This window comes from Varroa jacobsoni, unplaced genomic scaffold (genome assembly GCF_002532875.2).
Source record: "Varroa jacobsoni isolate VJ856 unplaced genomic scaffold, vjacob_1.0 scaffold_631, whole genome shotgun sequence".
Classification (NCBI taxonomy): domain Eukaryota; kingdom Metazoa; phylum Arthropoda; class Arachnida; order Mesostigmata; family Varroidae; genus Varroa; species Varroa jacobsoni.
In genome coordinates this window covers 340353-412172 of record NW_019213533.1, presented here as the reverse complement: position 1 = coordinate 412172, position 71820 = coordinate 340353, and the positions used below count along the sequence as shown (strand labels likewise).

Genomic DNA, 71820 nt, shown 5'->3' with positions numbered 1-71820 from the left:
ATATCTCTATTGGTACCTGAGACACTCGAATGTTACTCTCAAGACGTTATCTAAAATAGTGCAAATGGAGTAAGCTACATAATTAAAATACTGAGTAAATCCCATATAGAAGCATCCGTGTTATATATAACTATAAAGATTGTGGACTACATTTAAAAACTGGGCATTAGACATCTGCCATTCAAAAAAGAAAATATGTCTGTCGATTACGTAGGTGGGCGAGCTATACGTAACCCTGATTCCTAGAAGAAGGTTACAACGGCATCGATAGGTCAGATAGAAGATAGGTGTACATATATCCCGGTTAAAAAACAACAAATAGAAGGCGGGCGACTGGACGAGGAATATATCAGAGGCCAATGTTTTTATGCGTAATATGCAGACGAAGGCAAGAAAAAAGTCAGCTCTGGGAATTGTATAAAGGGGTGATAGTTCAGATTCCGGTATACGACACGTTGAACAACGTAAGGGTCAGTGGCCTGCAATTAGCCATAGAAGAATTTCATTGATGCATCTCCGTGCGTGATGCGCTAGGTAAAGGCGTCGCTGTTTTTTGTCACTCCTGTTAATCTTGAAAGCCTCGTTATACAGCTTTAGCTTTTCTTCCAATATAGGTATATCTCTTAACCGTTCAACTCCAGCTTTGCTTTGCATTTCATACGTACTCGGAATCCACTTTAGGCTCAGATCTGTTTTGCTGTCATCTTCAGTTACATCTTCAATAGATATATTTTCTAGAACTACCTCTTTTGCGCATCGGCCTGCTTCACATCTCAAGCGAAATGCTTTCCCTAGCCCGCTCTCTTTGATTTTCGTTCGCCTCTTCTTTTGCCGATCCAACCACTCGGTTCACTCAACTTACGTCATCTTTTTTCCAGCCATTGTTGTTCCCGTACGTCTCACTGACGCTCTCAGGTTCTCTTTATAGGAGGTAAGGTGTTTGTCAAGAAGAAAAAGAAGATATAGAAAAACAGCCATAGGAAGTGGTTGATCTCAACCCACACGGCTACTCCCAGTAACTTTTTCCCAGAACTCATTCCATTTTTTGAAGCTCCTTTCACCGTTCTTTCTTCAACCGGCTTACGAAGCAGATGAGTAAATTCTAACGGATGAGTTAGGTTATTTTGCCACTGCTACAAATATATGTGCAATCGAGCGTAATCGATATCTGTTGATTACTAACATCAGCATTCTTGAGTGTTATCAAAGAGGGGACCAGTGCGATATTTCCGAAGACAAGAAGCACAAGGAAATGGGTTCGATGAGTATTTATAGGAAATCATGCTACGACAGTACAAATAGCAACGACATTTACATCAAGAGAGAAAAAACATTAATGAAAGAACCAGAAGGCGGCAACGAAATGTACGAATGAAAACGCAAGAGGTTACCGTTTTAGTTCTACCTCTAACCGTCTCGCCATCACTTACTTCGTCCATCAGACTTTTTTCTACTTCCAATCCCTCTTATTTTATTGCTAGCTCTCACTGCTTGTCATCGTTGCTGTGAAGCCGCATTTGGTTCTGGTTTGCTGATATCCGTTATATTGTTGCACTCTTGGCCAGGCCAATGGTAAGCCCAGCTGGCGAAGTTCGAGCGTTGAAGAGGGCCGTGCTCACCACCCGATGAGCGACACGGATATTCCGGTCGGAGTGGGAGGTTAGAGATGAGCTACGGGAAAATTTGCTAGAGGGCTACGGGTCGAGCTGGAGATCAAAAGAAGCTTGAAAATTGGTCCATCCTTCTATCGAAAGCCAACGGTAGCCAAAAAGGCGAGAAGGCTGTTGTTTTTTTGCATAATGGACGCCTTTTTTTTTGATAAGCTAGCTAGGTACCGACAGAGTAGTCTGGAAACGGAGTGAGTGTTTGCAGTGTCCTTTAACACAGCTGAGTAATATAATTCGATATTATCAGTGCCCCTATTTCTATCTCAGGGACTGCCTCTCCTTAGCTGGCTCGTTTACGGGCGATCCTAAGAAGAGGGACGCCATTGCAAACAATCAGCTCGAATATAAGCTGATAAAACGTATGAATTTTTATCGTTCACATAAAAAAAACACTGGTAGAATAACATAAGATACGTTCTCAGCAGACAAATGGGTCTAACTTAGCTTCCAGTTGAATATCGTAATCTAAACAACAAGTTTCGTAGGATACTAGACGACATTAATTAATTAGTCTAAACTACCAGTCTTTAAGAAATACCGTCCACGTTTAAAACCACAGTTTTTTTTGAAACAGTTTGCTCGAGAACGAACAAAGTTCTGTGCTTCCATACATTTTAATATTATATTTGCCCCAATCGCATACTGTTTGGTAAGTGACATATGTCGTATACATTGTCCACATACTATATGGCGAAACCCAGGTGAACTTGAAATATTTGCTTCGTGGTTGAGGACTTCCAACGACGCCACAACAGAGTGCTGTTAGACATCAGTCTCAACATCAGCCAATAAATGCCATATTGGATTGAAAAAGAATAGGGAAAGGGCAACCAGTGAACAAGTAGAACCAGTGAAGAGGCAATCAATTTTCACGAAAAAGCCTTTATTTACGTCGACATTTGAAATGACTTCCACTTTCTTCACAGCTGGACCTCGTTGACTCAAACATTTCTATTAGCCTGCCATGTATCAAGGCAGTGGGATCAGGGCGCAGGATATATGGCGGCGGAAATATTCACTTCAAGCTCGATTGAAGTCTATTTTTCCTTAATTATTTCTTACAATGGAACACTATCCATAAACATGCCCAATCTAATTAATGGTAGAAGGCCTGTTTGCCTTAAATTAATCATCTCAACAACATTTACAATCATTTCAATTGAAATTAATTGAAAACGTTTTTATACGTGAAAAAGGGGATTAATAAATAAACGAATAATTAACTACTTTTAGTAAGCGAATGTCGCTCATTCTAAACTAACCCGGGGGCATTTGCTTGAAAAAGCATGTTTAATCATGATAATTGTTCAAAAGTACCTAACTTCACAGTTAAAAGTTCGAGTAGTTCTTCAATTTCTCATTATACGTGACTATACATGGCTATTAATTAATAGATATGCGCTTAATTAAATCTAGCTCTCCGATTAGTATTGTTCTTGTTCCATACTAGTATATGCTGATGTTTAAAAAACATATATATAATTGTTGATTTTTATAATACGACGTATTTTGAGTGATTAACTTATAATATGACTATAATGAAAACAGAAAAAGTAAGACCGGTCCTGAAGTCCAGTTGCACCAACGATTTTAGAGGTGGGACGTTTATCCGAATTCGAAGTTTCAAGGACTGACTCAATCAGATACGTTTTCGCATAGCGTCACGTATTAATAGAGGGCCATGAGTGATCTGTAGGTTAGCCCAGCATTACTGTTTGTGCTATGCCTTTGAAAGGGAGCTTTTGATTGTGTCTACTGTAATTGTAAGTTTGTCATAAAAAAATTGTGGAAACGTCCCGCGCAAACCAACCCGTTATTAATAGCTCGTTTCGTCTTTATCGCATTATACAGGGATGGCCACATGGACGTGAGAAACTTCAGCATGAAGATAATAAAAACAACCAAATCTTTCTTTGTTAAAAGTTGTTTCACCTAAGCACAATATCAATAAAGTGGCTTTGCTTAGCATTTCTTAAAGTAGTTGCTGGGTTCACCCAGTTTTTGATAATTTTTTCGCATACATTCTGCCTTATCTCTGAGATAGCAACACGGATATTTCTCTGAAGTCTGTTCCCTATACGTGATAATATACGTAACCGTTTAGATACCCCTATCATAAGGACTGATGTGGAGATATCTCACATGATCTGAAAGGTTACATAATATAACGCTATCTGAAGATCAGCCACTCATCGTGGTGATGTTTTAGTACTGCGATAATTACAGGGGTGTGATATCGTGCTGAAACCGCATGCCTCGCATTTTTGTTTTTATGATTTGACGCACAAGGAAGCCTGGTAGCAATCAAAAAGTATTGAGTTTTGTCAAAGAAGGGCCAATGACGACTCCGGCCCACATACCCAACTAACGAGCATTTTTTTTAGAATGTAAGTCCTTTTCTTAGGAAGTCTAAACTAAAAACAATCCATGAACGGTGGACAAATTGCAAGAAAATGTCCATGTCGCCGTTTCAAAAATAGGGTCGAATGTAGGTAAAAAACTGGGTGAAGCAAATAACTGCCATGACAAAAACCAAGAGCCCATCTAACTGATGCTGTATTTAGGTAAAATCTTAGCTGCATAAAGTTCATAATAAAGAAAGATTTATATACATACACCCGGTTGTCTTTTTGTTGGCATCATTTTGAAGCTGTTGCTGTCTGGACGGCAACAGCTTCAAAATGCTTCAAATCGTTGTATTATATGTCAAAGAACATTCCCGCTGAAATCATATTGTTCCATCTGTGACACATCCCTCGACTCTCAACAGGCTGATACCACAAGCAAGGATTAAATGTAAAGCACTATATCTAAATCCGATTTACTCCGCTATTTTTTTTTTACTGCTATTTTACAACTTGAAGCCATAAAAGGGGATCGCAGCAGTGGTCATCTGTTGGCGCGCAAAGGCCATATATCCACATTTCTCTCTTGAAGTAGTTGAAGCGTTGGCGTTAACCACATACATTTCTGCTAGTGAGCCTGTGAAGGTGTCAGAACTGGAAACTAGTATGTATGAGTGAGGGTTAGTAGTTGAAAGAGAAAAGAGGCCACACATTGAACAACGTTATGAGAGTTAAGGTGGGATAATGGAATGATGAGCTGGCCTTCTCCGGTATCGCGTCCCGCGGATTACGCGCATCCCTCGGGGTTGTGAGACGGCAAAGCCGGTTTACCGTCGTACATAGTGTACCCATTTTCAATTGAAGACACGGCGAGCGACGAGATAGGGCAGGGGAACGGCGGAGTTGCTGCTGCTTTTCTTGGAGAAGTCTATCATACAGATTGCCTTAAGGCACTCACTTCACGCCTAGCCCTTATTGCCTTTCCTCTACGGCTAGCTAGCTAGCTGTCATGAGGGGTTGCCGTCGTCGCTTCGCTTGCTTGTTCGCCTACCCACGCTCAACCCCTCGGGGCATTTCCGTACCTTACCAATCATAATCGCGCATAGAAAACTATCACCAAAGCGGTTTTCCCCAATTTCGGATTATTCTTATTTATGGTTGCGATTTGCTCAAAGGGATAAAGAGGATATTTTGTGATGTTGTATCATAGTTCTTAGCGTTCCACGAAAGCGTGAGCTACTTCTCGGTTCATGAGAGTATCACTGCATATACACATTTAGCTGATTGAATAACACCATCAGACTACAGGCAATGTACGATCGTACGGATTTCCTTTTCTATGTTTTCCGCAAATGTGTTGCTCCTGTCCGTACTGTTGACTGAACAGGGGAAATGTGCATACGGTATCGCAAAAAGCCCCTCTTAGATTTCTACCAAATTTGCAATGCAACTATAGTCGACAAGAAAAACATAAACCTGCTACAGCTGAATGAATATTATCGAGCATCTTTTGGAAACACGCGTAATTCTGGCATCGCTCGGCCTACGGAAATTATAATTCGAAATTGTCTAGACCTCGATGAGGTTGGTGAATAGCATCATAGTTTTCGATTCTGCTCGGACCGTAATTTACTGAAATAAAAGAGGAACGTAGAACGAGCTCGTATACGTGTTCGACGCGACTGGCGAATCTAATTTTTAAGGTGAATTCAGGTCAAACTAAATTCTTAGTCGCTTTTCCCTTTAAAGCAAGAGCCTGATGAAATTGACGAAGTGAAAAAAGGGGCAAAGTGTTCAGTCGCTAGGGGGCATTCTGCTAACTGTAATTCAATTGGCTGAATGATGCGGGACTATACGTCGCCCGCTCTTATATTCACACGGTAACTTTTTGGAACTATAGATCCTAATCTAGTCCATCAGCTAGCGAAGACAAAACGACAAAATAAGCAGAAATCAAAAACTCAGAGCTCTTCTCATCACCTGTCTGCTAGATCAGGATACGGCTAACATTTTTATTGTAGTTAATATCGTTTCAAATCAACAAGTGAAGGTGTCATTATACTAGTTACCGATATCAGCATACATAATTACCTTTATTTAGAACGTTACACAGACAGTGATTTAGCCACATTCTAGAGCTGTGTATATATGTTTGTCTAACTAAACGGGCGTGTCGGTAGGTTGCCACTAAGATACTAAGTGACTCATGAAAAACTGTCTACATATAATATATTTCATCTGCTTCGTACGCCGGAAGTCAATTGTTCCTCATTCGCGCCTTTTCCCCCAATTCAAATCACGAAAGACAGACGAACAAGGTTAGTGCCAATATAAAGCAGATGAACAGCGTTCTGCCTATGATGCGTATGAATAAATTGTAGTGAAAATACATTACTCAGCGTTCTGTATACAATTAAGCTAAAAGCGCATATAAAAACGTTACCTGCTTGTCACCATTTGAGCAGCGTGATCTTAATCTAAATTGCCTCTATTTTAGAAAGTATCTATTCGCGGAAGACAGACGTCTAATTATCGCTTCCACCAATATTCATATATAGATAAATAACTATATAGATAAACAATGGTGACAAAAGCGATGAGGTCCTGCGGCTCCCTCGAACATTCATTGCCGAATTGCGGTAGCTGGCATACACTCCAGTTTTCCTCATACAGGTTTTAGCAAACGCTCATTTAACAAACAAATTGTGTCGCTTTCAATGAGTTGATTTTGTTACGTGGAAATGAAAACAACAAACAATACGTTTTCTTTCAGTGTCATTTCAACGCCATATATTGCGCCGATAGAGGTCATGATTTGAATGTCGACAATTTTAATAGATGTAAATTGTCGCAAATATCGCGAGACGAGAGCGCCTCATATTTGTTTGAAATCCGCACGGTGTCTTACGCAGTCCTACGAAAGAGCACCTAACGCTGACCTACTGAACACGTTGTTATCTAATACATCAGGTAACGTTTGTTTATTCAATGTGCCGTAAATTCATACTCACATAGTGACGTATATTTCAAGAGGAAAAATAAAAACAAAGTGTGCTGAAAACTTCGGGCACCGTCGAAGTTTAAAATGACGAAATTCTCGTATGGATTAAGCACCGCCAATGACTGCAACACAGAGGGAATGCATTGAGCTCCCCATAGATCAGCCTAGTGTTCCTGATGGCGGTAGACGCTTATGCTGAACCTAAACTACAACACTTGCAATTAGGAAGAAATCCAGGCCATATTATGTCACATGGCGAGTATGTGAAGACCAAGGGTAAGCCATTTAACATTTGAGATAGCATAGTAATATACGAGACATACTCAGTCATAAGCATCTTGGGTCAATACATGGCCACTTCAGAATAACTACTGGGTGCGGAGTGTTACCTTTACAAGTACTTTTCGTTATGGCTTTTCCTGAGGCTTGTAGAAGGCCACTGAACCTGTTGAGTACTATATATATATATAGTAGTAGTACGCAGAATCAGCGAGGAATCTCTGGATATCCGTCAGTGCGGGCAAAGATCGTTCGTTAGCGGTAAATGACGAGTTTAATTAAAGCCAAAAACGCATTTCAGGTACCTTTTTGGCGGGCATTTCAATCTCTAAGTGGACGACAGACGTCAAGTTATCGAGTGACGTTTTTCTTGAAATTGGACTGTCCTTGCAAAGAATCAGAGCAGCGATCGTTTACTCACGTACTGACATGTCAAAATAGATATTAAGAAATCGGCTTACTGATGGAATTAGCTTCAGTCTTAACGCGAGTATTCGTATTTTAGAATGCAATAAATTCACATCTGCGGAAGCACGAGTAGCATAGACATTTTACAACATTGTTAAGCCTTCTGTGAGGCTCATCATTTATAATTTTGGCAGTTCCGTACAGGTGTCAACCGCACGGATGACTTCATCCTCTAAGAACTAAGAGGCTGTTCTTTGCCTGCCAGTCACTGAATACGATCGCTTGCCATTCTATTCCTTTATTGACCACAATCTGTAAGGAAATAAGGGAAATTTAACACGCTTGCGACGGGCAGTAGTAGGCGAACTTAGCTTACTACACATAGTGCTATTGCAACCATAAGGACAACGACAAAGCTGGGCTGACACGGATCGAGGCATTCGGTAAAAAATCTACTTAGAAGAATAGAAAGGACGCACCGAGAAAACTCGAACAGAAAATAGACGAACAGTAGGGGTATAAGGACAAGGACTAGAGCTCACTCGACTCGAAAGAAAATGGGTAAGTTTACTTAATGGAGCAATCTTAGGACGAAAGGAAAATAGGAACAATCTTTTTGGCAGTAGAGAAGTCGTAAGCGGTGGCAAGGCTAAGTGTAAGCATGGGAAATTGAGGAAAGGGAATAAAATCATCATTACGATTTCTCTTTCGTGGGCCTTTATTTTCATCTTCGACCGATTGTCTGGGCTACCACCACTTGAAAGCAGTTGATGGTGAAGACCAAACAGCATGAAACGAGTGAAGTTCAGCTTTGAAATGGGGAAAACGTCTATCGAGTAAGGCGAACGCTTCTAGCAGTGTTGCCTATAGATTTATCAGGAGCGGCGTAAGCAAAGCAAAAAGGAGCAAGAAAACGAAACTGATCTTCACCCAAAGCTGTGACGATCCCAGACAGAGCCCGATCGCCCTGGCGGCTACTATTTTTTTTTATTTCAACTATTATTCCTGTCCCAGCACCGACGCCCGGACCCAGACGAAATCCACTTGGGAACGCGTTGGGTGGCAAGCAAGCCGTATCATCCCGCTTGTCACACTCCGTCAGCGTATTGAAATACAGATATTGTCGACGGTTGTCAGGGCGTCAATGGAGACAAGTGGCTCGAAAGAGAGAAGCAGCAGGAAAGCATCAGGGTAAACTCTCGAGACATTCATACCTATACAGGTCGTTATTCTCTATATTGAAATGGCGGGTAAACTTGCTGCTGTGTGGATATAGATGAGAAGTAAAGAGGAAAGTCTCAACCTCCGATCTTCAGCGAATATATGTGAGCAATAATGTGTATGCTGAATAATCAATTTTGCCCCGCGTAGTAACAGTTCATAAGCTTAGTGTTCTGATATGCAATAAATGGTAGAAGGGAATGAGGATCTAAGAAGTGAGAAGTAATGATGCTTAGTATAGGTCATTAGCTTCGACCGTGGCTAAAATGAAAGGGGAACTGAGCTCCAGTTCAAAATTTTGCATCATCTAATTTAAACTTTCGAGCAGGCTGTATACTACACCCTAGACCAAATACATCTTACTAATTATAGCCATGACCATATATACTACACAGATTATTTATTTTAAATTAATAAAATATATTTAAAATTAAGCAAGTTGCTATTAGACAAATAGTAGAAATTGAAATATTGCTACTAAAGGTAAACTTTTCATCGGGACCTATAATCGAGGGAATACTTAAAGCTTTAAACCTTGCAGCTTGAAGTAGCCTTAGAAATCAATAGGAGGTCATGATTTTGAGATGGGAGAGACCAATGAACATACTAAATGGATACGGACTACGTTTCTTCTACTTCTGGGAGATTATAAAGAAATATTACATTTAATATAAATGTCATATTTACAAACTACCACATTCAGCACCTATGAATGAGTGAAATGAGACTTACAGCTAATGAAGAAGGAAGGGGGGAGAAGTATTTCCGACGATTCTCGTCAAAACACATGTTAACCTTCGTAGAAGCTCGTATGCCGTCTCTTTAGCAGCATAGTTACATTTTAGGCTGCGTACACCTTCAAATCCCATTTCACTTAATAGTTGTTCCGACTCCTATTGATCGATTATCAACAAAAATAATAACAGAAACTATTGAAGTTCTAAACCGTTACTTAGGGCGAAATCTTCATCGGTTAAACATGTAGGTTTAAACGATTTCTCCGAAGTGTGACAGGTTTTCAACAACTAGGCGACTCTTTTTTAAGGCGTAGCAAGATGTTCTTAGGGTAGTACTTGTACAATGATAAATGATTAACAGTTTGTGATGCTGATTCTGGAGACCGACATGTGAAACTGGAAAATCATGAACGGAAGTCGTTATTGTCACTTTTGCGCCTTTTACATATTTACTAGCGCGCGTTTCTATGCAAAGAGTTCGGTTTCACAACAGAGATAATCAATTCGAATTTTTAGGTGTCAACTACAATCAAACGACTATCAGATAGACGACTTACTATCCAGTAAAGTTAAAATGGAAGTTCATTCCTAAGCATATCAAAAAATATGTATATTATAGAGCGAATCACAACTTCCGAGAAAATCAATAAAAAGACTACTCTTGCATATCTTTTTTTTCAGTTTAGGCATTCTACTTCAACGATCTGAAAGATATCTGGTAGGCTTACGCCCTGGGGGATTTTCTGCAACTGAACATTGAAAGCCGTGTAAATATCATGGGGCGTCCCTCGTAGACTCTTACGATCGCTGTGCAACACCTCCAAAAAGTTTTAAGTACATCTACGCGCTCAAAACAGGAAACTGGAGGCCATAATGGGGCTTTTATCACGACGATAATCCAGTCATCGTAGATGCAAACATTTATTATGTTTTAGAACTAATCGATTGAAATTCTGCAAAACTTCCGCGTTCGGTCCACCAATCTCCTGTGTTTTTTTCAGTTGGAAACAAATAAGGAAAGCCTCTCGGAGCTTGAGCGGATAACAAAAAAAATAGATGTTAGTCGATATTAATAAAGACATGAGCTACGCTAGATAAAAAATAGAGGTCATTAACACACTTAATATAGTTTATAAAAAGGTTTCTTTACAATATTGATATGTATGATTCTATACTTGATTATATAGCAAACTCATGGACATCTAAATAGCTGATCAGATATAATCTGGGCCGTTTGCTATGCTTCCATGTTATATGCCAGCGTCTCCTATGAGGTCGAAACCAATGGCAATGGGATAAGGCATGCATGCATGCTTGAAAATTTTATCACTGCAGCATTTGTAGGAGTGCTTGTTTTTAAACGGCTGCCGACTGGGTGGTCAGCAATGTGATGGCTTCTGCCCGCTGCATTCAATGTATTTTGGCTCGAAATATTTTTCAGCACACCGTGTCCTTTTCCAGACCACTTGTCGCCACCGGCCAGCACGACAATGTAGCCTGCCTAACAACAAGAACATCATACTTTTGTCAAGTAATCGTGGTGTGTCTTGCAAATCGAGCTGCCCTATGTATTATGCATGGATGGGATTCTTCCACTCCGTCTGTCTGTCTCTTTCTTATTCGTTCAAGTCCTGAAAGGTTTTCATACGGTCGACGTTTGTCCCGAGAGGTCTTGATAAGATGTACACTGCCAGTCTTCTTGTACCCCTATCAGGCCAGATGAAAAGGTCACACGCGTGGCTCGAATTCATCCTCACAGCTGCTCGTTCCCTTGTTTCCTAGATACTTCGACGACAAACTAACAACGCGAAATGCAGTTAAGGTAGCTATATGCCATGCGGAGTCTGGATAGCGTTTTAAGCCGTATTCGTCTCCTGTATGTACTTGTACAAGGTATTGACAAGGTACTTTCTTGTAAGTACGTCATGTTACATTAACATACAGATATACCATATACATAAAAGCTTTACGAGTTAACCAGTTGCAAACCTAACTGAAGAAGAAGATACTTGTTTGGAAATAGAAAATGTCATTCACGCCCTCATAGGACGGCGGCTGGTAGTTGAACGAGCCTTATCACAACAACATCAATAATGAAGTGGGATTTACATTTTTATTTGGTGCTTGTCAATAGCCAGTCAATAGTCAGAATCGGTAGACATAATGTCAATAATTCAGTAAGTAAATCTTAGACCTCCACCGTATCCATTGTCTTGTTACTTTCTGCGGAAGTACTTTTTTATAAAAGTGATTTCTTTAAAATTTGGTTGCTAAACAACCGTGAATTGTGATTTATTTATTTTCAGTTCAATTCACCCAGAGGTAGAATTGTACTCATTAATTGGGTATACCAAAACGTTTATCCAAAGCTTAAACACAAAGCAGTTGAAGGACTTCGCGTCTGCGTGGACGGCTATCAGGCGTCGCCCTGCTTACAACACTTGACTGATGAAAATATTGTAATACTGAACTTAGAGACCATCAAACATAGGGGATATACCGTAGGAGGCAGGGCTTTTACGGGGTGCAATGCACAGGCTTCAAGCATTTATATTCTGGATGAACATATTACGACCGAGATGAACTGCGTGTAATTCCCATGTATCTCCAGCTATATTTGCTGATCAAACACATGTGGCCACGAAAACACTCCCTGAAAATTTGACCCTTCTACGTAGCTGCAGACATAGCTAACTACGATATCAACATCGCAAAGGTTAAATGGGAAGATTATATTTAGTAAATGAAATACTCAGGCGTAGGCTTTAAAGAAGGCCTATTTGTACCTTTTCCACTTGATATGAGCCTCGTCCAATTCCAGGTTTTAGAGAATGATGACGGGATAAGGCCTGGTAGAACGAAATCATTTCCTATTAACTGTTAGGTTTATTTAGCTATTATTTATATGTCAGAAAGAGCCTTCTGGCCCTCATCTGAATTTGTGAATAGCCAGTACGACACAATATGCGTAAATCTAAAATGCTCGTTGATTATACATGCTTCGGGAATCTTCTCACAATAGCAGCCTAGTTGATGAACAAGCTTCCAAACCCTCTGCTTCACTTAGCTGCTAGATTGACGAGCTGGAAGTGAAATATCTCTAGAAACGACCAAAAATTACATATGAAATCGTAAGCCTAGAAAATCTTTAGTCATGTAAGGCAATGAATAAGGGTAGAGGTTAAACTCGCTGTTGTCATAAGGCCAGATGAAATCCTGGCCAAACAACCCCAAACATCTGAACGACTGAAATGCAGCGCCTAGAATCTACATCAGGCGATCAGAACGGTTAAGCCCGCAAAAATCTGCGAAAACTATTATGAATAAACTTCCGTTTATAAACGCCACAACCGTCAACTCTACGTAACACTGGTTGTAATAGAGATAGCAAAAAAACGTAATAATATCGAGGTCCTTCCTATGGCTTAAACAGCTCCGAGCCCAGGAGATCTAAAAAGAAAGCAGGGGGTCAACATTAGTATCAACTTTTGTGGCTGATTACAAACTTCTTAAATCGGTTATGTGCGATCCAATCCATGAGAACGGTAGCGCCCAGTTGGTTTTAGCTCCTTTTGGAAGTTCAACACAACCGGACATTTTACATCAACGCAAGTCAATATTATCTACGTTGAGTTTGGACTTGAATTTATCGCAGTCCGAGACGTACACGACACCTAACTTACCACAACAGTATGAAGTTACCAGAACTAGTTGATCGGACAGAAACTTTTTTGCAAGGCAGAAGGTTTCACGTTAAGGTATGTGATTGGGACTAGGACATGACGAAAGGCTGTGTCCGTTCTACAGCAAAAAACTATTCTTAATTCTTTTTTACACAGATTCTACCTGCGACATATTTCTTGTCGATGTACATTTTAAGATATGTGCAGGTAACATGAAAATCTACATGCGAGACAAACAAGAAGGTACTTTTAGATTTCAAAATGCTTTAACAATTTTTACGTCTGAGTCAAAAGTTTAGACCTTACTATATTTTAAGTGAAATCTCTTGACTAGTGTGCGTATCTGGAAAATACAGTTATTCTAAACTTTAAACACTAAGAACATATTTGTGAAACCGTAAAGCAAATATGGCCCTGTAAGATTTTTAAATCAAATAGCCGAAATTATATTTGAGGCTTTTTAACTGTTGTATTTTGCCAGCTGTTACACTTCCCGGCCCCTATTAGAAATCCACAGTCGAAACGAACCCTCCACAAAACTTACTTACCGCAAAAAGTTCTCCATATGGCATATACACCTATTCACTACCAGCAAAACGTTGTGCCGATACCTAAAATTTAGTTAATGCATATTAAAAGTGTTTTAAAAAATATATGCTAATTGTTTTAATTGAATGTTTGGTTGTCTTGACAGCAGAAGAAAATATTATACCAAAAAAAAATATCACTCAAAAAGGGGCTTATTCTTTTGGGAAATGACTTTAAAACTCTATAGAAAAGCATCATATATACATACAGAGAAAGATAGTAAACTCTCAGTTGTATCCTTCGTTATATCACTGCAGTTCTCACTCACTCACTCACTAGATCCGTTGAGATGTAACTAGCTAATAGAAAGATTTCTAAGTATGTTTTTGTTTTTACAAAGTAGGACCATACAATAGATATATTTCTGATTTTAGGTTTTTTATGTTCTGTTTGCTATGTTGTCTGTGGCAGGTGCCTTACGAACCAGCTTGAGATTTTCGATCCATCTTTCGGCGGGAACGTCTCTTGGTTCAGTGGTCCGTTACCGCGTTAAATCTATCAACTAAGAAGAAACTGAGTACAAGGCTGAAAACCTCTATGTGTGAGACTGCTTCTCTCGAAATCTCTTGCCATAATTTTGTTTTCTCGCTATAAATTCCGCTTTCCTTTTCCCTATTGCGAGTGCTAGTCACTGCCGCGCACTTCTTCCTCCTGCGTTTTTGTTTTCCGCGTCTCCAATGGCCATTTTGCTATGTATCGTGAAATATGCAGCACATTTGATCGGCGCCATCGCCGTTGACCTGACCGGCTTATGACAAATATATATTTGCAAAAACGGGCGGAACACTTCAACAAAACATCTCAGAAGTATTCACGCAGGCGCACACCCTTACTCAGTTGAAGGATGGCTTCTGCAATGATGATCATGGAAAAGATGAAGACATCGTTGTTGATGATGATGTTGATGGCGATCATGACCGGATTCATTAAGCGAGATGTACGAAGACGTAAACGAAAGTTAGTTGTAGCACAGCCTTCGGTTTTTATAGTCGTTCGCCTTTTCCTGCCCAACCGGTCAACCATCCTAAGCACTAAAGCTACATACAAACATGAAAGCCACTTATCTAAATGTTTTAGAAAATTACAAACTACTAACAGATGTAACTATCCGAAAAAAAAAAAATTCCCTTGTCGAAAAACTATGGGCCAAAATTTAAAGAAAATATTTGTTTATATTTTAAAATAGCGTTATCACAGTGTCACATCATGACGTCACTGTAGAGTTTGCGTGGCTGCCAAGCAAGCAAATTCCCACAAGTAACTTTTGCATATCTTCACCGACCCTGAATCAGCACTCTTAACGGAATTCTACAGAAACCGAAACGGACGATAGTCTATCGAGGATGTATTCAAACTTCCTATTTAAATTACTCCTAAAATGTTTGTTACCTGACATTGTCGTGATGGAAGATGATGATTTCTTCATTCACCGGTCATTTTTTCTCAATGGCTTGTTGTAACCTTGTTAATTGTTGACCGTAGAGATCTGAATTGGTAGGTCTACTAGGCGGCAACAATCTGCAGAGCGTATAATTTCTTTCCAGTCGCAACGATTCCACATGTTGCATCGCCCTCTTTTTTGGCCTCATTCTACGTCTTGGCACAGATTTTTACTAGTAAAGTACAAGTAGTAAAATACAATTTTTTATATTTTTATTCTATGTGACCTATTTTTCATTTCAAATATAATTTCATCACATTTCTATAGGGTTTCGCAGATCGAAATACGATCTAGTAATTTTTTTTTGCGTCAGTATATGTGGCGCTCGTACATTTCACAGTCAGCTCTTTTTTAGTAGTTTAAAATTTAGTAAATATTTAGCTTTTTGAAGATGTCAAGGCTGCTCAACTTTCGCAATAATAATTTCATCAATGTCCCAGCTTTCGTAATTGGTCGACCGCTACGAGGAGCATCTTTCATACGAAAGCTTCCAGAACGAAAGCGACAGAGCCATCTTTAGCCCGTTCCTTCCAATCATGCAATTTGATTATAAACAACATAATTTATTTTTTATGGGTCTCGTCAGCATGTGTACCTTTATCGTAGCAAAACTGTAGAATATAGTGAATCGTATAGAATATTGTAAATCTGAACGCGGGCATTCTAAAAATTATAGTGCATCAGTGAGTGCCAAGTCTCGGCTTTCAAGAAACACCAAGATCGACGATTCATATGGTTCCAAATACGTGATTTCAAAGCCATTTGGCCAGAAGAAAACAACCCAACATAAAGTGGTCTGAAATCCTAGTAGGTTCAAACGCTCGTACCGGCTATAAGGTTAACACTGCCTATTGGTGTTCCACTTCAGTTATGCGCAATGTCACCTTAATTTCTTGAAACAATTCAATATAATTGACAGACAGGTAGTATATACATAGATTACGGCATGTGATACAAGCTATGGGTCTCCTTCTCGCATTCGATTGTTTTACATTATGTCTCCAGGAGTTATTTACATGAAAGTTCTCCCAAATTCTCATTTCAGGTATTTTCCTCGAGGCGTACAATTCATTAGTGAACGTACGATTACTAGTAACAAGGTATAGATAAACAGTTTAATAGACACGGCCAAATTTTCATTGACAGAGAACGTCGTATTCACTAAGTAAACATGTGTTTATCGTAATATCAAGTTAAGCGTTTAAGTCTGGTTAAGGACCTTGGCTTCACGTACAGAAACGCGTGTACACATTCCCGTTACTGTTTATTACCAAAAAGTTGTCTTATTTACAACTTATCCAACGTCATCTTGATCTTCTATGTAGGTACGTATTTGCACATAAATGACCACTGGCTCAATGGAGCGTCCATTAGTGGATGGGGGAGCTTTACTTTAGGATCCGATCGGGTTCATCAAAGAGCTTATCATGCTCTTTTCTTTCCAAGAAGCCAACTACACTCCAATGCTTCTATAATAGCAACGATTGGGGGTTTTGCACGAAGCCAAGAGATCGGTTAAGACGTCGACCTGTATAGACCCAAACGTCTGTGGCTGACGTTCTCAAATAGCAAATCGACCGACCATCCGAAGCTAAAAAAATTCTCCTAGTGTGCTTTCTCTAGCCTATACGCGGGAATCAACAAAAGGAGACAATAGTGTTGGAGCCAGTGGGTTTCTTGATTCGACCGGCTTTCTAACCGTTCACGGTCAATAGGCGTGGCTAAAAAAAAATAAGTGGAATAAAAATAGTGGCTACCGCGGCCGCCAGCCAGCGCCGCAACCATTATTATTGACGCTCGGAGATTGCAGGATAGAACTGTTAGAAAGTATCAAAAACTTGAAGAAAAAGATGACCTAAACTTACCGTGGGGCTGGGCGTAACATTAGCTACAAAGCTGCACGGAGACGCATAGGGTAATGGCTCTTGACGTCAGCATTCAGCTTCAGATCAGTATCAAATCAGATACTACTACTTGTGCCAACAGCTCAATAAATTCTTTCAAATAGAGAATATACTAAAACTACTTAACTACAAACAGTCTTAAAAGCAGATATCGTTCCTGGACAGTATAGGCTTTCTTCATCTGAGTTGAAGGTGTACTGATCCGCCAGATTAAATCATCTATTAGATTCATCAACTGAAGGCAACCCAGCGTGAATTGCCCGCAAAGCAGCACAATCTTACTGATGTAATGATTTTTCCCGTCAAATAAAAACGTAATAAAATACTGTATATTACCTTTAAGAGAACTTCAAGTTGTTGCTTTGTTTCACTAAAATGAAGGCCTTTATATACACTCGCATGTGATCTTGTGTAGATATTGAATTTAATTCAACCGAATAGTAGCATGATATTTTCTACGTGTCATAAACTAGTGGTGAGCAAAATTTACATTCAATTATTCGACGCTGAGTCATGTGTTAAGTAATCGTATTCTATTTTTGTAATAGTTGCTTCTTTTACCAGGTACTCACTTTCAAATACCGACCAACCAACACGGACGAAAGGATCTAAAGGACAACTTACCCCTGCTTCGCTGCACAGTTTCCTGGCTCCCTACTAGCGTCGCCAAATAGAGGCGCTCTTCGGCGTACCACCACCAGTCGCACTTCCTGCAGAAAGCCGGCCGTCCGTCTCCAGTCTCTCGTGCAGCCCGAAACTACTAAGGAGATGCAGACGCGTTCCTGGTAGTGGCTCGCTGTACTTAGCCTATAAAGCAGGCAGTCAGATTACACTCGTTTGCCATTGAATCCTCAGCGGTGAGTGAAGAGTGCCCTCCAGCCACCACACGCTCTATTCTCGACTGACCTTCTCCTACAACTAGCGCAGTCATCGTCCCACCCCCTCCCCCATACCCCCGCGTCCCATCAAACTCCTTCTACGACTCGCTTCGCTGACCACCACTCTGGGCAAGATAATGCCACATCACAATGCTTGCCACCGGCGGATCAGTCGGCCGCCCGTTGACTGACTATCGCTTGCGAAACGTTTCTTTGCAGTAGGCTTCACCGGTGACAGGGTACACTTGCTACCCTCCACAGTGAAACACTCGTAGCCCCTTTATACATTCCCTGCCCAGCCCTTTTTTGACCACCCGTCTACACCGTTCGTTGTGCTGCAGCCCTAGACAGAGCGCTCACTTGCATATGATCCTCAATCGATGCGACCCGTCTTTAGGGATAACAGAAGCGTCTGCGCCTTGCCCGATATCTCTAGGCATCACGCCTCCTCGCTTACTAGATGCTCTCCCCAACGACTCATCTCCGCGAATACATGGAATCGTTCCAGTCCAACTGTGCTCGTCGCCCAAAAGAAGCCGCATTACTATCACTATCGCCAGTCCGTGGACCAACCGTCTTTTCTCGATAGCACCCTTCGTTCGTCAGCTATAGGGTGCATGGGGGGTTCATATCCCAACATTCTGGCTGCAGTGGCACAGGCTCTCATCCTGAGCGCTGTGCACCCTTTCCCTCTTCCCCTAAGACTGCCGGTTTCCAATACTGCTAGCCCTAAAAGGCATCGTCAGCAATTGCTTTGCTGCGCTGAAAGCGAAGAAAAAAGTGCCCGAAAAGGAATCACCCGGATCACGACGGATAAAGCTCTCTTACAACGTTAGGAATCGATGGTACTCGGTTTTTACAATACTTGGTTAGAAGGATCCCACCATGCTACCCCAATAGCCAGCTGTTGAACTGTGCGCTAAACACTGACGGCGACTACTGAATATGTGCAGGTGAAACACTGCGGTACGGCACACTTCGAGAGTAGCAGTGTTTTACTATACCAGCGCGGCCAAAATAAATCTGAAGAAGACGTTGAAAGCTGATTAAAGACCTACTTCTAACGAAGCCCGTCGTTCGTTCGCCCATAGGATGGACGTAGAGCAAACGCTATGTTTGGGCCAAGGTGATGATTTGTCACTCTTCACCGATAAATAGGGCGGATAAATGAAAGAGCTGATACAACTACTACTAGACTTGAAGCTTTCTTCATCAATATATTGCAAGTACAAGTTGTATTCGGTTATATTTATGCATGCATTTAAAGTTACACTTTTCTTCACAAGAGCGCTACATTTCAGATTGTAGCGTCTGCCTCCAATGCTTACAGTATATCACTCATAGTGTTGGCTGGAATATTTTATATAACCATGGGCAGTGAATGTGAAAGGGATAGAAACTAAGAAAGCTGACAGTATTTAAAGAGGCTAATATTTGCGCAATCAGTCCTGACGCTAAATATGGCATCCCACATCGACCGTTCATGCCTTCTTCATGACGCGGAGCCGTCAGGTTTGCAAAGGCTTAATGTTGAGGGCCGAGAGTGTTCGGGAAGCGGCCTAGGAAGATGTATAACAGGCGTACTAAAGGGTGGAAATAGCTTCTCGGCACCTTCCATTGAGGAAATCTTGACACACGGTGTTCCTGGCAAAGAGTTAGAAGTCTCTATGGGAGTCACAAAATCAGGACTGGAGAGTAAGAGAACCCGGGTTATAGTGAAGTACACGAGGACAGGGACGTCGACAGACGACGTTTGCTCTACTAGACTAGGCCGTCCTCGAAGCAGTAGCAGCACAATCTGCCAAGCAATGACTTGCATCCTTGCTCTTTGCCATACGCTATTGTGAGTCGGTTGCTTTGAACAGATCTTGCCTCTTGAGCTTCTTCCTATGGATAAATACCTCCACCGCAGAACACAGTTTAGGGGGGTTGGAATTCGTACTGTCGGCGCAGCTTCTGCGCCTCTGTATACAAATGTTGTTTCCCCCCGTTTGAGGGTGCAAAAAAAAAGGTCTTTTCAAGCTGTGAACGGACGGGAGACCCGTGATAGTATACACGTAAGCGCCTACATAATTGAGAGCTTTGTTAAGTTTCATGTCGCCTCCGGACGTCTATATTTGTTCATTCATACTCATTCAGCCCTATTAAATGTTATTGTATATGAAGTATAAAATACTGTGTACTTGCCAATCGGTTAAAATATCTTAGTGATTTTGTCGGTCTGGTTAATCGAATATATTGAACTATAGATGTGTAAATAAATAAATAATGTGTAATAATAATAATAATGATTTCCTTTTATGTGAGAAAAGCAATTTGTTTCCAAAATATAAGTCGATGTTTTATATTTGATTTGTGCTCATAAGGAAGCCTTGAGCCTATGAGGGGCGTACTTCCTACACGAAGTTCTACGTAAATAGACTCTGCAATTGTGTGACGTTTGAACGTCGGCAAAGCCAAGTGTAAAAGAACTAATTCCAGTGGTCTAGGTTCGAACTTCCGTGATAGCTTAGTTGGTAACGTGTTCGCCTACTATTTTTAGGTACACGTTGTGGTCTGGGTCCAAACTTGGGCATAGAAAGAGCCAGCCGCCTCATAGATTGCCTAACGGCGATACTGGACGTAAAACTCCAGCCTACTTTAGTCGTATAGAACAGTGAATAACAATCCAAATACAGTATCTCATAGATATTTTTCTACAAATCACTTTCCTGAATTCATCTCTGCGACCATTAGGGCCTTATATAAAGCGCTCCGCCGTTCTGCAGGATTCGCGAGTTGGACTCATTTACGACTGCTATGATAGGCACAACAATATCTGGCCCCTTTGCGGGCCAGATTCTCGCCGATGTACGTGTGCGTATGCGCACTTCGGCCGCCCTAATCTAACCGCGCGGTGTTTGGCATCACGTGCGACAGTCATCGAAGCTTATAATAAGGGAGAGTGTGTAAACATCTAGCTAATACGATTAAACAAGGAAAATAGAGACATCGACAGTAATGAAGATAATCAAACTTGAATATGTGAGCGGGGTCATATCTATTTTTGTTCAGCTACGTGGCCCACATATTTTTTGTAGAGAAAAACTACCTTAGACGCAATGAGTAACGCGTGTGCCAGCTAAGCTTCGAGACACGTGATGGTATTGGCTCGACTGCACATGCCGTTTCTTCCTAGCACCTAACGGCTTAACTAGCTGACGTAAAAGTCGCCAAAAGATATCTTAAACATAGGAAAATCAGATAGGTAGCCCTGAAATCTTTTACAACGCGGCATTATGAATAGTCGCGATACTCACTTCGTAAGCCCCTCGTGCTCTTTTATCAGAGTGACTTGTTTGATATTGATATATCGCCCAACGCTAAGTTCATTATCTACGTGATCTGCAAACGTAAAATGCGGAGCGTTCGTTCGTGTCACCCAGACACACGAATGTTCATTGTCGAAAGAATTTAAATAAAACTCTTGCAGTTTTCGTAAGAAGCCCAGTAATTGCAGATTCAGAGAAGTGGTTGCAACCACCGTGGGCCTGCTTGTATTATATCTGCACTACCGATGGCCATTGGCCGTTGTACAAGTTTAATTCTCCGCACGTGTGTGTCTATTTGGACGTCGGAACGTAATTTCGCATTTTCAAAGGGGCTGCATTCAGAAACACTATGTTAATCTCTACGCTTGAATTCGTCACGAGCGGGAGCAATGGAACAGCCTTTCCGAGATAACAAATGACAGAAAACGCAAATTCATTTGCTTAATAAACGGTCTTGTACCCGTCAAGTTGTGTACAGCAAACAGGCGTTCCATGAATATTTAGAAAAAGTAGACAATCGTTTATGATCGAAATGAAGCTTACGACTTTTTCGCCGCATGAGGTCGTTCGTGCAACAACGTTTCAGTTTGAGTAGTTTATTGTCAGTGACTACTGATAGTTTTGAACTCTCCTGCGGAAGAAATTTCAGTCTCAATTTAATACGGACCGCACACTTATTCATCGCTGGAAGCGGCTCGTTTGGCTTTCAGATTGGCGATGACTTGTACATGCATTGGCAATGTATATCCTACATCATTCTCCTCCCTCGTTGAACCTTTTTGCACATGAGGACAGTCCCGGCAACATAACATGCACATACTAATATTAGATAATGATATTCACGCGGCTATTTAAGCCGCGTACATCAGCCGTACTAGTAGGCGTAACGTACGTCAATGGATAGATAGCGTATCACTGGCTTAAATATGCTACACCCAATGCGTCTATGTTGGCGCGGAGATTTGCCGTAAGATCAGATTCGCTGGTCCTCCATTGATCTTTGACGTTCGGCCGAGTATGAATTTCAAGCAAACACCTAAGTCGACCATCTAAAAGGGAACCATTTTCTTTTGCTGAATTGAAGCCATACGAAAAACGTGTGATGGTGCTGAACTTGCAAGCTTTATCTATATTTCAAAGAAATGCTATGGCTAAAAATTCTCGTTCTGTTTTCCCATACAACTCCTAACAGTAACGCCAATTCGGCATTATTATAGCACCACGATTGATAACACCAGTCGTTCTGCGCCGATACATAAGTCACTCCGTAGATTTCATAGAACGACCTGCTAAAGGCCTTATTTCTAGCTAATTCGACGGTGTTTTTATCGTTGCACCCCTTTTCATAATGTCATTTCGATTTATACTGTGTAGCTAGGGTATTTGGAGCTGTGTATATGTTTACGGTGACAGCGGTGCGCTGTGATGCGGGCATACGGCGCTGCCGTTCCATATGGACGTGACGGATCGTGTCGCGTTTCTGCGGAACATTGTTCACCGACGACCCAATGACTATAACGCCGGCCATAACAATCCGCGGGGTAGAGGTTATGGTACCATGTTTTGCTTTTTCATTTTAGCCCACACTTTGTAGATGGCGGTCGCTGACCATTGAAGCGTGCTACCTGTTACACGTCTGTCTAGCTGGTGCCATCGTTATTGTAGCTGGTAATTTAGCCGTTCTGTGAATTTTTTTGACGATTGATGTTGTTCACTATTGTTGCTAAACCGAAACGATTACACTTACACACTGCTACGTATGAGCGAATGGACAGGTATCGATAAGCGGACGACAACGAGTAGGGGAAAAAGAAACGGGATTTCAACCAGCTACGGACGAACAGACAAGCACAGCACGATACTCGATCCGCCAGTCAGGCCCTCCTTTTCGTCTTCGTCTTGGCAGCTGATGACAGCGGCATCGTCTGATTGACAACGGAAACTGCCGCCGACAACCGGCCATTGCCGTCGTCTGTTCTTTGTCTGCAATACTGCTCTGTCATTGTATAAATAGAATATACCCGTATAGCAAATAGCATATATATATATACACGAGGCTATAGGACCAACTACTATGCCTATGCATTATATGCACAAAACAGAGCTGTTTTGTAAGTCCCTCAAGTGATGAGTGTCTTGGTTAGAAGGCACGACCTGATTTAAATGTTTGGACGTTACCTATCATTTGTGTCCGCTTATTGCATTCAAGAAATCCAGATTTTTTCGAACAGTCGTCCTCTGTAAGCGCATATTGATGACACAATCAACAAACGCCTTTTTCCTGGGCTGAGACCGACCGAGCTGCTAGTCAATGCCCGCGATCAGTAGGTTTGCCTGCTTCAAACGTAGTCTTTATGTGCTGTAGATCAATTTAGCTTCAGAACAACGACAGCTACACATATATTCTGGTATCTTTGCGAAACATCTCTCTCATTACAAAGTCTTGACACAATAAAGCGAGAGTATAAACGAACTGGAGAGACACTTCTAGAGGCTGTATGGCAGAAGATCGAAAGCGCAAGATTCACGATTTTCGTAGCGTTCAACCAGACTCCAGACCTAGAAATTATGTGGTACTCAGGGCTCTACCTCAGTCAAAAAAATATTTAACAGTTCTTTTTATTATTCATTCTTCTGCCTCAAACCCGCCCAGCATATAGAATACATTAGCAATATTTTCCAGAGGCACTATAATCAGGATTAATTCGGGAGTACAAGACCAACAACAACAACTGTACGTGGACAGCGGGTACTCAAACAATTTGTTTATATGTTTTGTACGTCGCCACGCTTCCTCTGTACGCATTCAAGAGCTCCGAAAAGGCTTCTGTTAAGGCAGACTTACAACGGCAGCTCAGGTTATTTAATATTTATGAGCAACAAGGAAACTTCGTATGAGAAGACATGCTAAACCTGCATCAAAAAGAGATAGGTTTTTTCCCTTTGAAGCGTCGCTCGGGCACCGGCGAAAATTTATTTCGGGTAGTCTTTAAAACTCTTGTCGAAGGTTCAACCTGCTGCTCTAACTACTCAAATCATCACAGAAGTTTATTTCTACCAACCATAGCCGTTACCCCAAATCTGGCCAAATTCCTTGAGCGTATCTATTCAGCCTTTAGAAGTTTTACTATCTTCTATTCTTGGTATACATGCTCTTGATTCACCATTAAATATGTGTTTTAATTTAAAGAGATAAATAAACCCCTATATATTATCCTTAGCCGCTTCAGCTTGCTATTTCCTGAGACACTTTTGTTCGATAGTCTTAATATATGCTCTTAGAGACCCTGTGCCTCATATCATTATACCGTTCAGAAGGAGTTAATGGTTATGATAGTAGTATCTTTTTAAGTTGTCGCGTACTGATTCTAAAACACTTACTTTGTCTCCTATTATTTCCTAAAAGTTATGAATCAGCGATAATCAATCGTATCCATAAGGTTCTCGATTGGGATTTGTAGGGGTTCGATGATTCAGTACCAGACGAGCTTCTTCTAAGCATCATACTTATTTTCATGTCACTATGAATAGAAAAATCATACATACTGGCCAAATGTTTTTAAACTGGTATTATTACTACTTAAATAACAGCACTTATGATAATGATGATCTTTAGTCCCTTAAACTCAATGCATCACGTACGTCCCTTTGCCCCTAAGAGTTTATTTGTAACAATTGGGACGTTTTTGTTAGGCTAAAAACAAACCTCCCTTAAAGCTAGTGTCAGCGAAATCAGACAGATAGGCCTACTTGGGAAAGTTTTAGTTGACCGTTGTTCTCTAATACGATAAAAATTGGTTAGGATGCACGGTAGTGCTGTTTTCCAACGTCGTCTTGCCAACTAACGACAAGCAACTAAGTTAGCCAGTTTGTTATCCTTATGCTCATTTGACGACAACTAACAAAGTTACTTAGTTATAAAGCAAACGATACATTCGTTCATGAAGCGCGGTATCTTACTTAGAAAATTATGTTTTGTTCGTTGAATTATTATTGGTCTGCTGCACAAACGCTAGCCTTGATACCTGGTCACATAGTCAGATAAGTCAGTTCCCTGAGCTTAATTGTGAGCGAACCGAATGAGGATTTGGCATTATTTCACTCGTTATCAATTGTGAGTAATGGTCGACGTATAATTCAATGGCAAGTTACCACTTTCCAAGTTAAGTTAACGACAGTCGTTGCTGTGCAGCCGCTATCGTGAATCGATCCAACCTCGCTTGTTGATTATGTTTTTTTTTTGATGCTGGATATCTAAAAGCGATAGTCAGCCTTAGGACCAATTTATTATATTCTAGACGAGGTCTAACGTTCCCTTGTACGTCCTCCTTAATTATATGAAGCCATTCCTCTGCTTATCGTACACTTAACAATGAAAGCCCTTATTAAGATTGTCGACCTAGCGTTTGTATCTGACGAAACGATCGCTTTGCCGATTATATAAAAGAATATATCCATTTACTATACTTCACAGTGTGTCGAAAGCGAATCAGCTTATTACATGGAATTTTCACGTGCCACTCAACTTATATATGCAATTTTAGCACTACATGAATTTGTTAAGACTTAGCTAACTCTTCAACGAAGCTTATCTTACTTCATCGAAGATATTTATTATAATGAAGTCCATCCGTTGAAAAGATCCATTGACAATTTTTCTGTTACTATCTGTATGTATTCGACCGCATATGGACATAGAGCTCGATAAAGGGAATTCGTGGTCAACGTACGGTTCTGGGATCATGAATTTTCTATGCCCAGCTGGCTTAGATGCTATAGTACGTCTCACTATGTTCGACCCGTGATATTAGTAGCAGAATAATCGCCCGTAATTTTTGAATGTATCAATATGAATGAGTTCATGGACGAGCGTTGGACAAATATTCATATTATGACAGTAGCGTAAAATGCGATTTGAAAAGTCAGACGCATACGCCTTGAGAGCCACCCCTCCGCAGATGCAAATGGCTTCAGTCTCGCATTGTAGCTAACTTCCTTTTACGGCTTCTATAAGCGGAAAGACATACTCAGCGAGCCACAACGCTGTCTGTGAATTATCAAGTTAATATATCTGATAATAAGAACAAAAACCATAACACCATTCCATAAGCACGTTTTTGTCAGTGTCTGCCTTTTACTTGTAGCAATATTTATAACACGTATTATATAGTACGACGGCTACAAACTGAAATATTATAGCTACCAAAAAGCTTAGCAGTATTCAACAAGTATCACTTGTGGGGCACTTGAACGAAAGGAATAAGAACAGGTTAAGAGCGGACGGTGAAGCTGAAGGGAACAGAAATCAGAGATCCGACTAACAGAAAAACGATCGAGAAAGCAGGCTTATGGAAGAAATAAACCTGAAATTGTTGCAGCTTTGTGACGACGCGTGCGCCTCATCTTCCCTATCTTTATGTTTCCGGTGCTTCTAAAGGAAAAGTGTGTATCAGCGACTTCGTCCACGCGCAACCGCCTACAACTGGCCTCGGCATTAACTGTTACAAACACAACACATCTACCGAGCGAGAAAATCGTGCACACAGAATGCAATTTTCGTGCACTCTTCTTGTGTTCAATATCTCGGGCCACGCAGTATGCTAACTTACTATATCTACAACAACCATATTTTTTTATTATTTTATTTTCAATCACTATTGCTAATTATGCTTTAATTCGTCTGCTCATACCTATATTTACTCATTTTACGTTTCGTATTATTATCTCGACGATCCTGCTGCTAGGAAATACTATATAAAATACACTGAATAAACGTACCGATACAGTCAGAAAGGTCCACGGCGACCGCACACGATACATATGCGCCTCGTGTGTGGAAACAATTCTCTATCAGTCGTTTACTGTTACCTGTACATGTACAATAGGGTTTATAGTAGTGCGTATTTTTTATTGTAGATGACATTTAACGTATTTAAATGTTCGGCAAGAGTCATATGAATAACGAAGCTACTTTGTACGGGTCCTGTGCCGTTCTAAGTGTTTATTAGTTTGTTGTTACGAATCCTACCAATTCTGTGTAACAAAAAATAACACACTGCAGGACAACAAATACCGGTCGCAGTGTTTTCGTATTTTTGGGACTCGTAAATCAGACAGTGCATCTGTACACTTCCTGATACATATGACATTACGAACAATGCATTTACAATGGCGGCCTCATTGTTTCATTTTTTTTTTTTTGGTAATGTACAGCGTCCGCAATATTACGCCTTTTACTGGAGGCCCCCTCTTCCTACTAATTTCTAGGAAGAGAGACACTTGCATGTACCATAACTCGCGCATAGCCGACACCATAACTGAGCAAGTACTGCGTCCGTCATCGTGCACTTTACCTGCGGGTCCTAGCTCGAACCCAAGCTAGCATTGCTCGTTACCGCCAGATAGACCTGGCGTAACTCACACAAGATTCCGCACCTCAGCTCGGGAGCAGTCGTTCCCGTACGTATCGTATTGATGGCGTTTACTCTACATGAATTCTTCTTGCCCTCTGGCATATTAAGACGACAATAGCATCACTAACAAGTAAGCATGCCGAAAGCAACGAGTTCCGATCTTTTTATGCCTTCACATGTATTTATGTTCATGCGAATTCGCAGGCGACGTATGTTCAGTGCAAGGGTGTAGATCCGTCTTCATTTCAGATTATTTAAGATTTTATCGCCAAAACATCGCATGAAATGCTACCGCTCCCAATTTGCTGCGTGAACACTATATACTCGTAATTGCCTCATGTTCCGTCTGGCCGTCTCTCTGTTTTGTTCGTCTACAAAGTAGACGAGCAGGGTCTCGTTCTTTTGCAACACTTCCTTTTCAACTCAACTTTTTTCGCTTCTGTTTCAACTGAGTTTTGCCTTGCGGAAGATTCGCCCGGCCTTGCTTCGCTGGCCCTGTTTGACTGGCTGGCTGGCTGGCAGCTTTTCCCCACTCACTTTTCGCGTTGCCGGAGCGACAGCAAAGCATCGGCGCTTCGTTATCGTCGCTCGTTCCGTCAGTGGCTCCGCTGCCGCTTCTGATCTACGAGGAGTTCACTTGTTTCTTCTTTCTTTTTTTTTTTTTTTTTTTCGTTGTCTTTTCTTTCTCTGCTCTTTTGCCAACGGCCGATTGCATAGCGATACCTTCGCCAGCAATTGCGGAACCATCAAACACACGCTTGCTATCGTCGCTGCTCAGCTCTCTATGGCCGCACGCTGCTGACGGAGCTCGGCTGAAACGTCGATGTTTTTCTTCGAAGCTCGCTGGTGTCGAAACCGAAATTCAGGCAGCCTCAGCAGAAGCACAAATAATACTGGCACCTGCATAGTTAACTGTCGCTAACTGGGTTGTTGCGACGATGACGGTGGCGGCGGCGGCGGCCGCGATGACGCAGTCACAATGACTACGACGCCGATGACGGTGGGCCGACGAGAAAGATTGACTGGAGCTTTGAATGTTAAACACTTTACCTCTCGAAGCGCGCTTGAGTCACTATCATCATCACCATTACCATTACGATGACAGTGATCCTCATCGTAATCAACGCATTTTTATCTCCGAAGACTTTCTGCCTCTTTTATGCCTTCTTGCCTACTGCCATTTTACTAACGTGGTTGCTTTTCACGGTTCGAATGAAGAAACAACGAAGATAGACTTTTAAGTAACGTTCCCAGGTTTTTTTTAAGCAAACAGAAAATTAAACCATGGAGTCTACAGTATTTTAATTGTTAAATTTGTTTTTATGGCAGCTTAACATGGTGCAAGTGTCACCCTTTAGGTGTTTTTTTTGGATGGTACATTCTACGGGCGTAAAATGACCACCTTTCAATGTAACTGATGCGGACCGCATTCGCACACAAGCACAGTATAAGATACTTGAATTCGTTACAAACATATATACGTGGAAAGCACAAAATCAGCAAAAGTTACAAACTTCCATCTGAACAGCTGTAGAGAAATTTGAAGTAACACCCATTATAATTTAAGTATAGATAGATATGTATCATATTCTCCGCCGCATGTTTTCCGCCGCAATACTGACAAAGTTCTATAATCTACATAGACAGCCCTAGAGGCATTTTTGGTTCAATACATGTCCAAAGTCGAAGCATATATCTCTGCTTATATATATACTTCAGCATTTAGCATTCACGCACAGTATTGTGATGTTAACTATTCGACTGGAAGGGCTTTTGTCAATACTAGTGGCCGTGGCCCCTTTCAGGGTCCCGCCAGTGTCCTATTTTAAAAATAATCGGGATATTCTTCAGATTATTTCAGAGACATCAGCCGTCATCGAATATGTTTTAAGAAAATATCGTTCTGTGCTTCTGGCCGTTCATTACCGTACGATGATGATGATGATGATGACTAATTAAATGTTCTTCTTCAAACACAAAGAGAAACGTGAATTAACCTGATTAGAATCGACGACACCTGTACAGACAGGTGGGTATGTGCATCTGTGTCTGTCTCTCTCTCTATCGATTTATCATTATCTATAAAAGCCGTTAATAAAGACCGTTGCCGTCATAATCGTTCCAGGCGGATTTAGCGCGTTTCGGCTCCGTCTCGTTGAGAAGGGCCTTTAGTAATACTACGAGCATTGCCGAAGTAACAACAATAAACCGCCACACACATATCCAAATTATTTTGTTATTTCATATTTTAGTTCGATTAGTATACTCATTATGGGCGTACCGATACTGCTAGCCAGCTCTGTTAGGAATCTAGTTTTCCGATCCTGCCCCATACGTGCACACGTACATCCGCACACATACATGGATAGGCCAATTGAAGGCAAATAAACTAAAGAACTAACAAGCAGTGTAGTATTGGGTAACATTATGCCTGTTTCTGGAAGCAGTCGAGGGTCGTAGAAAAAGTAACTTGGTTGATGCTACACTTGGTAATTGTGTATAGGTGTTTCTATTACTCAGGAGTATCTATGGCTGTAAGCTGTATAGCACCAAATGAGTTAATTGAAGCACAGATATGTATGTAGTGCCTGGATTACGATCATGCGAAGAAAAAAACATGGTCGAAAAGATGCTATGTGCCGATTATTCTTCTATGTGCAAGTTTTAACTTGCAGTGCACGCTTCTAAGGGTCACTCAAGGCACAATTAAGTTTGGCAAGGCACTGAGCCAATGCATACCAGAAGTTTCAGAGTATCCTATAACTAGTTCTAATCAAATAGACTATAACCGTCTGATTAGTTGCTGGTTCAATGAAAATGTCTGCTTTTGTGAACCTTTAATTGTATACTAGATGTCAAAACATGATGCTCCAATCGCAAGGACAAAGAGTGTTGATAGGGCCGCGTGAATCGTGCAAAAAAAAAATGCGCCAATTGGACTGAAATCGGGACGCCTCGTTGTTGCTTCTGCTGTTTGTCCGGTTCCGCATCGGCACAGGTAACCTTCGTTTTTATAGGCAACATTCATTCCGCTCCAAACGAAAAGACGGATAGTCGACGAGTTACGAAAACTGGGGCGCCATTAACTCGTTGATTTACGTAGGGTAATATGCGGCTGTAACTAGAACTATAGGGAATTGTCTAGTGAACAAGTGTCCAAACAGCTGTCTCTGCTATTAAAAACAGAAGGAGGATTAGAAATGGGATGACTTCCAGACCCGGCTTACCGCACATCTCTCAACGATGGGCTATAGTATAGGATAGCGTTCAAGCAAATTTTGTCAATAAATAAATGCTTAGTAAAAATTATGGAAAAAAAACTGTACCGATGAGAATCAGATTATTCCCTCTGCTAAACCTTTTGCTTTAAGAAAGGCATTGTTATATGTCGAATTGACGAACCTAGGGATCCTCCTAAATATTTGTCGCCAGATCTAGGAGCAGTGGGGTAGTTCGGATCAGCACCTGGTAGAATCGATTTATCATGACAAGGTAATGCAAGCTCTTCTTTAGCATCATGTATATACACGATGTCATTTTCTTTGTTAAAAGATTTAGTTAGCAACAATTCATTTCATCATTCTTCGTAGAACGAGATATAAATGAATACGTTATTACTACTGATCTCTGTAATAATGGCCGTCATTTGCTATACTGAGCTCGAGTAGCTCAGTTAATGTTTCTTTTTTTAGATCAAACGCAATTTGTTAGAATGATATTTAAGATATGATAACTATTGTTATTATCATCGAAGAAGACTTTCTGGTATTGCCAGGGGAAGGGAAAGCCCGACAATGGTCGATTGCCAGCAATAGCACGAACGAGTCTTGCTACTGAACCTGAGATGTCGATGTTGTGGCGCGCGTCTAAAAAAATTGAAACAGATGGAAGTGCTTGCAGATTCTTATAGTGTCAATTATTAAACATCGACGCCTCCGTGAAAACGAAACAGAATAGGAAACAAAGCGGACGTTTTTTCTTTGAAAAAAATACCGTCGCCCCCATAGAAAAGGAGAGGATTAAACGAAAAAAAATACTGTAACCCTTGTAGAACTGATTTAATTATTAATTTATAAGTCGCGCCAGTGCATGATATAGTGGACACTCCATCTACACGTACGGGCTCGTGCGTACATATTAGAATATGATTGGGTTTTTTTTTCAAGACAGGATAAAAAGAACGTAATACTTGTCGCTTTAGCCTTAAATCAAATGGCTTCATTCATGTATAGGGTGCCAACAAGTGCTTCTTAATAACTGAATTAGCATGTTTAATCAAATGTAGACTAGATTTAAAGGCAACACTTTTCTCGCTGCTCTTTTTTATTGTCTTTGCTTCGCGAGGTTCGCCCTCATGACCACGAGTAATCATCGATTTTAAGGACGTGTATCCAGCCTTCGGACGCCGCTGTCGGTAATCTGAACTTGGCTCCACGCTGAGACTTATCTATTAAATCGCTACAATAACCTGATTAAGAGTTCCCAGTTCGAATAAAAACCTAAAAGTGGAGCCTAGGCAAAAATGCTTCCATATCTAATAAAATGCGTACGAGCTTCTAGAATACGGAAAAATTATAACTAGTCTCAACGCAAACAAGCTTCCTGTTTTGTAAAGCTAGAATAAGCTGCAGATAGTTAACAAATTTCTATGTTGATTTTTTATGCTAATTAAAGCGTCTTGATACAAACATTTTAGCTTTCGGGACAATCGCGCGGCAATATTAGGATGGACGGGTCGATCACAACGGGCTCCGCTGCACAACATTTTCTAAATAAATAAGGGGCACCTAAAGATACATACATTAGACCACCTTGTTACTACTTTATTGAGATCATAAATCAATACAATATTAGCAAGTAAATCAGCTTGTAACTTAATAATAGTATTAAAACGTATCCGGTCGTCTGAGTTGGATATAACCGAACACATACTTTTGTCGCTGTGAAATGCTAATGGCCATATATCACCCACGAAGCTAGTTTCCGTGACTAATCAAAGATACATCAGCATACACGCCGTTTAAATAAGAATGATGATGATAAATTAGGGTTGAATGCAGAGCGATAGAAGCGCACACCAGCCATGCTGCCAACCATTATAATAATAAAAATATACGAGACCATTTAACTGACAAATGCAGCAGACGACGAACCTCGTCATTTCATCTTGCTTTCCATTGAAGTGTCCTCAAGGTTCTTACTGAGAGGAGTTTGATTAGACGCTGTCGTCCTTTTCCTCGTCCTCCTCCATCAACATTGTTCTGCTTTTTTTGTGGTTGCTCATTACTAATGTATTGGGTGGGGTAAAAGTGCCCCCGCTTCAAAAAAATTCTCTTCTCCGTTTTGTCTCGCTTGTTGTTGACTTCCGATACACCGTTCGTGAAAGCTTTTCTTGCCCCATCAACGTAGTATAGCAATATTGTCCAGTTGCAATTTCAAACTCCTTAAAGTCGGATGCTCCAGGTGGCAAGAAGTGCATTTCTGACACCTTTTGTACTCTGCATTTGGTCGCAGCCAAACGGCTACCGAAACAGCTCGGATCTGTTTTATGTGTGGTAATGACGTGATCGCAAAGAGCTGCGCAAAGGTAGTTTGCTATGCTTTCGTACCCCAGACTTAGAGGACCCTTCGTAGCCGATCCTGCGCGTTTGACGGTTACCATTCGAAAACACTTTCGAAGGAAAGCGCCCGACAAATAGCCACAGCCGATGGGCTGAGGCGACACGCGCGTCGCTAACTACTTCAAGTTCTATGGGTTTGCACAGAAACTTATAGCTTGTGAATTTGAACATGGCTGAACGCTGCATATCAACATTGAGCGTTACGCGACTATTAGTTTTCTCAGAGAATCGTCACCAATTATAAGAAAGAGTTGATGTCTGTACGTCAACACGTATCAGAGATCAGAATAGCCGGCTGCAAGAAAGCAGCCAATGTTTAGAGTTCAGATAAACCTTTTCCCAAAAAATATATGCTTAAATAGCAAGGGTCTGATTCACCGGAACTTGCTTCCCATGATGCAGACCATTGATTCGCGCGTTCATTTAGCCCAGTTCTATTGAGTCAAGCAGGCTATTCGAGAGAAAAGGCCCGATAGACGAAATCAGGCCAGTCTGCTTCATAACGACACGAGGCCACACGGGGCGAACATCGTCAAAGCTGCCTTTTTGGACTTCGAATGAAAAGTTCTGTTGCACCCTCCGTGTTCTTTGAACCTTGTGCCGACATATTTTTACTTTCTCCGTTCACTGGGCAATCACCATGGTGGCCTTACTTTCGACACGAGACAGGAAAACTTTTGAGACGAAACTCGCTACTAACTGATGAGACAGCAGACATGGTTTAGTGGAAAGGTACGAGAAAGTCCCGAACAATGACGAGGCCAGCGCAAAGTAATGCCTTATTATCCCCACAGTAAAAAGAGGTGAGAGAGAGTAAAAAAAAGCGCGAGCACATTTCCAGTCTAATAAACTAATTGGCTTTCATGCATTGGTTATCGATTTCAAGAAGTCAGCCATTAATTCCAGTGAACAAGAAAAGCTAATGCTATCTTTGGCGATACACGCATGTATTGAGCTTGGTTCTTGTAATTTTTCTAACTTTAGGCCACTGAGCAAGTAATAGCCGTCACTTTGCGCGATAGCGGATGACAAAAAGAAGGCAGGGCTCAAGTCTTCGAAGTCGGGTGCTAACGAATACCGAATCAAACGATGCTTCCAACACTACGCGAAAGCTTACCGCATTGGCTTTTGATATCATCATATAGATTTACTGCGATGGCTTTCCTAAAGACAGCTACCCAGCAGTAGATTCCGTATTCGATTTAGTAATTAAGGTGCAACAAAATTTTTTGGTGAAAAGGGACTTCGGGTGTGGCCGCCAGAACTAAAAGGAGCGCTAGGTCAAGCTGATAACAAAAAGCGGAACGGAGCTCGTATTATAGCTTCGAAAAGCGAACGTAGCTGCAGATGGTCATCTCGTGTCCATGTTCCTATGTGGACTTTTGGCTTCACGTGTTTCATTTTCCAGCGCGAACGGACTCTGTCTGCCAGTGTCATTTGTCACGAGCATGGCACTTGCTCCCACAATGGTCACCTGACTGGAAGCTCCCTACGATTCGCCTGATAAAAAGGGGCAAAAATCGTAAAAGACTGCGGCTGATTTAGGAAATCACAGAAACAGCGAAACAGTAAATTGCACTTTGACATAAGTGGCTTAAAATTTACATTTACAAAATCTAAGAGGTCGTAGTATGAAATATTCCCCCAAAATATCTGGTCCGAATCGCGGTGGAACTATTTTAAATTCGTTGCAAATAGACAGAATAAATTACTTGACACCGGCTAAACAACTGAGCGATAAACTCATGTTATTAATTTGAGAATTCGAATGTACAACTATGTATACATATATATGTACGTATATATATGTATATACATACACATATATGTATGTATATATACATATCTATGTAAATATTGGTACGCGCCGCAGCACAGGTTTATGACACAGACTTTTTCGCCGACGCTCATTCGTCATTGGTCTTATTTTTCGGGTACAAATATATCATCGAAAGTGTACATTAATTACAATGTTCGGTTAGTACTTCGGAGGTGTGAACAATGAAAAGTAAGAACATTTGAGCCTTCTGAAAACAAACTCCGCAGAAAAATGCTATAGCATTATTGCTCAGAGTACCGCCGCAGATGGCAGGCGGGCATATGCTAGCTTCGACGTTGATTCTGGAATGTTAAACTCAATGCAGAAAAGTAGTACATATAACAGTATAGAAACACTATAGGAGCTAGGAATACATTTATCTGAATAGGGGCACGCGAAAATAACCTTTCATTCATTAATTCCTATCAACCCATTTCTAATGTAGGTCTCTTCATGGGTCGTTTTAGAAAGTTGATAAACTCCTGGCATCAGATCACCTAATCAAAAGTAGTATAAAGGCATGCTCATACCTTGTGTGATATTTAATTAGGTCTTGTATAATACGAACAGTAAGAGTGCTCGTTCCTGTCGAAATTCTTATAAAACAATTAGCAATTTTTTCACTAAATCTTTTTCAGCTTGAATCGTACGCAAAAAAATTCCTATTTATTATCTAATTATTACCGAATGTTCGCAATAAAGGTAAAGTTACCTTTAAAATTTTGAAAACGATGAGCAGTTAACTTAGGTACAAGCAGGGTTTGTAAATATCAATAGATCACATTCCTTGCCAATGTATCATATTGTTGCATGACGTCAATGTAACTTTTATGACGATTCTATATTTATAACTAAGACTTTAATGTATCGGAATAGAGTGATGTAAACACGTTACCGCATAGGGCGATGATTCTAGAAAGCCCATAGTCACGCTTTTGTCATTTCGTAATGAGTCAGTAACGGTATGGATCGTCGTTGCGCTAACGTTTCGAGCTACCGCTTACTTAGCATTGAGATCTATCTAGGTATTCGGTTTTGCAACTTCCGGATACTTGTGTTTAATCAATGTCCGCTATGCAGCATGGAATAAGTTGTTATCTTTAAAGCATCGATTATTGCTATCCGTCACTAGTTTCTCGAAATGACGATTACGTATAAAAACGTGAACGAACAGCCATATTTTCCCGTAATAAACCATGCCATAACATATTCCCCTGTTGTTAATTAAACAAACGATTTATTTTGAAGTAACGATTTAGCTTGAAATCTAACGGCTCACAGATTGGCAAACTGCACAAACAAGGATCGCATAATTTACTTTTTTGGTCCATAAAAACGCCGATGAGTTCCTAAAGTTAATTTTGCATACATGCTATAATATGATCATAATTGACTCAACGATAGCGGCCTTTCCTGTAGCGCTCAAGGCCAAACCGGGCCGTAGTATACCTGCAATACAAAGCGATCAATATTGTTACGAACTACCGTGTTAATGATGGGCTACCGTCGCGGCACAGAAAATACTCATCTGAAAATAAAAGCAACAACTATACTAAGAATAATAATAATAACTATTATATCTCTGGTGATCATAGATAATTTTTTTTTGCATTTTAAGCAATTAACAAGAAAACATTATACAATTTTCGTTACATACGCACACTTAGCGCGTCGAGCACTGTGCGCATGGGGCCTGGTAAGTTACTGCAGGCCTATAGTTGTCCACACGCCACCTGCTATTGGCTAAAATACGTACGTCTTTGCAAAGCCACTTATTCTATATCATTTCACTTAAACCCTTAACCGTAACCTGCAAAGTGGTAAACAAGAAACAGCTGCCAATACGTTTTCTTACGTACTTAATATAATAGAAGGTTACATCTAGTCGCTCGGTCGAACTCACAGATAAACTAATGAAATGTTTTTTTTTCCGCCTTCCTCCCGCGGACGCCTAGGACCATGGGCCTTGCATTTTCTCTTTTAGTTATTATATAAATACTTGAATAGCACAAGAACGCTTAATTTTGACAAAATGCTTCAATTAAAGATCAGCGGTTCGTTGGAGCTGTCCAAATTCACTGCACCGCCAATACGAAAACCCGTAAGTGTCTTTAAGGTCTCCATAAGGACTAAACGTTTACTCGTTCGAGTGGGTGTCTACTATACCCCGTCAACGTGTTGGTGCGGGTACCACTATTTAGTTCTACATTTAACGATAAACGTAACGATATGGAGCAGTACAGGCGTAGCTCCTCAAATCTGTGTCTAATTATAGCCTACTCGGATACAAGAATATCGAGTAGCTGTTATAACCTGGATCCATAAGCTTAACTGTGCGATTATCTGTAGCTATAGCTTTTGTACTGAGAATCGGCCAAAGCCTAGTAAAATCTGTCAACGATATGGGTCTAAATTTTGCAAGTGGCACTCCCAAGTATCTTTAGGGACCGGTGATATTCCGATAATATTAAACACAATGCGTACCTCGCCGTCTAAAAACTAAATCAAGTTATTCGGTAAATTTTCCCCTTGACCGCCCGTATCAACGGCAGTTAACCAGTGTGCACAGTCGTTTGGATAGGGAACTGGAACGATGAATATATATCCAAACGTGTTCGTCCTCTAACAATCAATCATCGTTTAAGGTGGTTCAAATGATAACGTAGGAGATACTGAAAAAGGCATGCCTGGAGACAGTTATTGTGGAGATATAGGCTGCAAGACTATGCTGCAAACTAATAATAACAATACCAAGGCTTGTAATTAGTCAGGCGATAGTTGTCATTGTAAGGGAGAAGCGCTAGTTATGGCAAGTTCGATATATAAGAGACCGGTGTAACGATTTTGTTCTACTTGTAAGGTCACCAGCTTGCAATAAGAATAGAATCCAGCGCTTCTGGTCGGTGTTTCTGGACTATATATGCGCAGAAAGTATTTTACATCTGCTGATCAAATAGCCTGCGCGCTTGATAACTGCCTCGTGGTAAATCCGTGTGAAATGCAACAAATTTTCTGGAGCCATAAAAACAGTTTTCAAACTACGCAGACCTAATGGTAGTGCTAACAAAATTCGGATGTTGATTCTGTTCAACGTAGGTAGAGATTGATTTGGGCCGAATCACGCAGGATGAGGAGTGAAAATGGGAAAAGACAAATTCACTGGCCTGCCCAGTTGTCTGGACTGCCCAACAGAACAAATGACTTGCCATATTTGTCGTTTGCTGTTGCCTGTTTTTGCTTTCTTGACCATGCTATTTCGTCAGCAGCAGACGTAGCTGCCATATTCTGCTTGCTGCTGAGGCGAAAGGTCTGTCGTAGCCAATACGTTTTGCTTCTGTCACTCATCATGCGGCAAGTTTGGTCTCTGACAAACTGAAGACGATTGCGGTGACTCACAGAAACAATAGAATTCGATGTCCTTATACAGTCATCTGCATAAGGACATTTGTGCAATCTCGATTATCTGAAGCTCGTCCACCTATAAGAATTCGTCTCAATATAGGACTAGGACAAAATCAATTCCCGCAGTTCGTTGAACATTTAGATTTACGTTGAACTGATGGGACAACGTTGGTCGAAAAAATGGCAGAAATTATCGGCCGTTAAGTCGTAACCCTCGCCGCCGTACCCCGTGCAATCCTGAACATGGAACTGTAAAACCATTCCCAACAACGACGCGTTCGAGCGACAGAACAGTGACTTGTTTCTCTATGAGTTAATTTGTTCATTACGTTGAGCAAAAGAAATAGACGAGCCTCAAACGAGGCCGAATCAGGTAACGTCCTACAGCGGCAATCATAATAAAGGAATGGATTACAGTAAGTTTCATTGCAATGTTAGTGGCAGACTATGGTTACGGGCCAGACTATGGCTAAAGCTTGTAACTGAATAATGGTAGTTGGCTTAAGTAATCCGACGACGTGAATGTTCATTGTGAGGCTAACAAAAGCGAGCACTCTTTCGTTGACTTTTAGTGAATCTTCCGACTAACTCACAACAAGTCTATCATCTAAACAGATAGATCAACTGACACAATGCCAGCGAAGCTAGGCTGAGGTTAACCGTAAGCACACGAAGTTAACGACTCACGTATGAAATCACTGCTGTCTTTTCCTTAATGATAATGATGATCATAAGGAGATTCGTAAATAGAAGACAAATTGCTCAGACCCGGAATGGACTGATAGACCAATAATCGTTCGTTACTGATCATGCGTAGAAAGAATATTACGCGAAAACAGCGCATTATGGTACCTATAAAGTGGACGAAATAGGTCTGAACCTTTTACCAAACAAAAAAAGAGCAGAAAACAATGCGACTGCTTTGTGTCCAGATTTATATAGCAGCCGTAGGCCATACTTGTCAAGGGCTAGCCGATCACTTCGAATCCCAGTCATTGGTTTGAATGGGCTGATATTATATAATAGAATCTCAAATAGATACTTACTTAGATAGAGTATAAATAGTACTGCTGCTTCTTTCGTTCGTTTGAGCTTCATAGGAGCTTCAAAAGGAGCGACGCGCATAAGCCGATTACAAGGACTAGAGGAATTAAGATGTTCACTCCCATAACTAATAAATATTCTTATAGACATAATAATGTTCGATAAGTCGTATTTCATTCGTTGATTCCACTAACGAATGGTGTATGTGTTATATAAAAAGTTGAAACTCGTGCAGTGATATTTTCCTTCAATCTGAAACTGGCCCCGTGTGCTAATACTGTCCGCTGCTTCCTCTTCGTCTACATTTACAGCTTATACGGAAAGCGTTAAACCCGTACGCATATATTCAAGGCATACTTGGACATCATCACAGACACCTACTTAACTTAAAAGGGCAAGCAAGGCCTTTATGTACGTGAAAACTTAAATCAACATTGGCGTTCTGCCGTATATACGGATGCAGGTGAACGTTGGCCTGTGACTGAATGGCGAATCCGATGTCAAAACGTCTCCACAACATGCATGTATGAGGGATGGTCGTTTAGCAAGCGTGCCCATGCAACACACAAACCAAATGAGTGCATGACATTCCATAAACATTCAATACCTAGTAATAGGCGGAGATGTTCATTTACAACCGGAGTTTAAGCGAGTATCACGAAGTATGATGATCAAACTGTGGCCGTTTACTTACTCGAGGCAAAACTCTCGTGCTGCCATTGAAAGAACGACCGACCTTCGCTAGTACATACGATCTATGCCAGCGCGAGGGTAGAGTCCGTATCATATAATTAGTCTTTAACGTTTAAGCAATTGACCCATGGGTGTTGACATGCTAACTTCTTTTTCATGCAAATCCTAACAACTTGAAAAATATGCTCCCTCTAGCTCGAGTAACATCAGTAAGCAGCTCTAATTCATGGGTTACTGCAACGGCCGCAGTTGTCACCTGCTATATTTCTGAGAGCTTTCGATTGATTCTCAAATGTGCATAGGGCGTTTACCTAGAGTACTAATTTTGTAATTAAAACAAAGAAAGGGTATAAGTAAATACATGTAGGGAGCAAGCGGCTTTCTGGTTGCCTGGGCTGGCACTACCCGTGAATTTATCGTTACGCCTCAAATTCATTCGCAAGGCACATATAGGTGAGCAGTTCCCTATAAATTTTCATTTGGTAAATAACTTAAACGGTAAATTACCCGACAAAAGATTACCTGTAGGGAATATGATGATCACAATGTTTGAGGCGAGCAGCCCACCCAGAATGGCTTTTGGTCTGTGGCGCCCGAAAATGGATATTTACCTATTGGAGGTTACTATAACCGTGTCTTGGAACACTTTAGACGAACACTCAATCATAGGCAAGGTGTCATTAGAGAAGCTTTACTATGAATAGCCAGGTTTGTGCAAGATTGGCTACTTCATATAAATAATATAAAATTTAAAAACATTCCAAATTTAAATCGAAGTCCATCGATATATCGAAATTGCACCATCAGAATCTTTTCAATGTGACTCTTGTGTTTCTTGATCTTACATGTACACACACAGTATGAATATATATGGTTATTAGCATTTTTAGAAATATTTATTTTTAAAAGTATAATAATACCCCCCCCCCCCCCGGGGGACAAGAAAATAGATTCTGTTATACGACTTTTAATCTGAAAGGCAATGGTCAATAGGTTAAGCGGCTCAGTGACGGTAGAGGTAGTACACCATTTTCTTCAGAGCATACGGCAGTAACAAGTTATATCATACAGCTGCCAGTAAATTAGCGGAACTTGTTCGACAGAAATTTTAGTATATGGTAGTGCTTTTGTCTCAAATGGATCTTGCGGACTTGAACATAGTGTTGTGCTCTCGAATGACATCGTATTCCATTTCTGCTGGAAATTGTCGGGATACATTGTAGCGTCCTGTTATGCAAAGAGTGAATTGCGATACGATGTGGTGTTGTAATAATATGCCAGCCTTGCTAACAATGCTAGGCTTGTCTGAGCTTTCAAATGTTCGTTTTACAACGCGCGCAGTACATTTCCGCCCGTTCTTACCACCACGCCGGAAGTAGTCTTGCCGCAACTGCACCAACGACGATTGTGGCTTTCATAATAGCAATCGATGAGTCTTTTGTATTTATGTTTATAGCAGCATGCTGCTGATGCTGTTGCGGCAGATGGTGGCGCTGCTGCTGCTGCTGCTGCAGTTTCGGGCCACTGAATGGTTTGTTTATGTTTGTTCAGTTTACTGTTACGGTTTAACAAATCGGAGGAGAACTAGGTGAATTTAGCTCCAGACGGATCTAGGGCAGCTCTCAACTCAAGTCACTTGCGATCGGCAATACAATGAATGTTTCGCATACTAGCCTTAAAAGCATATAATAGCCATAGCGACGCTTAGACTGGTCTAACGGGATTACGTGAATCATAGTGAATACATAGCATTAGTATCTTCAGCTACTGTAACGGCGCTGGCCTGAATAGCTCCTGCCACATCAGTGGACATAAATAGCTATAAAAGCAATGAAAATCCGAGGTAAGCATTATGCGTTGTACTAAACAAGTATAAATTGCTAAAACGTAGATAAATCATATGATAATAAGCAAAAGGAATAATGTACATTACTAGACCAAGCGAGCTTTGAGCGTACTTCCCGATCACTATTTATATAATAGACGTAGGGCAACTAATGCAAGTTACTCCGCCCAAACCCAGGCCAATGGATACGAAGCTATCTATTGCTTATTTCGATGTTGTCCATAAACAAATTCGTACTACCAGTTTACATTATGTAAGTCTTCTTATGAACTAGTATTATCTGTAGTAAACATGCGTTTGGTATTCAAAGTTTTCCAGCGTAACCTCGTACGCATAACCCACTCGTGATTTCATTACCCTGAGACCGCTAGAGCACCTCGCTAAATATGTGTATTGACATATTTAAACCATACTTAAAATACAATAGGTAAAATGATTTTTCACTTTTATGTATCACGAAGAAACGTTGCTTTCATAAATAATTGTATCTAGGACGAAAAGAGACAACTCAATCTCTTTCTATTACTCGACGTATTACATTGAACGAACATAACCATTCAACCAATGCACGTTTTACGAATCCTACCTATTACACATACTTATAGATTAATAAGCCTACAGGCGAAAGCTCGGGTGAGCTTTCAAATAGCAATGAATAGATGGTGCACATAACGAATATTTCCAAAAATATATACAAAGAAGTCCATCGGTAAAGATAGGTCCTATATCAAAAGCATACAGTGGGTTGAGTCATCAAAAAGCCTGCGTGGCTATCACAGCTGTTATAATTAGCAAATTTACAATTACGTTGAATATCATCCAGCTTAACTAGGAGTTCGTGAGCCGCTACTTGGTAAACAAAGACTTGATTCACGAAAAGTAGCATACCAAAGGCCCAACGCTGCATATGTATGTGCTACGGTAAAGCTCCCAGCGCCACTCCTATAAATAGATATGTGTGTAACATACAATGAACTTTGAGCAATGCGGCGGTGTAGCCCTTTAAAATACCTGATATTCGAGCGATGAGAGAGCACAGTAATCCAAGATAGAGCACTACATATCCCAAGAACACAGTGACAGTGGCCCGGAGCGACCCCGACTGGGTCACTTCCTGAGGCCGGGGTTGATAGTGCCCCATGCCAATTCACTGGCACCGGGCACTCACACCGATCACACGCACTCACACTCCAAGTTGGGCCGAAGCGAGAGTAACTTAAGCAGACAAACACAACACTGTAATCCAATAGCGAAGCTTACAACACAAAATGAACAAAAAAAAAAACAAAGTTTTTCTATTTGTTTTTTTCGAATGGCCGCACACAAGCTAGCTTCACCCGCAAACTTCGTCGCCCTGCCCAGGCACCCTTGGCCAGTCCACGAACTTTTTATCTGGCATTGCGGCACTTAAGTTCTCTCAAAATAATCAAAACGATGACTCTCACATTCACCTTAACAGCACTTTTTTTTTTATAGTGTGGAAACGAATAGGAAATTATTTGCACTATACTTCTGTGCGGTATTCTATCAGCACCGACTGCTACGGCTACTACTGCTGTTGATAGGGTCTCACCCAAACAATTTACGGCAATACTGGTACATACGACAAGAACACCAATCGGCTGCTGTCCATGTATGTAATTCAGAAGCGTTCGAGACAAAATGACTAGATTTTGCGGCTCTGCCGACTGACTCAACGAAGCGGTGGAAGACCGCGCGTGTCTCCCCTATGCCGGCATCAGACCAACTGAGTTGGAAGGCCACGCGGGCCCGTTTAAGCTGCTGGAGCAGGGCCGGCTCCTCCATTCGCAACAGCGCCACCTGGCGACTCCTCATCGAAATGTGCGCGGAGGGAACACGTGCGTCTCACGTTTTGGGATCTTAGCCTTTTCTCTGTTTAGGTTCTGAGCCAGTATAGCAGCAGCCTCGTCAGCCTCTCTCTCTCACGTCGTCATGTCTATTCGACGCAATACAAAAGGGTTTCGTAATGAAATGCGAAAGCCATATATCGACTAACCCAACTGATATGCTCATGAGCGAATGATCATTTTTGGTCGCCCCATGGAACACAATTTAGCTTTTGAATTCCAATTTATCAGCCGATTGCTTGCCTACTACGCCTTGCTAAACTTGCTGCTACTACAACACCTCAAAAATCATCAAATAACGCTTGGCCTCGAGCATATTTATAACGATGCATTTTCAAAAAAAAAAACGCTCGACTACCACCTAGTTGATTATAATTCATGTGATATATAGTGATTCATGATTAATTAATAGAGTAGCTTTTCATTATATATGATCTAATCTCTCACATCCATTTGATAAGAATGAGGAACTATTACCGTGTAGACTAAGGTACTTCAGTGTTAATGGGCACTGGGCAGAGGCGACCTAAGAAAGCTTCCTGCTTAACAATCAGTTCGGCATTACTCGGTGATCAATTTGTTGTCCTAGAACGGTCACGTATTCATCCTATCGCCCAGAATATATTCGTTGTTGACTTTAAGTTATTCTCAAAAGAGTCATGTTCAAGATTTTAAGATTTACACGTCCGTAATAGACATTATATAAACAAACCACAAAGATAGTCAATATTATTTTAAGCTGGGGCCGATAATTTAATAATAAAAATTCTGGGTAAAATCTGTGTATTGCATCGTGTCAAACGTAATAGATTTTAGAAAACGGACTTTCAAATATATTAATGAACGTAGTTCGCAAACCGGAAAGAAACCACATGCGCGAGCTTGTATGAAACTGTAAATCTACATAGGCTTCAAAAACTCAATTTTGGGTATATAGTATGGTATTCATGTCTATATTCTCTGTATCCAGTCAACAACGCATGACGTAGTCAAACAATCGTCTGCGTTTTATTTACGATAGCCGCTCACAAAATTTCTTGCGTGATGACAGTAGCATTATTATCTATGGGAATATGGACAAACAGATCAATAGAATCGACACAAATACCGTACTTTGCATACCTGCGAAAATGGAAGGAAAGAAAGGTACGTGCTCCTCAAAAGGAAAACCACGTACTTTACATAAACCAGAAATGAATGAACTGGCAGTGAAAGAAAGCATCAGCATTTGACGACAGAAAATGTCGCGCCAGAAGCCGTATACGTCTGCACCGATCTACAATACTGTCACGTTTTGGTAGTGCTAATTGCAGCCTTAACCACTCCCGGTCAAATATATCATCTGCTCGCAGTGGTCTTGAAATGTCAATCAGACATCGAGGCTTCCCGCAGTGTCTTGTAAGCTGGCCAAACGATCCCGCTCTCATGATTCTTGCGGTTCACCTAATAATATCAAATCACCATCGCAACGGACCACTCGGCGCTCGGGTGCAAGTGGCATCACGAACGGCCCATTGCAGATAATGTTGGCGTAGTCGTGTGATCTATATATTCAGCCTTAAGAAGCGCATTGCGGCATCTTCTATGCGTTGTCATCACCTTAAAAGTAACCCAATTAGCCTATAGAAAATTTGAAACGTGTCTCACATACAGCGCGCATCTTTTACCTATAGGGGAAGTAACGCAACTTACGTCACCTTTTATAGATATGTTGAGAATTCGACATCGAACTGCGTACGTATGCTGTAGTTTTTTTTTAAATCTATTTTAATAATAGTAGTAATATTATATCCTTACTGGGTTTCTAGTTCAATAACGTCGGGAGTATATTATTATATAACAGAGATTATGTATTGCAATGCCAGTTGCAGATGTACTGCATATTGCGCATTATAATTGACTTCCGAAGATTTGCTTGCGCTTTCATGCCTGACCGCGCTTCCAGATTCCCACATCCAAATCACAGTTTTATTAATGACCTTTGTCTGTAACAAATGCGTAGATTCATTCTCAGTTCGTAGTTCATCGGGTCTAGTATCACTCGCATGCTCCCCATATTACTCTGATTCTGAACGATGACAGCGTTGCAGTACACCTATAATGACCTAATAATACAACACACGCGAGCGAGCAAAATGAGGACGAGATTAATCGGCAGGGCTAAAATTAATTAGGCTTTCGTATGATATTCCTTAATTCAATCAAACGCTTTGCCAACGTAGTAGAAAAAAGGGAAAGTGTAGCCTTTAAGAGTCTCGCAGGTTGAATTGCCTCTAGTATTATAGCCTTGTCCATTTGCAGAAAGTTTTCGATCAGAAGCATCTGTTCCGCATCCATGCTAAGATAATATTGTTTGTTGTTAGTCTTCGTAAATGAACATGAACTTCAGCCTTATTACGTATCACCTGGCATCTACAGTTAGTTTGTTATAAAATGATCAGCGTCGAGCCGTTTCAATTCTTTTAGTCTTAGAAGCTGCTTTTTGCATACATAATAATCATATGGGTGATCATCTTTTGACTAAACCCGAACAGTCGTGCAATTGTTTTTTGTTAATAGTTACATAGTTAACAACATAGCTGTCACATTCACAAGTCAAGTTCGTGTTTCCAATAAGTTAGTTAGCTTATTACGAAAGAAGATCAAACTAAATACTCTGCACACCACCACAGCATGCCGTAAACTTTATTAGAAAGTAAGTCAATCTCCACTTAGCTGTATCTAATAGATTCTAATCTCGGGATCGTTCCTTCAAAATTGAAGATGTTACTCAGGTTCTGTCGGACAAGCAAGCCCCTATTAACTCTAGTTTTAGTGCAAAGCGAATTGGCATCGGAAATCTGCCATTTCTGAATTAGACTAAAGTTTGTCTAATGCTTGATTCGAACTCAGCATTTGCTTCATCCCTTTCATCACCTACCGCTGTTTCACCAAGCATTTCATTGATACGAAATTGGTAAACCGACGCATTACGAATGCAGAGAACAGGATTCCTTGCAGGGTATTTTGCTCTACGATGTGAAAAAGACAACGATATGAAGAGTGAGTACGAATTTCCTATAAACTCTGTTGAGCTGCATAGCGAATATATACGTTTTCCGATGAAGTAAAACAAATGTATTTATACTATTTCGGTGCGCATATTTCGTTGTGCAATCGGAGAGACTGCTTCAGACTCACAAGCGCGAAAAGAGCAATTAGTTGCTCTGCAATATTTTAACTATTGACAGCGTTAGCGATTGCAAATATTACTATACCTTACGCTATTACTGATGTGGTACAAGAGATACTCATTCTGGTTCAATGCAATTACAAACAAATGAGGTAACATGAAATAGGGGGAACTGCTGCTATGAATTATTAGTACCTTATTTGCTGTGGAGTTGCTATGAAAATCTTGTAGCGCGTTCTATATATCTGTACGTTTGCCGAGTAAACGCTAGCGCCTAATCTTGGCAAGAAGGATCTTACGAAGGTCATGAAAAACTTCCAAAGCAATCGAAGCCAATATTTTAATGAATACAATGGAAGCGATGAATCATACATCGCATGCAGGGCCAACCAGACAACTATCATATCCCTTTCGGAGTCTGGTGTGGAGCTGACACCTCATTTACATTGCTTAAATACCTTGCTTAGCTTATAGTTCGTTTCATCATTAGTAGTGAATCAGTAGTGAAATTCCTCTACTATAACTGCTACTTTTATTACTTTTTGCATGACAACATAGGAAAGCTTGTTAAAAATCGACTAGCATTGGCTTGGCAACGCTTTTCGCCTTTTCTTCTCCGAGAAGTTCCTTAATGATTCTGAGTGCAAATTGGAACGCAGTGCCAGGACCACGAGAAGTAATCATTTTGCCATCCACCACAACGTTGTCATCCTTGCAGTTGTACCCCGGCTGAAATAGAGATCGCTGATTTTATCTGATTTCTTGCAGCGTCAATATGGTGTGCCTATATATAGCTAAACGTCTAACGAATTTACCTAACAAGATCAAACTTTTTAATGGTAAAGAAAAATTTGTTTCTAAATAATTTCTTATTAATTAATTAATTAATTAACTAATTAATAATTAATAATTAATATATATATATATATATATATAATAAAAATAAAATAATAAATAATAATTAAATAAATAAGTCCTACTCATTACCAGAGACCAAAACAGCTTGCGAAGTGTCACCATAACATGCGTATATACGTATTACTTGGCAAACAGTAGTGCGGAGATCTTAAATAATGGGTGAAATTCGTTTTGCCGCGACATTTATTAGGTGATAACCCATAGACATACAGTATTACTGTTAATAGGAAAATTTTGTTTCAAACAATTATTGCATATCCAATGATGAATCATTTTTATTATTTGAACATCGCCAGCAAAAAAATGTAATTTTAGATATGGCACGATACGTCTGTCGTACTGTCCAGAAGATCTCTGTTACACGCGAAAATGGTGTCACCGTCTGGACTTATAACCACAGGGGATCGATTTATAGACTATTAGATTATAAATAAAAGTATCACTAAAAGCGACAGTTTATTACCAAGTGACTCTCCATGGTGGGGTAAATTGTAGCATTCTTTCCTTTGCCGATTCCGTGAGCTGCCAGTGCCATTGGAGCAGCGCAGATGGCCGCCACGATGCGTCCGGCGCCTTCTTGAACTTTTAGCATCTTCCCGACAGTAGGGTTCTGAAAAAAATGTTTGCGAAACGGTTTTCCTCGATCTAAAATTGGTCAAAGGTTGGTCTAACAGCAACCGTTCTGCAAGAAGTCTTGTTCCAATTTCCATGAATCTGCTAGCATCTCCATATTAAAGAAATAAGCACCATAATTCGAAAGCACACTGTAGTCACTTGAGAATGTCCAATAAAAACAGTCAACTTACTGCCGAGAGCGTTTTCGCTCCTTGGAGGCCTCCAGGAAGGACAACCACATCGAATATCTGAATACAAAATAATAAAATGTGATATGTTATTTACGATAATTACTACTCCTATGAAACTTTTCACTTGAAATAAGGATACTTTCTCTGCTGTCATTTCTGTCTCAGGGTAGATTTAACTATTTTATAGTTAAAAGGGGATACAGGTGCAATGACTGACAAAAAGTAATGACGTACCTGGTTCTCCACGTCGGCAAGTGCCTTGTCGGCAACGATCGTGACCTCACGGCTGCATTTCACCTGGGTTGCATCGACCCCAACAACCGTGACAGTTATCTGGTGGAAAACAACGAGAAAACGAAAAATAAACCATGTCATATTTTAGGGAGGCTAGAATAATTTTGCAATATTCTTAGCTAATTCAACTTTAATGTTTCGTTTAAATTTTGTGCCTCTTTAAACTATTCTAATTTTTTAATTCACGCAGTAGATCAAACGGAGACGTGACCCATTACTTCTCATCGCCAATTTAATGTGCGAATGGTATTTCCTTTCGTTGTTTTCCCTCGTCGTCGCATCCTTATATAAGCTATCAGGTTCTCGAAGTACGTTCCATTTGAACGCGAAACTTACATTACATCAAAGAATACATTACAAAAAATATACTAAGCTAAATATGCTTCACTTTGATCAGCAATCTTGTTATTTTTCTGATAAAATCGTAGAACTTTCACGAATGATCTTTCACGTCGACTCGTGTGTCAATCAACTTAAAACATTTAATTTTCCTTTACGTTCGTAATGATTTCATCAACTTTTCCGTAATCAGTCGACCACCATGAGAAACATTTTTCACGTTGAAATTCCAAAGGCAAAAACGGCAACATCTTAAAGCCGTTTATTTCGATAGCGTATCTTAATAATGAACGGCACATACTTTTTATAAACCTGGGTAACATTTATGCCTTTATCGTAACAAAATTTCGAAACAGAGCAAACTTTCGCGGCATTGAAGTTTCACTTGTCTTCAAGGCGCTATATCGTATGCCTGAATAGAGGAATTCTAATAGTTTTAGGACATTTACCACTGCCAAATCTCAAATCAAATTTCAATCGACCCGACGCAACCACTATTACCCGAGCTATGTCACTTCAGAAAAGCAGTCTAGCTTGAAGGATGGCTAATTCTTTAACTAATTATTGAGTTGAATCAAACAATTAGAACCGAATTATTTTCTTTAGTACATTGTGTTGAGAAACAGCCGATTGACAACAGACTGATACTTTAATATCATTCTCTGCTAAAAATGTGAGTAATTAATATTGTAGATTATATGCTCTAGTGTAAGGGCCATAGGACGCGTAACGAGCCCCGCGTTAGCGGTTTTCAAGTTCAGAAAACTGAGTTCAACATAATCGGAAGGTTTAGTTCTACCATCTCATACACTTCATTATTTCATTAGATTGTGATGCTTAAACGCCCAAACAGATACAAACAAATTTCATAAGCGTACAAGACGGTAAATAGAGGAAGATATTTATGTAAATGTACAATAATAACACTAATATCTGTAAAACGATTGAATACCACAGGACCATACATTAACGTATATAATAGTGCTGATGATTTTTGAATCATTGAAATTATCCTGCGTTAAGTATCATCATGGGGTGCAAAAGGTTTCTCTCGGACGCTTTTATGGCAAAATGCTACTCACGCCGGCTCTGCGCAGGCAGTCGATAGCAATGACAGCTTCCATCTCCTCGGCCCCTTGTGCAAGCAGCACGCAAGCAGTTTTGTTAGCCATGGTCACAGAAGTAGTCGTAAAGTTTCTAGGACCTATACGAACAGGATGCGGGCATCCAAATGCTCTGAATGACTTCAGAAGTTCTCCTGCTCGAGTACGACTCTTAAGTAAATGTGGAAAAGCACGAATGATTAAATCCATCATGTCTGTCATTTCCGACGAGTTGGGAAGTACAGAACACGAAAAGAGTATAGCTAGAATGTTTTATTTAGAGGAACAAAGTCAAAATAACCTAAGTTAACCTATAGTAAGGTTTTAAGTAGGTCATTTTCAATGAGGTCGCGTATTTTTGTTTCATGAGGTAAAATGCGATACGGAACATAATCCATGAAAGACGTACTAGTAGTCTTTAAATAACGGAATACAAGCAATGAGCAGGAGGACAACATACTGATAGAACGTAGTTGGTTAGACGTCTGCCAATGTTGATAAGATGCATTTGGTTGGGAATAGCAGTTTCTTGAGGACCTTAAATTTGGCGTGCCTAATTTAATAGGTTTCGAAGTCTTTTGCCATTCCTTGTTTGCTTAGGCAAAGAGCATCATGCAACATCAAATAATTCCCAAGGAACTGGAAGACTTGCAGAAAAAGATCCTGAGCGAGGCCGATGTGTTTAAGGGGTTGCAAAATGATTTTCAGAAAGGGCTCCGTGTTCGTCAAACTCTCGAAGCACAGCTGCATGAAAACGAGTCAGTTTATTCGGAGTTAAATCTTGTCAAAGATGATGCTAAGGTATAGTTCGATCGTTCGTTCACGTAACTCGTATTTCTTTTATATCGTTATAATTTACACGTAGACATTTTTGAAGTCATTCATTACTCTAAAGAACATTAATTAGCACATTAGGTTTAAAAATGAAGAGTAGCTTGTTATTTATAGAACGGCTATTAATTATACTAGTGGTATGATATCTATTGCTGTAATTCATACATTCTAGAGATAACGTTAATAAATGAATTGCGTATTAATTTATTATGCTGCAAACGGCTTTCTATAAATTTTTTAATAAGACACTTGGTCAAATGGAGGAACTATTTTTTTTTCGGGAACTGCTACCAGTAGATTGTGCATAAAACAACTGCGTGAATAAAAGGACTGCAAGAACGATATTTGTGACTAAATTTAGCCCAATGAATAGACTGATAAGCCGAAAGGTCTGCTAAGATGATCAAAATAAATATAAATTAATGTGAAGTGTAAATGTTTCTTTAAAGCAGTGTCTTGTGAAATATATATATTGCACGCTGGAGAAAAGTGGATATGATATTTGTTAATAACCGAAATGCGATTTCTTAAGTAATCTCTCACAAATGTTGCTATCGACGATAAAGGGTATTAACTGGTGTTCTCTAGTTAAAAAAAAAAAAACAGAAAAAAACGTTTTTCGAGGTAGACGTAAGGGCCGTCTACTTAATGATACTATGATTGTTTGTTTTGATTTTGGTTTTAGAAAAGTTCTACTCTGTTCTCTTAGTATAGTGTTTTGTTCTTACTATACTGTTTTCCCTCTTAAACCGTTGGTCATATTTTTTTGTTATAATAATAAGCTAACATTTGAATATTTACCATGCAGATTCTCAAATTGGTCGGGCCTGTATTGATCTCTCAGAGTCAAGATGATGCGAAAAAGAACGTACAGAAACGAATTGACTACATCAATGCGGAAGTGAAACGTCAAGAGGCCACTCTGAAGGAACTTGAACAAAAGCAAAGTTCACAAAAGGAAACCATACGGAAGCTCCAGCAGACATTTCAAGAAAAGATGGAAGCTTTGCAACAACAAAATTAGCTCAACTGTCATTAATGTTATTGAGTTCTATAAACAAACGCTACCAGCATTACTTATGATTTAATAAATAAACACCTCTCAAGTAACTATTCAACAGTGAGCTCAAGCTGTGTTTCCTGACACAACTCTTATAAAAACATCAAAATTAATCATTAGGCGAGTAATCCTGCCAAAGCTATGAATTACGCACGCATGTTTTGTGGAGGTCATATGGCTCTGAATATAAGAAGACTTTTACATCCATCACGGTCCTTGATCAACGCTTTGACCTGGATTGAGGATAGCTTTCAGTATTCAGATATACCGTTTGAGAGAAAAACTAATGTTCTGGTATCGCAAGATTAATTCTCTGAGAAAATGTGTTAAACATGCCATAGTTATAGCACACAGTGTGGGGATGTTTAATTTGGTACTGCACAATTCATGCCACTATAGAACTTTGTTTGACATTTAATCTGTGTTTAGTGTTAATTGCGAATTGATGGTGTTTATTCTGTGGACAGTACATTCCATTACGTATAATAGGGTTAGGTATGATATGATAAAGTTATAGTATTTAATTCTGTGGGTTTCTTCTATATATAGTCACAATTTTCAATACACCCAAAGAATGTTTCCAGAAAGAAGGAGGAGTGAACAGGATGATCGTACGAAACCTTTCTTCAAAAGCCGTTACGTCCACTTAAACAATTTTCAAGCTTAAACAGTGCCTTAAACATCGCGGCTATAAAATCATATGAAATCGAAATTGTTCATACGGTACATATATTAATTATCTTCTGTGGGCTGGACTGACTAGCTGAGAAACTTTTAAGGTGAAAACGTTATGTCTGGGAAAATCATGCTCGTATTAGAAAAAATAGCTATTTTAAAAAGTCCTAACGTATTTATAAGTAATAAATTGTACGGCGTGACGCGTTTGTAAGTCTATATAGAAGGAGCACGAAGTGAGACCATTCTTTATACTGTTGTGACGATAACAGCATCTCTAGTGCTTCAATATGTAATGGAAAGTGACGCATACTTATTCAGTTTTACTAGTTTTATTTAACACGCTTATCACATTGTACCTCCGGTGCTCGAGCCATTGGGCGTCACTTCAGATGGCTGAGTCCCAGCAAAAAACGAAGGGTCTTTACATCTAGATTTGAACCCGGGCGACCCCACGTTCCAAGGCTCTTCAGGCAAACACGTTACCCGCTACGCTATCGTTGGGACCGATGCGTACAAATATACAGTTTTCTTCGATGTTGCGTTAATTTGAACTGCCTTAGCTCTGAAAATACGTTTAGTTTGCAGATTCGATTTAAAAGGAAAAGAGTATGAATGGTCAGTTTTCAGCCGTTGGTTGTGTCGATACGGAAGCACGGATTTTGGTCCAACAAACTGTCGCCTTTTTAATGGCGTAGTTTTAAATCGTTGCCAGATTGATAGTGAGTTTGAGTTGGTGGACAGACAGGAGTATTTGAGAATGAGCCACTCGTGTGACTTATCTAAATGTGAGAGCAGGTCTCGAAGTGACATCTTGTGCAACCAAGAGTAAGAAAAAAAATTGACGAAAAAACTTGTTCAAACATGCAAAATTATCAAGCTTTTAGTTCTTTGAGGTCAGTTCATTGCTAGAATTAATTGAAAATCGGTAGAACTATTAGGCTCACAGCGCAGCTTTCATGCGAGGGATTGAAGGAGAAAAACACTGCATTTTACACTTCTGGTGTAATTGAAATGTCTCTATGTATATAAGAAGTAGGGGTAATCCTTGCTGTGCCAAACGCATAATGTTACGAAAATGAATCCTGTTCGTAGCGTTGACACAATTCAGCGACTTCATATCTGGTGTTGGTTAAAGATGGAAATATTAGATCATAGACTAACCATATGTGAGTACGGATACCGGCGTGCCACTTTGACAATTAAAAGTGCAGGATCTACTTGACAAACGAAATAATAGAACCCGTGTATGTCGCATATGTCGTTTGTTTGGTTTGCTTCCTCCTGAGATTGTGAAAAAAATATATGTCTATTTCGGTCTTAATCTGTTTTTGCGCTTCTGCATGTTCAGCGCACGCTTTATTTTCAAGCAGTTTCTAAATCTGACGGAGGTACTGGAAAACGAGGAGTGCCGTTTTAGCCAAAAGATACGCTTACTGGTCGATTACTTGTTGTCGTACGCAGTTATAACGCTTGCTTGAAAAGTATGCTTTACTTAGCCTACTTGAATGTTGCAACGTATTGGGCGTTGAGTACCTTCTGATGATGTGAATTGCATAGAGAGCAGTAAATGCTAACTTGAGCTTGGAAAGTTTCTTTCATGTTGCTGCTGACATTTTGTTCAAATTTTTAGATTGCGAGCGCTGTAGTCATGGTTTTCCGAACTTTGTGCTTCGATGTAGGCCTTGAATGATCGTCCTATTAGCGTCAGCGTGATACTGAGGTAAGTTCATGGGTTGAGGAACTTAAGAGATTCGTCATCAAGTGGAAAGGTGTCGTTTCTAGCAAGTCCCCATCTTCGTCTAAATTGAGTTGTCTCTGTCATCATTTTGCTATTTCTAGTGAAACCTCAGCTACAAATCGCTTCAACACTACCAGTGCCCACTATAAGTAACGCCTGCCCACACTATATATTGCAAGATCATCGTCATACGGGGTTAAACTCACTTGTTGATGATCAAGAATACGAGTGGTAGGGAAGTGTTATGATTTGTACAAATCCTGTGACTGCAATATTTTTTGGTCACTTTGTCATCGATCGTTGTGTTCTTTTGAACGATATCTGTGTTAAATGCTAATAAAGTAGCGGTTAACCCTGTTCGGCGCGTTTGTGTAAAACAATGAACCTCGATCCGGGGTCGAGCGGCTAGACTGCTAAAAGCAACGGATATTAAATGAAAAAATTGCTGCGAATGAAAGACACCGAAGCGCGCTCTCCATTCTGCCCTATCCAACAATATCTTGTATCCCATTATTGTTGATCTGCCTGGCCAAAATCAATGCTGCTCTTCCGGTAGCGCTTCAAGATACTCCAGGTAAAAGTCTTCTCGTTGTATTGGCTACACAGAAAGGATTCTGTAGGTATAGCTTTTTTAGTTATGCTTTCGTACGATTTAGGGTCTGTTGGGACTCCTTTTCGGTTTAAGATGTCAACGTCGTTCAATATTTTAATTTTTTTTTACCATATACGTGGGCTTAATAACATTATCCAGCCATAAACAAACGAAAATTCTTCTTTTACGTGTTCATTGTGAATCCAGTCAGGACCGTATGCCTTTTTCGTGCTTGTATGAAGATTCCTGACTCGACTGCGGGAAAAACAATCTTCCCTTTGAAACCTGCAAATCATCCGAAATCCTCGGCAAACCAGACAGACGTGTGGTAAAATATGTTGACCACAACAATGCACATGGCATCGACAATAGTTTGGAAGTAGGCCTGTAGACCCTCGGGGCCGACTGAACAGCTTGGAATAGCTAATAGTACTTCGCAGCCATGCAGAAGGAATTTTTGCTGTTTCCTCAAAAAATTGCTTTTTTTTTATTTCAAATTTGATGTTGCCACTCTTGAGACAGTTATTGAAAACTGTTTTAGTTTTAGCTTCCAGTAGCCTTGCAATAGGTTAGAATTTGTACAATTTTTCTGCTCGTATTACTTTCTTGCGAGAACATTAGGAGTCTTACCATAGTCTGCCAGGCGGTGGCCTTCTTGGGACGATGTAGTATTTGAGGGCTGTAGTTAGGAGGCTGTTATATCGATCGTTGCTAGGGTTCTGGTCATTTGAAAAAAAGCGGTACAATTTTACTACTTCTTATTAGGCATCCGGTCATTTGCTTTTCTCAAGTACGTAGTGTGATTGCGAATGCCGCAAATAAGTGCCAAGTTAGCAGCCCAGCTTCTCTATAATGGTCGTATGGCATCCCCGTAATAGCGTAGTGGATAACGTGTTTACGTTATAGTTGTCCGGAGGCATGTTGGATGGTATAAGTCCAAGTCCCAGAATAGACACTTTGTTTCGAGCTAGGAGCCAGCCGCATTATAGAACGCCCAACGGCGGTACCCGATGTGGAACTCGAAATGTGTAGTTAATATAGTTGAAATTTCAATTGACCTATCTTGGCTAAATTAATATGACATAATGTGATATCAATACAATGGTGACTGATTTATTTCAGAGGTGAATGCTTGGAAAACGTAGATGCTTCTTTGTGAAATATCATTTGAGCATACCATTGTAGTTGTCTCTTTTGTGATACGGACCTTGTGATGTCTGGCTAATGTGAACGCGCCAGTATTTTGCGAAAAAAAGCTGTTGAATAATGCTGAATACAGTGTCAGGGATTTAAACCCTCGTGTCTGCGATCGTCTGGGGTCGTGGTCGACAGATGTTTAATACACAACATGGAGATACCTATAGATGTTATCGCGAGTCACAACGCGGTGGCTAATGCTGAGGCTATAATTCTAATAGAACGCTTCCGTCAGGTAAAAATTCGGATCAATGTAGATTATTCTATATACTTCTCTCTCTTGAAGTTCCCAGTAAGCTTTTGTGTTGGAAAACTGAAATCGTTTCTTGAGCTGTTCGGCGAATAGTGGCATGTTGGCGAGCAAATATACAAGACCATTCTTTGCTGAAATGAAAAATTTCAGGCTGCATCCCAGGCGTAAAAGGCCAGTTTCACGCGGTCGAAATCGCGGAGTTGATTGATCTTGAGGTGCTTCCCGATTAACGGTATTTCAACGCGACGCACAGGGCTTCTTCTAAGTCGAAACAGGGTAGGGCTGTTTGTAGTATGAACGTGTTCAGGTCCTTTATTGCTGCAGCTACCACTAGAGTTCATGTTTTTTTGGATAATATGTACTTTGAATGACTGTCCAGTGGGTGCAGTGTTATCTTTAAGAAAGTAAAGGAATCAACGTACTGAACCACCTTCTTGCAGAACCGAAATGTCTTTAGAAGAAGATCTCCGTGAAGAGACTTAATGGCATTTATCTTTCACAAGTCGACGACTAAACTCAATTTATCAACATATTTCTGGAAGGTGGTGTCAACTCAAGCTATACAGAACAAGGTCATCGGCATATATAGAAAAAGTGAATTATTAAGCCTCGTGAACTGGACTTGATCTCTACGGGCGTTCGTTAAATATAAGTCCACAGACGACCCCATCAGCTGTTAGATCTAGAAGATACTAAATCCGTAATTATGTCAAACCTAAACTTTTCTAAAGAAACATAATTGTCCGCAACTCGTTTGGTCTATCTATTCTAGTATTCAAATCATCAAGGATTATGTCCATATTGTACGTAAAAAATACTAATACCTTTCAGCGTCAGGAGACCTCATTTTAGCTCTTAACTGACAAACAAACCCATAAATCTATAGAAATTTATGACTAAAATAAAGGTGGGAACCTGAAATATCCGTCGGATAGGACAGAAATCATACAATGCCGAAAATTCCAACATTTTTCAAAACTATGTTTTTCATTAATTTAGGTTATCAATGCTGTGTTCAACCTACAAAATCCTATTCAATAGGTCTAACCTATTCCGTTACGGCGCTTAGGTCTCACTAGATGACATGGTCAAATTTAACTTAGTTCAATACCATTGTTAGATTAAAAAAAAAAAAAGTCTACTTGGACAATGACAGTTGCTGTACATAACGAAGTAATTTTAAGGTATTAGTCAATAATCGATTTGTTTTTAATTCAAGGACAAACGACTAACGGTGCAGGACCACGTCAAGTTGCAAACTGGAGTAACTGCTGGAGTCGGGGGCCACAGTTTGAGCAACGACTTCACTGCACAGAAGTTCGTTTTACTTGCCTATATACAATAGTGAAGCTTGTTGGTATAAATGGCGATTTGTCCGAAAAAGCCATAAATAATATCTGTATGTATATAGCTACCAAAACGCTTTTAGAGCGTTGCTAAGTAATAAGAAGGGCCACATGAAAGTTTGCTGAGGTAATGTAAGTAATAGGGAAGGATACTTCGAAGCTATATTAAATAATATGTATTTTTCTTTGTTCTAGTCACAAGCTGCTATTCAAAATAACAAAAAAACAAGCATAGTTAAACAGAAACAACATAGTATTCATTTGTAAAGCCCAAATTGTTGGCAAACATCTTACTTACCGAACTTCATTGTTGTCATTTTACCTGTGCTACGCATGAGCTACGGTCTGAGGTAGCATAGTGATTACTTCAAGTACTAAACAATTTAAGCCGTTTAAAAAAATAGCTTGTCAAACTGTGTAAGTCGCTCAATTGTACAAGAGCGGCCGGTAGTTAACATAGAATATCGTTGATATATGACCGGGAATACAACCGAATAATCAAAGACTGGATTTAAATTCAACTGATTAAGCAAATTGTCATAGCGGCGCCAAAACCTTGGTCTTAACACCATAAATTTGGCATGGGAGACTTGCATTTCCAGTGGTTGTCGGCGGTTCGCGTCCTGGTATTATTAAGGCCTTACTAGGTGCACGCCAAAGTAAACTACGACTATAATACTACCTTATAAATAAGGAGTGCATTCGGTTTCCTAATGTACGTATGACTTATTTTGAATGATGTCCTCCAAAACGACACTAATTAGACTTAGGAAACCTGCATATACGCATGCTATCATAACGTCGAATATCCAAGGCTGCTCATAGCTTCGCTTGCAGGATGGACTGCTTGAATGGCCTGGAAGAGACCTGCTTGACTTTACTATAATTGGGTAACAGCAAAAAGTTAGCAATAGCACTTACAAATGTTTTTATATTTCGACATTGAGCTCTTTATGAGAACTGCAGCGAATATATATAAGAATCCGAACATAACCGAATCCATATATAACCTAAACGTAATAACGCAACAAAAGCTATAATGACAAGCACCGCACACGACTTGAGCGTCTATTGATTGGGCTTTGTTCTACTGATGCAACTTTTTACATCAATTTCATCTCGCACTTCGCGAGCAGACTACAGGAGCGTATCCTAAGAACTCGTTTGGCTGCAGTCGTACTACAGTTCAGCAAATCTTCTTAAAGCTATATATGAACTATAATAATATAAGAACTTAGTTTTTCCTTGGCTTGTCTGTTATATAACTAAGACTTTGCTAATGGGAGATTTTGCCTGCGAGCCAGTCGTCGCTATGTATATGTCCAAAACTATTGGTTTCGTTTTATACACGCTAACGATAACAATGCCAGCTAGCATTTAAAAGAATATCCATGGTAGTCTATAAGCGGCTTAGAATTACAGCTTATCATTGTTATAAATTTGTCCGTAGTTAAAAAAGACATAGGTACTCACTATGACTATACCGACGTTGCACTTGGATAGTTAGCGGAATGCACTGCAATACAGTTCATTGTTGTCAATGTTTCCTATCAGCCACGAATGGATACATGTTCTTACTTCTTCGTATATGGCTCTAGAAGATGCCTAAATCTATTTAGGTCCTCTAGGTCCAATAATCTCTATCGTCATTTGGAATTTATTGATCATATAATGTATTTAATCGACCGTAATCGTAAACATCGAAAACTCTAACGCTTCTTTTAGTTCAAAGAGTTCGAGAAGAAATCATTATAAAAAAAATTAGAGGATTATGTATGCGATCAGATGTGCATTTTACCAATCCCTACGCCGTAATTTCGAGCCTTCTTTTCATAGGTATAAACAATGTCTTTAAGCTTACACGAATTTGGCTAACAAGGGTCTTTTTGGTTTCGCTTTGGATATTTTTTAACATGGTAACGAAGTGAAATTAAAGAAAATTCGTTTGCATTGACGTACATTTTAAGTCCTCATACAGATATACATATTTGGTTATTTTTCAGACAAGGTCCAACTTCGGGTAGTTAGTTGCCATCATGATTCATTCGTTGTCAATAATTCATTTGCAGACGAAGATTCAAGAGTCTTCTTTGGTCATAATGCAGAATTCTTTGATTACGTCCTTTTAGATCGCAGACGTGTATATGAATTCCGGTATAAGTTCAATTCCATCAATTCTAATCTTGTTTTCTAATGAGAGCCAAAATGGCGCTATCTTGTGTGTCGGATTTGGAAAGTGGCGGATTTTCGAAAAATAACTAACTTTTATTATTTGAAACATAATTCCAACCTAGTATTATATATAGATATACATGAGATGCGTACAGGGTGAGCGCAAAGCATCTTGACTCCTCTAGTAGATGGGAGTCCGCACTCATTTAACATCCGTCAGGCAGAACGTATGCCAACTACTGCAGTAAAGACTAGCTTTATCCAAGCAAAGGGAAACGTAAATATCATTTCTATAATCCTATAATAATCTGATGCCAGATCATTTGTATATGTCTGAAATAGGACAGCTACAAAATTGTCTACTGTGATCAGTCAAATAACATTATTTACTAATATCAGAACACCCTCTTGTATACCTATAACGTAGCATTATAGGAATACAGAAATCTCTCTTCTCGTACATTGTGTTGCTCAATCCAACTCGCACCTTGCAATCTTGTGTGCATTTTTTGATACATTAACCAAACTAACAAGAAGACTTTACAACTAGTAAGTGACTTTTCAAGTTGTTAAGAGACCTTTGGCTCACCTCATGCAGGGTGAGGTATTCAAATCCGTAAACGTGTTAGCGGGCTGTTTATGGTAGCGGGCATGCGTTTATCTTGCAACGACAAAAGTAATTTCTTGCTACAACAAAAACAAACTCGTTATAACGAAAATCATTGTCGGAATTTGAACGAAGGCCGGCTATTATGCAACGTTTTCTCGCGCTTACGAAAATTAAAGGCTTCCTTTTTACCCCAAATCGATTTTATACATTGTTTCCAGTCTTCAAGTGGCTCCTGAAAAACCAAAGAAGGTTTCCATGAAGCAAGCTAAAAGACCCTCTATAAGGTTTAGATTTAAAGGACTCGAAAATTCACCAAAATACTTGAATGACAATTTCTGGCTTCACAGAACGGGGCACTTTGTCATCTGGTAGTGTAGGTTATGATAGATTGTATGGACCAGCAGAGAAAGTAGTACACTGAGGCTCACTAAGCTATTTGTACTTGAGTTGACCTTTTTTTGACGATTTTGATTTATGTTTTACCTACTTGTTTTGCGTGCAGTGTATAACATACCAAATTCTACAATATAATTTGTTATAGTGTGTATTGTACTGATATAGAGCATTCTCTAATTAATCGTCAGAAGTCTATTTCATCTTAGTCTAAGCGAGTTGTTTTTATGTAAAAAATATTCATTTAATAAGTTTTTTGCCGACTAGAGCTAAAAGGGAAAATGAGCTGCATTTTAAAAGCATAGTTTAGAAAAATCACTTATCAATTTTAACTTCTAAGAACTTGGACTCAAAGCAATACGCTGGGAGGTTAGCGAACGTGCGATACACGATGCAGGAGATGACGCGATCTTTTAAAGTGTTAACAGCATGAAATAGGCGTTCGATACTTGATAGCGAATCATAGTTTGTTTATTTTAGCTTTTTTTCAATGTAGGAATAAATAATTATAATCGCTTAATTAGTTATAGCTGGTGATTACTTCAGATGGAGGACCATCTACTGATACTGCAAGAACTCTGCTATGATCTACCATACAGTAAATGAATGTCGTATTTCTTTCGTTCGTGGTCAGCCAGGCGACCAGAAGCTGTTTCAATGCTTTCGCCAAACGAGAAAAAAGAAAGAGAATCGTGTTTTTATGTACACTATATTATTAAATATTTATTTACACCAGTATATATATATATATATATCACATTTGCTGACAAATGTTGTTCGGTTGCACATGACACATTATGTTCAGTTGTCGTAGTGAATACTATTTTTTCAATGTGTTGGCCTTTTTGTTAGTATTACCCAAGTTTCATAACTCAGCTCATTGATTTTGCAATCAAATTGGGTTCGAGTTTGCCTCGCTTAGTCAGCGTTTGGAGATTCAGCCTTTATTACTTCTAGTCTGTACCCTGATTGCTTTGTTCGGTGCAGAAAAGGTCGTTTCTTTTGTGTAGTGCTTTGTTTGTCCAATTTTTTATTTGCAGATTATTAAGTGTTATATAACGTCGGGAAGCCCTTTCGTTGCCCTGCAACTTTGTAATCATCGCTTAGTTGCAACCATATTTTTACCTCGAATTCGGTCTCAAGGTGGATGTATGGACGTTTTAAAATACGACTATTGTAGGATTTTATAAAATACAGATTATACCTAATATAGAAATCATCGGGCAAGAAATAGAAACCAAATAGAAGGTAAGAACGAATTTAAAAAGCTAACAAAGAAAATATTCAGTAAAGTCCTAAAACGTGATTATTGATTACAGTTTGAACTTGTTAATTTTATACATAATGTTATGTTAGGAGAAACAATATATCAATTTTCGAAAACCTCAATTCGAGATCGAAATTTACTAATGGACGTTAGTGAGCAAAAAAGCTTTTTAGAGATTCATAGCACTCGGCCGTCAACGGGAAACGAAGCATTTAAAAAAGAAGTAATGAACAAAGGCGAAAACAATTGTGCTTTAAACACTTAAATATTGCAAAATGACTACTTGTTTAAATCTTGTGATGATGGCATACTAGCCCTTATGGATTCGTTTGCCTTATGGCACAATGGCGCGTAGTCAAAATCATCCTTTCCACCTTTTGGCGCGTACTTATTAATATGCTATGCTGATAGACTGTTAAATAGATTCCATCCCTTCTCTGATCCCATCGCAGTACTTTTTGGCACGTGTACACACACAGGTTTGTATTACCGTTATTATGCTTTTTCCTAAATCACATGAATTGGTAGGATCATACAAGCTTGTTGGAGCAAATAATCAAAACAAGCCCGAAACCTAGTATGACTTATGATAATCAGTCATCCGAATGTATTCCGTCATCCTCAGACGTCTTCGAACTCTTGTTTAGTGCTTTAAGTTTGGTTTTCCAGAACTCTTTTTGTAGGTCGGCCACCTCGAGCTGCCGGCGGAATACTTCCATTCGGGCGTTATGCTGCTCGAGCTCGTGCTTTACCTGCAGGTCCGCTAGCTGAACTTCTGCCGGAGCCGATATAAGGCCATAGTCTGAATTGCGCGTGTCCGCTTGACAATTATCTTCGTCTTCGGAATCGCAAGACGGCTCCCCGTAGCTGACGTCTTCGTTTAGTTCAACATTGGATACAATTTGCTCAACGTCGTCGTTGTTGTTATTATTGGTTCCATCTGCTTCGTCGACCTCATCTATGGGTGCTTGCTCTTCTTTGATGGCAACCTCTGCGCTTTCTGCCTTGATTATACTATTCACCTCCTGTTTCACTTCGGGTTTCGGCTCGACCTTCGTTATCGATACGGTAGTTGTAGGTGTTGCACTCGTTGTTCCCGAGACAGCGGCTGCGGACGCTGTAGTTCCCGCCTTGACAGCTTGTACGGCCAAACCGAGCTTTGTGAGGTTCTGAAGGTTGAGCACGTTGCCCTGATCAGGATTATAGATTATCGTCTGTATATTGCCTGGCTGGCCTGGATGGCTTTGCAAATTGAGCAGAGTGCACAGTTGGCCAGCGGGACGCTGGCCTGGTGTACGTGGCGCAGTAACGATCGTGAGCGGCTTTGGAGCAAGACTAATTTTTTTGGCTGGGGTTTCCCCTTGCACTGGGCCATCTTTGCCGACGCACCGATGACGTAGCATGCCACCGGTGCCTTTCTTGCTCGAATACGTTACAAAGCTTTTACAGTGCACACAACGTGCAAAGTCCTTGAGCCGGTTGTCGAGGTAGACTAGCTCGAAGTCCTTCCATGACACACTTTTGGCGTTAAACTTGCTAACAAACTTGAAACGTTGGGGCTGTCGACGAAAGAGCTGATTGATTGCATCTTTCGAATAGGGATCTACGGCAGTTCCTCCACCGTCGTTAGCCCCAACGGTCACCTGCGTCACGGCAGGCGGCACTGGCGTAATAAGCGTCATAGGTACAGTGGTAACGCTCATTTCCGAACACGCATCCTCCTTTGAACCACTCACCACATGTCAATCCGATACGTTTTTGGCGCAATTTAACTAGCTAGCACATATGAGAGCATATTTCCCTTCTTTGCATTTGGCACGTAACACATTTCACTCAATGATACTTGTAAGCGGGCGGGGATGTGGTGTGGCAAAATTGGGGTAGCTTATCGGGTAAATTACTTCACACTTACAGTAGCTATTCCCAAATGATGCAGCGATATGATATGATCTGTCTGGGTGGAGTAACGGAAGGCGTTAAGGATGAAATCTGTTAGCTTAGTGGTGTATCGTGTTGAGAGTGCGAAACGCCCAGTGTGCTTGTTACAATAGGTAACTGGGAGCAGCTAGTCAATCGTCAAGTAGAGCTCACGACGCAAAGACGACGCGGAGGATGCGGAGTTTCCTGCGTTGGAGGAGGGACGCGGCGCAGCGTTAATGCCGCCGCCACAGCCGTTAGCTACTCTTGGGTCTCTTTCTGGATGCCTAGTAGTGAATGAGCTGCCGCTGCTGAGCAGCTCGTGCAGTGAGTGAGCGTGTCTGGGCGCTCCTGCTAGTCGGCCTGCGCCGCTCGGCGTGAGTCGGCTGCGGCCTTCGCATCGATCGCTGCTACTCTACGCTCTGTGCTGGTGCCCCCATACCCCCAATATAGCCCCGAAGCCCCCATCGGCCAACTCACTCTGTGCAAGTGAATTCGATGGTTCTTCGACGAAACCGCTTGCGCTTGCACGCAATCAACCCACCCACGGGCCGTTCGTTCTGCCTCTGTTTCCATCAGAACGCCGATATTGAGGTAGGCAGTACATATATCAACTGTTTGTTTATCGTACTACCCTTCTCTGCCCCAAAACAAACAAGGCTGCCACATTTATTAAAACATAGACGATTTGTCCTTGACTTACCTATCAGTTCACCCGTCGACCTGGAGGATTTTCTTAGAAATATAAAAAAAGCCACACGAGGCGTAATTGAATAATTAGAGAAACCGTGGCCAGCTTGCAAACTTGTTTTACGAACTAGTCGCTATCGTGAATGCAACTAGGCGAGTCGTAGTTCAAGAACCGGGAGCGGAAGGACGGATAGTCAGAGCGTGCGTGTGGGTGCCTTAGTTGGACGGGGGTTATTCCGCTCGCTCACCGCACAATGAGGAGTCTGTGAGTGGTGAGGGTAGCGGCATGGAGCCGGCGTGACTCTTTCGCTTCACGAACCACCATCGCCACCACAAGTAGCCCACAAAACCCTATATATATACATACATTCCTCCCCGGTGCTATCCTTACTCCTGATCGGTCCCTTACTTTTCCCCTTAACTACCAACTACCCATAAAGCGATGCTGGCAGCCTGCCTGTCGTATGCCGGCTATGCTGGTGGTCATCGGTGCCAATCGCTTTTCCTTTGGGATCACCACAGTAGGGATGTGAGTATACTGCAGATACCTGCCCTCCCATGTACAAGGAATATACTGAGGACCACACTCATAAGACTGAAGCCTTACTGGTTTTCTCTAGGTTTACTATTGACTTGCCGGGTACCGGGAACGGTTTGGCTAGTCGAAGCTAACGGATGGACGCCGAGGGGCAAAGGGAAACTTAGAGAGGCGGTGATATCACTGGGAAACAACAACGTTGTCGCGGTCCTCTCTCCTGAAAGCCATCTCGGCCTATGCTGTCTTGTCCAAATGTTGAACACGGCGGCTGCCTACCGCTGCAGGAAACGCCATTGGAGTGTCACGCAGTGACGCGGTACGGGGCCAGTCCATGGACCTGGTAACAAGCGAAGGGTAAAGGGAAAATTGTTCGGTTATTTGAAGACTGATGGTATCACCGACTGCGACGATGGTGATGCCATCACTAGGGCGCTGCAGGGCGTATTCTCCCGTGTGGCTGGATAAGAACGACCTCGCACACAGGTGAACGACGCATCGACTACACAGACGCATATAACTCGGCGGGAGATCAACTATTCTCGGACGTTCTTCTCAGGATCGAAGATCAAGAGTGTGATGCCATTAACGACACTATTTAGACCATGCTAAGAATATGAAGACTCAAATTTGCATACGGCAAAAAGTTCGTTGGTGAAGCTGAATGAAATTATGTCAAAATATTTAATGCTTGTAGCAAGCAGGTAAAGCCGCATGTGGGTTTTGTCTTTGTCTAGTTTTAATCGTAACTTGGCATACCATCGATGTATTGTCAAACCGGATCCTTTTTGTATATATCTCAGTAAAAGGCTTCCTGATCGTCTTCGATTTATAAGTACACTTCACTGTAACGTTTAATAGAATAACTGAATGGCACAATATTTTTGGGTAATACATTTTTTTTTTTTATTATTACCGCATTGATAGTAAATTTTAAATGATATCCGCAGGTTTTTTCGTTCATAGTCATTTCTAGTGCTGATATGTATATGCTAACGCAGCGATAATCCTCAATATCCGAATATAGAAAAAGTGATCCCTTTAGCAAACGAGCACGTCAAACTGTGATACAAAGAAGATGCAAGAACTACTGCTACCTATGCACGATATTAATTTTTTAAAAATCCATAACACGGATACGGATATTGTCTCTCTATATATTAAAAAAAATATGTTTATCACAACGTGATACATTGGCTATGCATTTAATCCGTTAGTAAATCCCTAATATCATCATATCAGAGACCTCTGTTACCTTTTTTTGCTACCACTTCGACTTTTAAAGCTGCTTGAATTTCAACTGAACAATTTTCATATAACATTGCTTGTAGGCAAAATACACATGAAAGCCTTCAACAAAATCGTTATTACTTATGTTTTATAACTGCACTACCAAAATCGAGTAATTAAAAAGTCAGAGACTACTGCAGCTGGCTAGAGATTCATAGAGCAGGCAAAAGTAAAAATCTTGAAACTAAAAATACTAGCGTATGCATTTCAAGTAATCACTACTACAGTTATGAATGGCTGTATGACAGAGAAAGACTCTATTCGAACTTACGCGTGAAGTCGCAAAAAATAAAACCAAATTATCGATTTTAGATCATCAAACTTCTAACGGAATAACAATATTTATTCTACCGAATAAATGATTAAATAAAAAGAAGCCTTAACTTTCGCACTATTAATAATTATATAGCCCCACGCAACGCAGCAAGCTTACTCGCTTAGAGAACGTGCTGTTTAATAAATAAAATACATTAAAATTAGGGTACATTTAGCAGCATTTTGAATATATAGCGTCAAAATACAGAGAGGCTTTACTAGCCGTAGAACAGTGCCTGCATATTCAACGTATCTCAAATGGCATATAATATTGTTAAATATATGAAAATCGTTTGTTCCTTAGTTATAAAAAATTGTCAAATATTTGAGGAGAAGCAAACATGATCTCGAGACTGGGGTAATACTAAGCTTTGCCTATTCGTTTTGGAGGCATCGAAAATCTTCAGAATCATTTTGATCTTCCCTTTGGTCTTCCATGAGAAAAGTGGCATTGTTCTAAGCTATATGAATCCAGTCACGAACCCATATGCACATACGTCCCATAGCAAGTTAGCAGACATTTGGTCCACTTTTCCCCAGTGTATGCAACTAGAAGATGTTAGATGGACATCCATATAGAACGTGGCCTTTTTTTCTACCTTCAGTTCCCCCTTACTTCAGCGCTTTTCTTTGGTTCATGGGTACATTTGTACGTGGCACAAATGATACCATCGTTGACAATAAAGCCTAAATGATCGTACGTCACAAATATATCCTGTAAAATATTTGCTCTTGATGTTGGCTACAAGCAGAATGATGGGTAAGTAGCACCTTCAAATGCGTATGTTAAAAAAAGTATCGTGATTGTCAGACAACTCAAAGCGCATCGAAGGGATCTGCGGCCAAAGCCTTCTGCTCGCTATAGAAATGATGGTGAACAGTTGTGCAGATCAGTAGGATTGGCTCCTGATCATATAGTCTTCAATGAAGTGCTGAAATGCGTGTTGCCTCAAAAGAGGAAGAATGGGAGGGGGTTATTCTTTGGCTCACGCAGTGCGTTTCACGCAAACAGGGACACGCGTATTAGCTTCGCCTCGAATGTTATCGTGACTATGAAATATTCTTACCATTGTAGATCTTCCACGAGGTACAAAAAGTTCTGCTGGCAATGTTACAGCTCCTTCTTGGCAACTTGGCAGACACATTTTTTTCTGGTGTGTTACCACATACTTAGTGAAATAGGTAATAACTCATCGATAAGGAATCGATGTCGATTCAAATGTGAGGAAGTTTAGCTTAACGGCGTGATACGTTTGCAGATATGTTAGTAGAATGGGTACGTAGATGATAATAAGCAATAGGGAATCAATAAATGGAAAAGCAACAGATTTGTAAATACAGACAATACATGGATTTGTCAGCATTGGATTTACTATGTATGGCATGTGAAGGTTTCTTTTTGTACTGTTGTATGTTTATTGAACTATATGTATGTATGTATGTGTGTATATATATATATATATATATATATATATATATATATATATAAACAAACGATGTGCGCGTGGCGTATTCTCGCTACACTATAGCGACGTCTATGCAGTAGCTTCAATCAGTTATTTGGATAGCAGCATTGAACCGGAACTGATGCCAAGCTATGTATGACCAGCGATAAAGTCCCGTACGTGACCGATTCATATGAAAATGTTGCAAATTTTTTCTTACGAATTCCTTATTATGGTCGATATAAAATGGTGAAAACTAGATGTTTGCTTTCATGTATATAAGTTGCACTAAGTTAAGAAACAGGCCTTATGCATTCTATAAAGATCCAGAGAAAAAGATACTGAATTAATTTAATAAATGCATATGTTAGATTGGAACGCATATAGCGTTATTTAGAAGTGTTCTTTTTTTTTGAAAGCCGGCTATAATTTCATTATGCAGTGAACGAAATTTTATCTTAGGTGTAGGCTCCGAATATTTCAAATTGGCAACTAACTTTTTGCCTTTAACTTTTTGCCGAAGTCAAATAGCACGACGTATTAAATGGCGGGTACGGTGAAGACCCCCATAACTTCGAGGACTGATTAAAAGTGGTTTGCGCAGTTCAAGAGTGGCATCTTGGTGATGCAAGAAGCGTCGGTACCGGTTGAGGACACTTTTGGAGGATCATAGCAAACTAACGATTCGCGGATGGGACGAAAAATAAACTGTTGTACGTCGATAAGCACCTTAGATTTATGGTGTTCATCCAAATGTTAGGAACTTCGGTGTTCCATGAACAGAATGAACGTCACAGAGAGTGATGGCTTCATCTCACCTCCCAACAACACTTCGTCCGACACCGAGCAACATGCAGCCACTATGACAGTTCGTTATGCAGAACTGTTACCAGCGATAAGAAGTGCTGTCTTTAGGCCTACATAAAATAAAGGTAAAATTAATAGAACCCGTCGTTAAAGCAAGCCTCTCCTCCCAAAAGGTGATCATTTGCGTTTGGCGGGACTAGGAGGGTTATATATACTGAAAAATGTCTGAGAAGAATAAGACAATCTACAAAGGCCTGATTGAACAACGTTATCCAACGAGTAAGATTCGGTAGACGAAATAAGGTCATCGTTTTTCATTTCAGCACTGGCTCACGCACGCTAAGGATAGCCTTGTAAAAATCTGGGTGGAAAGTCCTTTTACATTCACCATACTTTCCAGATTTAACTCGGATGGATGATTACGAAATAAATTAGTAACCGTATATCTAACAGTGAATAAGATTTTAGATATATGAAACCTGAAAATTTCTGACGAGAAGGGATATACACTTTGATCGAGAGATAGGAAGAGGTCGCGAAGAGAGACGGCAAATTAGTTTGTTGTTCGAATTTAACCGAGCAGCGCGTTTATCTACTAAAAAAAAACACAAATTAACTTCTGTGTAGACCATATATTATGTCTATCACACTGATACAGAGTGGACTGAGCACGGAATCTGATCTTTTTACCTTTTATTATACAATAAGCATCTTTACAAGTAGACAAATGTGACTGTGGCAACTCTTTGCTACAGTATCGGACGTAAACGTGAACGTGAACTATCTAAGTAGCCGTATGCGGTTTAACAAGTCCAAATACTGTCGCGGTATTGTGGCAACATCTTTTTTCCATCGAATAATCGTTGTGATATCTATATTTTGTAGATAGTCTGATATAAAACAGATATACGTATCTATACATATTGGAGAGTTTTTGGAAATGATTCAAACAAATAAGGTGATTGACGTAAGCTGCCTAAGCTGGACGAAAAAACTTTATGAACAGAGCTTCGTGTTTGGCATTTTTAAGAGTAGAAATATAAAGATTTCTGGAAGATTAAAAGTTTGTATTAGCAGATGACAGTTGGAATTTTATAGATTTTCTCACCCTACATACTAGCGAAATGTTGTTAAAATTCGTGTTTGGAATTTATGAGCAAAGAGAAATGTGTTAATAAATCGCTTGTCTACATAAACAAGGGTTGTTTATACATTAGGTTAATTGTGAGCCGAGATAGGTTCAGAGGCGCAAGGTAAACGCAGGTAATTTTCGCCAATTAGACCCGACGTGACAAGAGCAATTTGCAATGAGAACTTCATGTATAGAGAAATAAAGTTCTCTAAATTTTTTTTCTCATTCATCATCACATTTGAGAACACAAAACGTCCCTGGGCTTCGTCTGGTTCGCAGAACTCAAATACGTATGATAGTAGTGATAACGTGTTTCTCTATTAGCCTGGAATTAAGTGGAGCGGTTTCACGTTAGAGATCAAGGGTGAAGCGTACCTCTTTCATGCTGGATCCTGACCGTTTGTAGCAGCGCTTAACTACGGCATCGCACACAGAAGTTCGAAATATGCTACTAAGTTATACGAAACATCGTACGCACCATCTCTCAGTGATAATAGACAACGTATTTTACATCGATACTAAATAGGCTGACTGAATCGGTTCTGACATTGATGAAAATTGTTTTTCATTTAAGTAGCAACAATTATTTTTTCCTTTATTATTATGTATAGAAATTTAAGAAGAACATATAGTGGATGTTGAGATACTAGTTTCAATCATAAGTTCAGTGTAGTTCTTTGCCAATCGTAGGTTTGCTGACGAACCAGCATTACACACCCTTGAAAAGTTCCTTCTGCGTCCTGTAAGC

The 71820-nt window shown here is 40.2% G+C and overlaps 3 protein-coding genes and 1 long non-coding RNA gene across 5 annotated transcripts; 1 reads left to right on the top strand and 3 right to left on the bottom strand.

Moving 5' to 3' along the window:
- Positions 1 to 36477: 36477 nt before the first annotated feature.
- Positions 36478 to 44106, bottom strand: LOC147753236 (uncharacterized). 2 transcript variants are annotated; one of them, XR_015311836.1, is made up of 2 exons: positions 43313 to 44106; positions 36478 to 36765 (listed from the first exon to the last, which is right to left on the bottom strand). It is a non-coding gene; the product is annotated as an uncharacterized LOC147753236 (long non-coding RNA). The 2 variants fall into 2 exon arrangements; XR_015311837.1 differs by lacking the exon at positions 43313 to 44106 and adding an exon at positions 36978 to 37737.
- A 3744-nt stretch (positions 44107 to 47850) lies between these two features.
- On the bottom strand, positions 47851 to 51029 carry LOC111262178 (protein dj-1beta). The gene is made up of 5 exons (XM_022836246.2): positions 50781 to 51029; positions 49300 to 49398; positions 49066 to 49122; positions 48723 to 48869; positions 47851 to 48070 (listed from the first exon to the last, which is right to left on the bottom strand). The coding sequence occupies exons 1-5, from the start codon at positions 51021 to 51023 to the stop codon at positions 47909 to 47911; spliced, it is 708 nt and encodes a 235-aa protein (XP_022691981.1). The 5' UTR covers positions 51024 to 51029; the 3' UTR covers positions 47851 to 47908.
- Positions 51030 to 51259: 230 nt separating this feature from the next.
- LOC111262179 (prefoldin subunit 6) lies at positions 51260 to 52759 on the top strand. The gene is made up of 2 exons (XM_022836247.2): positions 51260 to 51602; positions 52444 to 52759. The coding sequence occupies exons 1-2, from the start codon at positions 51414 to 51416 to the stop codon at positions 52657 to 52659; spliced, it is 405 nt and encodes a 134-aa protein (XP_022691982.1). The 5' UTR covers positions 51260 to 51413; the 3' UTR covers positions 52660 to 52759.
- A 9361-nt stretch (positions 52760 to 62120) lies between these two features.
- BEAF-32 (Boundary element-associated factor of 32kD) lies at positions 62121 to 65242 on the bottom strand. Its single transcript, XM_022836245.2, has one exon. It carries the CDS (start codon positions 64642 to 64644, stop codon positions 63535 to 63537), a length of 1110 nt encoding a protein of 369 aa, XP_022691980.1. The 5' UTR covers positions 64645 to 65242; the 3' UTR covers positions 62121 to 63534.
- Positions 65243 to 71820: the final 6578 nt, after the last annotated feature.

Excerpts from the sequence above, each read along its gene's own strand:
- LOC111262178 (XM_022836246.2), bottom strand. The coding sequence starts at position 51,023 with ATGACAGACATGATGGATTTAATCATTCGTGCTTTTCCACATTTACTT. Across the intron at positions 49,399-50,780 it reads ACTGCCTGCGCAGAGCCGGC|ATAACTGTCACGGTTGTTGG; the intron begins GTGAGTAGCATT and ends GTTTTCCACCAG. Across the intron at positions 48,071-48,722 it reads CCACCATGGAGAGTCACTTG|CCGGGGTACAACTGCAAGGA; the intron begins GTAATAAACTGT and ends TCTCTATTTCAG.
- LOC111262179 (XM_022836247.2), top strand. The coding sequence starts at position 51,414 with ATGCAACATCAAATAATTCCCAAGGAACTGGAAGACTTGCAGAAAAAG. Across the intron at positions 51,603-52,443 it reads TTGTCAAAGATGATGCTAAG|ATTCTCAAATTGGTCGGGCC; the intron begins GTATAGTTCGAT and ends TTTACCATGCAG.
- BEAF-32 (XM_022836245.2), bottom strand. The coding sequence starts at position 64,644 with ATGAGCGTTACCACTGTACCTATGACGCTTATTACGCCAGTGCCGCCT.